Genomic DNA, 72,089 nt, shown 5'->3' on the forward strand with positions numbered 1-72,089 from the left:
AGCTTGAATCAAGCCCATGTGTTAGTAACGTTGAAGTGTCTATCAGACACCATACATTACTAACCCAGTCAGTAATAAAAAAAGATGACAAAAAATATTGTACTAATAAAATCACTATCCAAAACATTCATTCTTTCATTATTTTATTGAAAAAAAAAAAAACAAAGGGAAAAAAAAAGAAACAACAATCCTCCTCTCCCCAAAAAAATTCCAGGTCAGCCGTAATCCATATTAGAGGACCCATGATGACTCAGTCGTCCAGTATATGGGGGCATTCTTAAGGGATGCATCCCCCATATGCTGGAAAGGCAGGCACTCTGTGAGGAGTGTGCCTGCATTGACCTCAGTGAGATTACTGCAGGTCACACTCAATGGGTCACAGAGAGGGCAAGAGGGCATTTTTTTGTAGAAGAGGAGAAGGAGGGGCTGCGAGGGACTCTGTCTATATGGAGGTACCAATGGTGACCTAGGGAGACCTGTGGGGACTATTTCTCTCCCATCTGACATGTTGTTAGTCGCTTCTTCAGGTAAAGGTATCATACCTCTCTATGAAGAAGCGACTAACAACCAACATGAAACACGCCTCGGAGAGTTTCTTGGTAGTATAGGAGTGGGAGTTACCTATCTCCTGGGTGAGTTTGTTTGACTCTATTGTTGGGTCCACTCTGATTTAATAACTTCCTTACACTTTATAGATCCCTACCAGATATTGAATAAGGAGTGGGGATATACAATGGGAATGATAATATATTGATCACTCATATCAGTGACTCACTGCTATATATGGTTCCATGAGTTCCTCAGAAATATAAATATATACTCTATTACTGCCAAAAAATACTTTGTATGGTCTACCCTATTCTGTACCCCTTGTACTTCTTTGTATTGTACTATTTGTATGGACTACTTTATACACTTTTCTGTGATATTTTAATGTAATTTTGTGTCTAATAAAAATTAATAATTGTTTTTAGAATAATACTCCGTCTGTATTGGTAGTAGCTTGACACCACTTTGGTAAGCCTATCCAAATGTTAACACGCAAGTTATAATGTGTCCAATTTAATTCTATTTATGCTTAATCTTTCTCATGTCATGGGAGAGAAGTCATTTTTTTACCGGTACTGTAATTTACTGTAACATGTCTGCCGTTATTTTGGTGCATAATGGCGATCACATGACCGTACACGGTCTGGATCTAGATCTCCAGGGTATCAGCTATTGGAGATATTCCGATGCTGGGTGGGTGCTATACCATTAATCCTGAGCACTGTTATAAAGTGGCACTGTGGAATAAAGCCCCTTAACTAGAGTTGAGCGCGGTTCGTGGTTCGTGGTTCTCCAGTTTGCGGCTCGAGTGATTTTGGGGGCTGTTCTAGATCGAACTAGAACTCGAGCATTTTTGCAAAAGCTCGATAGTTCTAGATACGTTCGAGAACGGTTCTAGCAGCAAAAAAATCAGCTAATTCCTAGCTGGCTTTCCGCTGTAATAGTGTAAGTCACTCTGTGACTCACACTATTATGACATTTCAGTGTATAGTGTGCGGGAACAGCGCATTCAGATCACTGCTGTATGTATAATGGCGATCGCCATTTTTTTTTTTCCTTGTCTTCCTTCCCTAAGCGCGCGCGTGTAGTGGGGAGGGCCAGCATGTCAGCCAATCCAAGACACACACACAGCTAAGTGGACTTTTAGCCAGAGAAGCAACGGCATGTGTGATAGGATGTCCATGTCACATGTCCCAGCATTATAAAAACGAGTATCTGCCCGTCCGGACGCCATTATCTCTTCTGCGTCCTTGGTGTCAGACATCACTGGCGCAGCTCCTATCGCCAATACAGCTGTATTACGCTCCATACACAGCGCTGGACAGCTTTGCACTTTCTATCAGTCCTTTTAAGGGCTCATACCGGCAGGGTCAGAGCCATAGGTGACAGGTCCTGAAAACAGAGTTTAACAGCTACACAAGATGACAGCGTCTGTGTAGCTAAGGTCAGGGATTTCCTCGCTGCATTTCCCCATTAGGAGGGATAGAAAGGCAGGCTTCCTTTCCTCTACCCAGAGACCCACAACCCTGCCACTGTACCCTCCTGCCCTTTGCACACTCCAACTCATTATAACTAAGCCATTATACTAGCAAACACTGAGTGAACTTAGTGGCATCCTAAACGTGGCTATTGGACTTCTGTATAGTCCCAGTAGTGCACAGATATTTGCAGCACCTCTAGCTGCATTGCACACTCAAACTCATTATAATTAAGCCATTATACTAGCAAACACTGAGTGAACTTAGTGGCATCCTAAAGGTGGCTATTGGACTTCTCTATAGTTCCAGTAGTGCAAAGATATTTGCAGCACGTCTGCCTGCATTGCACACTCAAACTCATTATAACTAAGCCATTATACTAGCAAACACTGAGTGAACTTAGTGGCATCCTAAACGTGGCTATTGGACTTCTGTATAGTCCCAGTAGTGCACAGATATTTGCAGCACGTCTGCCTGCATTGCACACTCAAACTCATTATAACTAAGCCATTATACTAGCAAACACTGAGTGAACTTAGTGGCATCCTAAACATGGCTATTGGACTTCTGTATAGTCCCACTAGTGCAAAGATATTTGCAGCACGTCTGCCTGCATTGCACACTCAAACTTATTATAACTAAGCCATTATACTAGCAAACACTGAGTGAACTTAGTGGCATCCTAAACGTGGCTATTGGACTTCTGTATAGTCCCAGTAGTGCACAGATATTTGCAGCACGTCTGGCTGCATTGCACACTCAAACTCATTATAACTAAGCCATTATACTAGCAAACACTGAGTGAACCTAGTGGCATCCTAAACGTGGCTATTGGACTTCTGTATAGTCCCAGTAGTGCACAGATATTTGCAGCACGTCTGGCTGCATTGCACACTCAAACTCATTATAACTAAGCCATTATACTAGCAAACACTGAGTGAACTTAGTGGCATCCTAAACGTGGCTATTGGACTTCTGTATAGCCCCAGTAGTGCACAGATATTTGCAGCACGTCTGCCTGCATTGCACACTCAAACTCATTCTAACTAAGCCATTATACTAGCAATTTATGCTGCCAGTTTAAGGGCCGTAGTTGCATTGTCAGGGATATTTATTCTTTATTATTCTGCTGTTAATAAAGTTAGACCACCGCTGCAATCTACACCACCTCTCAATTTTCAGTGCACAATCTTGTCGCAATCAACATGAGTGGCAAAATGACAGATGCTGGTGGAAAGGGGAAGAGGCGTGGTGGAAAAGGAAAAAAAGGGTTTGTCCGTGGGGAAGGTGGCAAAGCTCCATTATCATCTGCTCAAGATAGACCATCTACCAGCAAAAGTAAGATGTCTACTACTTACCGTGGACAATCCGATGTGCTCCCTTTTTTACAGACACGAACAACAGGAACAAAGGTAGATGATGGCCAAAAAAGGAAAATGCTTGAATGGATCTCAAGCGGTCCAACAAGTGCCCTCTCAGCCACTTCAAGTACCGCATCCAAAAAACACCAGTCCTCTGAGTTGTCATCCCAATCAAACTTGCTTTCTCCCAGCTCTGAAGTCTCCATCAGCCCTGCACAGTATGGTGGAACTGAGATGGCTGAGTCTGCAGAGCTGTTCAGTCACACTATAGCCTGGGAATCAGAGGTCTGCTCCCAAGCTACAGTGAGTACAGACCAGGAAATGGTCTGCAGTGATGCCCAGAACCTTTGTGACTCTGATTCAGGCTGTGAGGACCAAGTTTCTGAGCATATTGTTGACCCTTTGTCACAAACTGTAACACCTGTGGTTATAGACAATGAGGAACATACTGATGACGATGAGACGCAGATACCAGATTGGGATGACAACTTAAATATTCGGTCAGGGCAAGAAGAGGCTCGGTCTGAGATGGAAGGGGAGTGCAAACACAACAATTGATGATGAAGTTCTAGATCCCACCTACTGTCAACCCCCAGTCAGGCACTCGAGGAGGTCTACAGAGGCGGTGGAGGAGGATGCAACCGACGACGAAGTTACCTTGCGCCTTCCTGGACAGAGTCGGAGCACTGGTAGCACGTCTACAACTGCATCATCAGCCACCACTCTGCCTCTGAGCACTAGTCGGGGGGGCTCAGCAGGTCACATGCCCTCTAAGCCTTGCCTAGCCTGGTTCTTTTTTGACATAGAAAAAGATCGCCCAAATTATGTGATGTGTAAAATTTGTCATGATTCTGTTAGTAGAGGTCAAAACCTCAGCAGTTTGACAACTTCTTCCATTAATCGTCACATGAATAAATATCATAGGTCCCAGTGGGAAGTTCACCGTGCTGCAATGCGGCCTAGCGGAGCGAACCATCCACCGCCTGCCCCTTCCAGTGCATCCGCGCGCTCTTCATCTTCTAGGACTGTGGGGACAGCTGTCACACCTGGTTTTCCACGCACAACTTCCACCACTGTAACCGCAACAGGGAGTTTGCTTGGTAGGTCGTCAGTTGGTTTGGAAGGGGAAACAAGTGAGTGTGTACAGCTCTCTCAGACATTGATAGCACCAACGTTGGATGAAGGCAACATCATGTCTCCGCCTGCACTTTCCTCACAAACCTGCATTTTTCCAGGGACACCCTACTCAACACCGTCTACACACAGCAGCCAGATCTCTGTCCCTCAGATGTGGTCAAATAAAAGGCCATTTCCTGCGACCCATGACAAAGCTAAGAGGTTGACTCTATCCCTCTGTAAGCTCTTGGCTACCGAAATGCTGCCTTTCCGCCTAGTGGACACAGTATTTTAGAAACCTTATGTCTGTCGCTGTGCCCCAGTACCAGATGCCTAGTCGCCACTACTTCTCTAAGAAAGGTGTGCCTGCGCTACACCAGCATGTCGCACACAACATCACCGCTTCTTTTAGAAACTCTGTGTGTGAACGGGTGCATTTCACCACCAATACTTGACCAGTAAGCATGGACAGGGACGTTACATGTCGCTGACTGGGCACTGGGTAACTATGGTGATAGATGGTGAAGGGTCTGCTGCACAAGTCTTGCCGTCCCCACGACTTGTGTGTCAATCCTCTGTCTCTCCAAGTTCCGCCACTGCTTCTGCCTCCTCCACCTCATCTGGGTCCTCCACCTCCGCCCCAAGCCTGCCTGGTCAGGCCACCAGCGTTCTCACTGTGCAGAAGGAATCATGCACCCCTCATTACTATGCTGGCAGCAGAGCGCAACGGCATCAGGCGGTCTTTAGCTTGACATGTCTTGGTAATAGGAGTCACACAGCTGAGGAGTTGTGGTCAGCTCTGCGGTCCGAGTTTAATAAATGGTTGTCTCCACTCAACCTGCAGCCTGGTAAGGCCGTGTGTGACAATGCTGCAAACCTGGGTGCGGCCCTTTGTCTGGGTAAGGTGACACACGTGCCTTGTATGGCTCACGTGTTGAATTTTGTTGTCCAGCAATTTTTAACACACTATCCCGGCCTAGATGGCCTTCTGACCAGGGCACAAAAACTGTCTGTTCACTTCCGCCGTTCAACCGCCGCAGCTGAGCGACTTGCATCGCTCCAGAAGTCTTTCGGCCTGCCGGTTCATCGCCTGAAATGCGATGTGGCGACACGCTGGAATTCGACTCTCCACATGTTACAGCGACTGTGGCAGCACCGCCGAGCCCTGGTGCAATACGTCATGACGTATACCCTGGGCCAACAAGATGCAGAGGTGGGGAAGATCACCCTGATGGAGTGGTCTCAGATCAAGGACCTATGCACCCTTCTGCACAGTTTCGACATGGCAACGAATATGTTTAGCGCTGACAATGCCATTATCAGCATGACAATTCCAGTCATTTACATGCTGGAGCACACGCTAAACACTATTCGGAGTCAGGGGGTGGGACAACAGGAAGGGGAGGAACTACAGGAGGATTCATATGCGCAAGGGACAACAACATCACCAAGGTCCAGACGTTCATCATCACCAACGCAGCAGGCATGGGACCATGGGGGACAGGGATCAACAAGGGCGCATAGTAGCAGTCGAGATGTTGAGGAAGGTGCAGGAGAACATGAAGAAATGGAGGACGAACTGTCCATGGACATGGAAGACTCAGCGGATGAGGGAGACCTTGGTCAAATTTCAGTTGAAAGAGGTTGGGGGGAGATGTCAGAGGAAGAAAGAACGGGTAGCACCTCTATGCCACAAACACAGCGTGGACTTGGTCCGCATGGCTGCGCATGACACATAAGTGCCTTCTTGTTGCACTACCTCCAACATGACCCTCGTATTGTCAAAATTAGAAGTGATGATGACTACTGGATTGCCACACTATTAGATCCCTGGTACAAGTCCAAATTTTGTGACATAATTCCAGCCATAGAAAGGGACGCACGTATGCAGGAGTATCAGCAGAAGCTGTTACTCGATCTTAGCTCCGCTTTTCCACCAAACAACCGTGCAGGTGCAGGGAGTGAATCTCCCAGTTGTAACTTGACAAACATGGGACGGTCTCGTCATCTTCAACAGTCTACCCGTACCAGTAGGACTGTATCTGGTGCTGGTAACAGCAATTTTATGGAATCTTTTCATAATTTTTTTAGACTCTCCTTTGCAAGGCCACCAGAGACAACAAGTCTGACACAAAGTCAACGGCTAGAGAGGATGATACAGGAGTATCTCCAAATGAACATCGATGCCATGACTTTTCAAAGGGAGCCTTGCTCATTTTGGGCTTCAAATCTAGAAAAATGGCCAGAGCTCTCCAGTTACGCCTTGGAGATTTTGTCGTGTCCAGCTGCCAGCGTTGTCTCTGAACATGTCTTCAGTGCTGCTGGGTGTGTGCTGACAGATAAGCGCACGCGTCTGTCCAGTGACAATGTGGACAGACTAACGTTCATCAAAATGAACAAGTCATGGATCCACCAGGAATTTACTACCCCTGTGTCATCCTGGGGAGAGTAAATGCTTGTGAATTTGGAATGTGCTTGATGCAAATCTAGCTGTGAAGTGTACAACTAGGGCACAAGTGCTGCCACTGAAGGGGTGGGTGTGTGTGGGGCCCAATTTTTGGAAAAAAGGGAGACTCCGCTTGGAATAACCCTTGCTTACATTGTTTTTAAAAGAAGCCAAGATGAACAAGTCATGGTTCAGCAAAGACTTTGCTACCTACCCCGGTGTCATCCTGGGGACGGTTAAGTATGGCGTATTTTTGAATGTGCTTGATGCAAATCTAGCTGTGAAGTGTACAACTGGGGCACAAGTGCTGCCACTGAAGGGGTGTCTGTGATGTCCAATTTTTGGAAAAAGGGAGACTCCGCTTGGAGTCACCTTGCGGTGTTTTACATGATTTTAGAAGCGCATGCCATGCCTTTATCTGTGTCTCGTCCTCTTTTTCTTCGTAACGCTGTTTTGTTTTCACATGAGAATTTGTCCTTGTCACTTTCCCATGTGTGTGTTGTGTTGTGAGTTGTTTGTCACCTTTTGGACACCTTTGAGGGTGTTTTCTAGGTGTTTTTATGTGTTTGTGATTGCCTGCCATTGTTTCCTATGCAGTTCGAGTTCGGTTCGTCGAACGTTCGACGAACCGAACTCGAACGGGAGCTCCGTTCGGCGAACCGACCTCGAGCCGAACCGCGACCGGTTCGCTCATCTCTACCCTTAACTGCCGCCATTAAAAAGTATATCGGCAGTCGTTAAAGGATTGATAAGCATTGTTACTAGTGATGAGCAAACCCATGGATATTCAGGTTCACTGACCAGCACGGACATAAAAGAAATTGAGTTTGGCAGCTGAACTTGACCCCAAACTTGACCTCGAACAACAAACTCCATACAAATCAATGGAGACAAGAAGTTCAGGGTTGTGAAATAGCTGTAGTAAGCTACAAATGGAAGTTAAATGGTAGTAACAGTAGCGTAGTTATACATACTCTTTTTCCTGGAGGACCACACTGCAGTCAGACTCTTTTCCAATCATGCTTATTAAGGTTCAACAATTTTTGCTGCTTCCCCCTCCCACCCTCTGTGCCAGTGTCTGAGATTTGTTGCAGCTGCTATACACATCACCGACCCTGTATCCATGGCTTTAAATGGTTGCACTTAGTTTGTTGTATGGTAGTGTAAAAATAAATAAATAATTTAAAAAAAAAAATGACATGGGCTCCCAGCATATCTTGAAAGCCAGCAAAGAACAGCTACAGGCTGCAGCCCCCACCTGTTAGCTTTACCGTGGCTGCATATCAAAATTGAGGGGATACTACAGCATTTAAAAAAAAATTAAATAAATTATTTTTAAAAAAGGCATATTGCTCCCCATTTGTGATAATCAGGATGCGAGGAGCTATGGATATTGACCCCTCCAACCTTAAAATACCAGCCTGCAGCTACCGAGAATTGGCACATCACATTTGATGTGCCAATATTCGTACTTTAGCTGGCTAATCACGCTTGCGCTAGTGCGGTGGCAATCAGGGTAATAATAGGAGTTAATGACAGCTGTGATTTGTCAAAAAATGACATCTGCCATCAATTTTTGGATTAGTCATGGATGGCATCTATGAGACACCCCCATTACTAATACTGTAAGTGAAAAGAAATAACACAAACATCCAAAAGAATTCTTTATTTGAAATAAAATACACACACCTTCTTTCCTTCCTTAATTAACCCCGAAAAACCCTTGTAGATCTGATGTAATCCATACAAAATCCCAAGATAATCCTCAGCTCTGCTACATCCAGTGGCTACAGAGAGGGAAAAAATGTTCACTCTCTGCAGGCTCTGTGAGTCACTGACAGCCAAAGCGGACCTGACTGTGATCAGCTGACATCACTCAGATTACTGGAGGTCACACACGGCTTCCCACAGTGTAACCTCAGATGACCTGACTGCTGGACTGTCAGACCACGGGTAAGTACCGTAGTCTGGTATTCAGGTCATCTGAGGTCACACTGGGGGCTCTCTTGCAGGTGTTACTATAGTGGAGGGCTGAAACAACAAGCTAAACTTAATCCCTTAACAACCACCTGCATACATTAAATGGCAGTTATTAAAGGGCCTTAATCCTAACACCGTTTTAAAATAGCGCTGAGAATTAAGTGTATATCGCTCTTCAGTGGACGTATATCCCAGGAGTGACAACTGACACAGCTGACATCTTGCGGCATCGGTCCTGACTGTTTTTTCAACTGAATAGAGCCAATTTGCCATAAGAAGTGTCTCCTCTCCTTACAACTAGTTCTCCCTCCCATCTAACTTTTCCTGGTCTGCCATCTTTATTGTGAATGTCTTCGACAAGAAAGAGGTGGAGATCCTATTGACCATCGTATTGTAGTGTACATGTGCGAACAGTCTTTGACCTTTCCTCACGTTTGTGCAATAAAATACATTACTCTCACACAGGACTGGGAAGGAGGACTGTGATTTTATAAGATGGAGGGGGCACTGCACCGAGAGCAGCGACACCAATTGGACCGCACCGCCCCCCCAGTTAAGTATCATAAAGCTATTTTTTTACCTTGTACAGAGCATTCTGGAGAGCTGTATATAAGTGCTCACAGTTGGTAGCTGCAGTTCATAAGGGAAAAACCTGGTGACAGGCCCCCTTTAAAAGTGTCTGTGTTGTAAAGTCTGCAAACACTAATCATGGCTGGAAGAAAATTATGTGGAGGTCTGTGTTAAATGGAAAAGAAGAAAAAAGTGAACCACTGAAAAGCAGCATTGTATCTCAGTGGTTAGCACTTTGCAGCACTCGGGTCCTGGGTGAAAATCCCACCAAATACAAAATCCAAAAGGTGTTTATGTGTTTGTGCTGGTTTTCTCCTAAGATATGTTGATAGGGAATGTATATTGTGAACCACAATGATGATAATGACTGTATAGTGCTGTGTAATATGGTGGTGCTATATAAGCAATCTAATATATAAAGCTGAGTACATGTATGTGTGTATGTAATATTGGTACCCTAAAGCAATTCGCACCGTTGCATATATAATTACAAAACTTTGTACAGCTGTCGCATTTCACTCAGGGAACGTCATTGACTAAGTTTTGAGGGGAAAATGTAAGCTCGCACTTTACAATTATTTGCCAAAAAACCTGCTTACATTAAAATCAATGGAACTGGAAGCTAAAAATCATTTATATGAGCTCTGGTTGGTTGCTATTAGAGATGAGTGAATACCGTAATATTCTTAATCGCTATACTCATAACGAATAGTTTGTATAATCACCAGCAGCGTATAGCCTGGTGATTGCATGGTGGCATGGGCCCCCTGAAATTATGTTTATAGGTGTTTCAAGTTTAAGTTGTGGCATTCAGCGGTGCCAAATTCAGTATGGGGAATGAAGGGTTAATTCCCTTCATGTGGTAACACGAGCAGGCTGCTATGATTGGTCAGCCTGCTGCGTGGTGGTAATGGAAGTTGTTATGATGGGAATTTATGGGGTTAATCTGCCCCCTGTGAGTAACGCGAGCAGGCTGTGTGATTGGTCAGCCTGCTGCGCGCCAATTTTAAAGTCTGTCATTGGTGGACAGAGGTAAATATGCAGGAGACTTGCCTTTATAAGGAGCCAGCTGTGTCAGTTTCCAGCTGTGAAGAAAGAAGAATCCAGATGGAGTCCCTCCTGGAGAAGATGATGGCTCGGGTCGGCGCAGCGGACGGCGAGGAGTGGCTGAAGAGGTGTCTGGCGCCGGTGAACGAAGCCGCCGAAGTGGTCCTGGATCCAGCTCCGGATCCCGCCGGCGTTCCTGCGCGGAGGGAAGAGCTTCTGCGGCCCGGAGATGGAGAAGATGTCCGGAGATCCCTGCGGAAGAAGAGGAAGAAGAGCGACGTCTACTCACCGCCTGCATCCTGTTCCCAGCGGTCCGGCGGAGGGAGGAAGAGGTCGGCATCTGCTCGCGGTCGGCGCGGCGCTGAGAGGAAGGCGTCGGAGACATCGCGAGAGGCGGGAGTTCCAGCGAGAGGAGGGACCGGAGCATCGCGAGACCGCCCAAGAAGCCGACGAGATTTGGCCACGTCATCAGGACGCGACTCCCAGAATGCCCGGTGGGCGATTATTCCGGAAGTCGCCGCCGGGGGTTCCGCTCCGGCTGCTGTGGCCGGTCACAGCAGAGATCCTGGGTCGCTTACAGGCCTGTACGCGCCGCCGGCCCCATTGCAAAAGAGCTCAGCTGGGGCTTTGGCAGCGGCGACGCAGGCCTGGAGCTCGACTGAAGAATCTGGAGAGGACGTCGCGGCAACATCCGTTCAACGCGATGGAAGGACCCTGGAGCGAGGACATGGTGAGAGCCCCTTTGCTGGAGCACCCAATGTTAGGGATAATGGTAAAGGACATTGTCATTAGGACTCTGTCTGAGCTACTTGGGGGCTATGTAGTGCTACCCCAGGCACCTGTTACTGAAGTTTCTATTCGGCACAGGTTCCCTGGGGTGACAGAGTCTCATTTAAAGGAAGCACTGACATGTGCTGTTTCCCCTTTGGGTTTTCATCTCAGTGCTTCCAATAAAGAAAAGATTTGGAGACAAGAGTATGTAGATATCTTTTCTCTGTTGCCGGTTGCTAGGGAATTGCAGCATAAAGTGGAGAAACCTGATGGAAAACAAGAGGTTGAGTCAGAGCGAAGGAAAAATTTTAAATCATTTTATTCATGGTTACAGGCTTTCTCCATTTATGCTGCAGTTCTTGGGGAGAAGTTTCCTAAATTGTGTAGTGGTTCGTTTCAACACCAAGATTGTATTTTGGAGGCTTATCGTAATTTCGGTGGCTTAGCATGGCTGAATTACGATGAGTCTTTCAGACAGAAATTGGCGGTTCACCCTGCTGTCAAGTGGGGTGTTAAAGATGTCGGGTTATGGCTGAATTTAATGCTGCCTCAGCGACAGAACCCTCACAGACAGCAGGTGACTGTCAATTCAAAAAGGCGGGTGTGCTTTGCATTCAATGAGTCTTCATGCAAGTGGCAGGGTACCTGTCGCTTTCGCCATGGGTGCTCGTTTTGTGGCGGGGCTCACCCCTTGTTTAAATGTTTTAAAAAGCATGGTCAGTCCACGGTACAGCCATCTGGTGTTAGGGAGCAGTTTTTTAAAGGCTCAGACTCTAGTGAGCCTGGAAGGAATGCTCCCGTGGCTGGACCGTTTTTCCAGACAGGCCGAAGGCAGCTCTGGTTCTTGGTGGGTTTCAGGCTGGTTTTCCTGTACCTTCTTTTGAAGGTATAGGTTGTAATGTAACTAAGAATTTACAATCGGTCGATAGTCATAAGGAGGTAGTCAGGTTACATATTGAAAAAGAACTGTTGTTGGGCAGGGTGTCTGGTCCTTTTGACTTTTCCTCCGTTTACAAATTTTAGGATATCACCTTTGGGGGTTGTCCCCAAGAAGGAGGTTAATTCTTTTAGGATCATACATCACCTGTCTTATCCAACAGGTAGCTCACTGAATGATGCTATTGATCCTAATGCATCTTCGGTGAGTTACACGTCTTTTGATGAGGCAGTGGATTTGTTACGGAAGTTTGGCCTGGATTGTTTCCTGGCCAAATCAGATATTAAGTCTGCCTTCCGGCTTCTGCCAATTAACCCCTTGGGTTTTAATTCTTTGGGTTTTTGTTTTGAGGGTTCTTTTTATTTTGACAGGTGCTTCCCTATGGGTTTTTCTTTATCATGTTATTATTTTGAGTCATTTTCCACGTTTTTGCATTGGGCAGTTCAAGAGGGGTTTTCAGAGGGGGGGTATGTTACATTATTTGGACGATTTCTTATTTGTTGGTAGGTCAGGATGTTGTTTGCAATTACTAAATACATTTTTGGGTTTGATGAAGTTTTTTGGGGTTCCGTTAGCTAATGATAAAACAGTTTTCCCTTGTACAGAGCTCGAGTTTTTAGGGATTGTTTTGGATTCACAAGAAATGGAATTGAGACTCCCTGGCCAGAAGATTATGAAGTTAAAAGGCTGTATTGCGAGTTTTTTAGTGAAGAAAAAGTGTACCCTGCGAGAGTTCCATCTCTGCTGGGTAGTTTGAACTTTGCATTAAGAATTTTGCCAATGGGGAGAGTGTTTTCAAGACGTTTGTATGATGCAACTAAGGGTGTTAGGTGTTCAGGTTCACACATTAGAATTTCGTGGGAGATGAGGAAGGATTTAACAATTTGGTATGAATTTTTAGAAAGTTTTAACGGGATTAGCTGCGTTCAGCAGGTTTTTATGTTGTCTCAGGATCTACTTTGGTTTACAGGGGTGTCTAAGGAAGTGGGGTTCGGTACGATTTTTCGTACACACTGGTGCTTTTCTTCATGGCCTTCATCTTGGTTGTCGGAAGATATTTGGGGTAAGGAACTAGCGAATAAGAGGATTATACTCTTATCACATTGTCAAGGTTTGGTTTTTTGCTTTGAACACCTTGGTGGTGAAGTGTAGGTTTCTAGGTGGTGTATTGCGAAAATTGGTTCTTTTGTGTTTGAGGTGGAATATTTGGTTGAAGGCTCGTTTTGCTCCTGAGTGCAATAATGCTTCCGTTTTTTACCTCTCTTCTCAGCGGTTAGAGGAATTCAGGAAGAGTTCAGGGAAGATGGACCCCCTTTTGAATGCATGCCCGTCCCAGTTATGGGAGGCAATTTTGGATTAGTAGCAGCTTCCATTAAAAATTCTATTGCACCAGGGACTTGGAAGGCATACTCGGCTGCTTGGTTGGCTTGGAATCAATTTTGTGACTCCAGGAATCTGGTTCCCCACAAGTGTGATGTGTCTACAGCACTTGGTTTTTTGAATTTTTATGTTGGTTTAGGTTATCGTTATAATTTTTTGTATAAAACATTTTGTGGAATCTCTTTTTTCTTAAAATTATATGGTGAGGAGTCTCTATTAAGCTTATTTGCGGTTCGGCAGGCGCTAAAGGGTTGTAAAAAAGGTTGTGTTGTGCCTGATCGCCGCAGGCCTATATCCGTGAATCTCTTAGAAAGGTTATGGTTTATGTTGAGTGAAGTTTGTTTTAACAATTTTGAGTTATATTTATTTCGTGCAGCTTTTGTTCTTTGTTTCTTCGCAGCACTCAGAATTAGTGAGTTGTTGTCCCATAGTCGGTGCAACACCTCGGGTTTATATAGAAAGGATGTTCACGTATCTGACTCTTGTGCGGTGTTATTTATTAGTAGGTCCAAAATGGACCAACTTGGTAAAGGGTGTTCTGTGAAGTTGCGTCCTTTACGGGGTTCATGTATATGCCCCGTCACTAATTTATGTCAATGGCTTACGGTACGGGGGGATACCCCGGGTTTGTTGTTTTTACATGTAGACGGTTCGCCTGCCACTAAGTTTCAATTTAATGCAATATTAAAAAAATGTATGGTTAAGTTGCAGCTAGATAGCTCCAACTTCTCATCACATTCTTTTCGGATCGGGGCGGCAACCGAGGCAGCAAGAGCTGGCCTCAAAGGGAAAATAATTGGTAAAATTGGTAGATGGGCGTCAAAACGCTATCAGTTGTATATACGCCCTAATTTATTATAATTAATTTATTCTGTCTCTCTCCAATTCTAGGCCCAATGGTGATTTGGCTTGTAGGCCATTCGTTTATACACTGGGCGCAGAGGAGAGCGGCTTGTAGACGTTACACAGAGAACTTATCTTTTCAGTATGATCTGATAAATGTTTTTTGGTACGGTATAAGAGGGTTAAAATTTTCTAATTTAGTTGGCACCTTAAAAGGTATGCTGTTGACTCACCCGTATCCTGATCTCATAATTTTACACATCGGAGGGAATGACTTGGGTAAAATAAAGACATTGGACTTGTTATCTAATTTCCGCAGAGATTTTGCGCTCATAAAGAATCTTTTTCCTTATTCAGCATTGATTTTTTCTGAAATTGTGCCGAGACTGGTCTGGAATGGCCAGCTTGCCTTTTTAGAAAAAATAAGGAAACGTGTCAATCGTGACATGGCAAAATTTTTTGTTAGTTTGGGCGACTTCTCATATCGCCATAGTGATCTGGAAGGTTTTACGGTTGGCCTATACAGGTCAGATGGGGTACATCTCTCTGACGTTGGTCTGGACATTGTTAATGTGGGTATCCAGAATATGATAGAAAAATGGCTGCGGTGTTTGGGGGGGGCCTCGTATTGTTAATACTCGGCCGTTTGGGGAAAAATCGCCCAACTATGTTGGGTGGATTGTGGTTTTATAAGTGGTTAATGGTACTTTATGGTGGTATTTATGGAATTTTATGGTTATTCATTTTTAATAATATGGTGATTTTAATTTATCAAGTTACCAATAATAAAACACCACGGCCATTTTTATCCAAATGTCATGTGTCTGAGTATTTATTCTTTATTAATGGTAAGTTAATTAGTTATAGTGGGCTTTATGCTACCATGTATAATCACCAGCAGCGTATAGCCTGGTGATTGCATGGTGGCATGGGCCCCCTGACATTATGTTTATAGGTGTTTCAAGTTTAAGTTGTGGCATTCAGCGGTGCCAAATTCAGTATGGGGAATGAAGGGTTAATTCCCTTCATGTGGTAACACGAGCAGGCTGCTATGATTGGTCAGCCTGCTGCGTGGTGGTAATGGAAGTTGTTATGATGGGAATTTATGGGGTTAATCTGCCCCCTGTGAGTAACGCGAGCAGGCTGTGTGATTGGTCAGCCTGCTGCGCGCCAATTTTAAAGTCTGTCATTGGTGGACAGAGGTAAATATGCAGGAGACTTGCCTTTATAAGGAGCCAGCTGTGTCAGTTTCCAGCTGTGAAGAAAGAAGAATCCCCCGCCCACCCTCCCAGTGTAAAGTCATGGTTTTTAACTGTTTATTATTTTTTGTCGTGATGTTTTATTAGTTGGGGAAAAATCGCCCAACTATGTTGGGTGGATTGTGGTTTTATAAGTGGTTAATGGTACTTTATGGTGGTATTTATGGAATTTTATGGTTATTCATTTTTAATAATATGGTGATTTTAATTTATCAAGTTACCAATAATAAAACACCACGGCCATTTTTATCCAAATGTCATGTGTCTGAGTATTTATTCTTTATTAATGGTAAGTTAATTAGTTATAGTGGGCTTTATGCTACCATGTAATATGCATGTATTCATTACGAATAGCAAATACAATGCAAGCCAATGAAAAATGCAAGTAATTTTTTGCTGGACCCAACAGAAAGGTCAGGGGGGCCTGTGGAAAAGGCTAAAGTGGATAGGAAAGTGATTAAACTGAATGTAGAGAGCCTGGAGATTATGCCTGCATGCATTTCTTACTCACATACACTACAGTTCAAATGTTTAGGGTCACTTAGATATTTCCTTATTTTTGAAAGGAAAGCACATTTTTTTTTTCAATGAAGCTAACATTAAATTAAACAGAAATGCACTCTATACATTGTTAATGTGGTAAATGACTATTCTAGCTTCAAAAGTCTGTTTTTTAATGCAATATATACATAGTTGTATAGAGGCCCATTTCCAACAACCACCACTCCAGTGTCCTAATGGTACATTGTGTTTGTTAACTGTGTTAGAAGGCTAATGGATGTTTAGAAAACCCTTGTGCAAGTTTGTTAGCACAGCTGAAAACAGTTTTGCTGATTAGAGAAGCTATAAAACCGACCTTTCTTTGAGCTAGTTGAGAATCTGGAGCATTATATTTGTTAGTTCCATTAAACTCTCAAAATGGCCAGAAAAAAAAAGAACTTTCATGTGAAACTCGACAGTCTATTCTTGTTCTTAGAAATGAAGGCTATTCCATGTGAGAAATTGCCAAGAAACTGAAGATTTCCTACAATGGTGTGCACTACTCCCTTCAGAGAAGAGCACAAACAGGCTCTAACCAAAGTAGAAAGAGAAGTTGGAGTCCCCGCTGCACAACTGAGCAGCAAGACAGAGTGGCAAAGAGAAAGCCATATCTGAGACTGGCTAATAAAAGGAAAATATTAATATGGGCAAAAGAACACAGACATTGGACAGAGGAAGATTGCAAAAACTGTTATGGACAGATGAATCGAAGTTTGAGGTGTTTGGATCACACAGAAGAACATTTGTGTGATGCAGAACACCTGAAAAGATGCTGGAAGAGTGCCTGACGTCAACTGTCAAGCATGGTGGAGGTAATAAGATGGTCTGGGGTTGCTTTTGTGCTGGTAAAGTGGGAGATTTGTACAAGGTAAAAGGGATTTTGAATAAGGAAGGATATCACTCCATTTTTCAATGCCATGCCATACCCTGTGGACAGTGCTTGACTGGAGCGAATTTCATCCTACAACAGGACAATTACCCAACTCGCCTCAAAATTATACATGAACTATTTAGGGAAGAAGCAGGCAGCTGGTATTCTATCTGTAATGAAGTGGCCAGCCCAGTCACCAGATCTCAACCCTATTGAGCTGTTGTGGGAGCAGCTTAACCGTATGGTACGCAAAAAGTGCCCATCAAGCCAATCCAACTTGTGGGAGGGGCATCTGGAAGCATGGAGTGAAATATCTCCAGATTACCTGATCAAATTAACAGCTAGAATGCCGAAGGTCTGCAAAGCTGTAATTGCTGCAAAGGAGCATTCTTTGAAAAAAGCAAAGTTTGAAGGAGAAAATTATTGTTTCTAGTATAAATCATTATTTGTAACCTAGTCAATGTCTGGACTATATTTTAAATTCATTATGCAATACATTTGATAAATAAAAGTATGACCGAGGTCAGTACATGCTGCGGCCGGTGGTGATCACAGCCTGCCATCTGCTGTCAGCCTGGTGACTCTAAGCAGCTCCTCCTATCAGACCTGGGCCCTGCAGTATGGTGTGTGTCACTGCAGTGACGTCATGGGTTCACCTGTGTTCATTCTGGGTGACGTGCGATCAGAATACACTTGGCTGAACCCGTGACATCACTGCTGCAAGTCCCACAGGACAGCGTGTGTTGAAGCAGTGACGTTACAGGTTCCCCAACGTTCATTCTGAGTGACATGCCAGCAGATTGCGCCGCTCACTTCACTTGCAGCCTGAATCTCACAAAGGGCAGCCTTGTTCTATGGCGCTTGCTGTGAGATGTAGCATTACTGGAAGCATCTTGGGACCTCGTGTGGGTTGCGTCGGACCTGCAGGGGTGTATGATGGTTAATAAAGTGGTGAAATATTGTGCTTTTTTGTCTTTTATTTCAAATAAAGGATTTTTTGGTTGTTTGTGTTTGTTTACTTTTACTTACAGATCAGTGATGAGTAGAGATGAGCGAACCGGTCGCGGTTCGGCTTGAGGTTGGTTCGCCGAACGGACCTCCCGTTCGAGTTCGGTTCGTCGAACGTTCGACGAACCGAACTCGAACTGCATAGGAAACAATGGCAGGCAATCACAAACACAGAAAAACACCTAGAAAACACCCTCAAAGGTGTCCTAAAGGTGACAAACAACTCAAACACATTGGAAAGTGACAAGGACATATACTCATGCGAAAACAAAACAGCTGGACAAGGAAAAAGAGGAGGACACACAGATATAGGCATGGCACGCCCTTCTAAAATCATGTAAAACACCGCAAGGTGACTCCAAGCGGAGTCTCCATTTTTTCCAAAAATTGGGCCACACACACACCCACCCCTTCAGTGGCAGCAGTTGTGCCCCAGTTGTACACTTCACAGCTACATTTGCATCAAGCACATTCAAAAATACGCCATTCTTATCCATCCCCAGGATGACACCGGGGTAGGTAGCAAAGTCTTTGCTGACCCATGACTTGTTCATCTTGGCTTCTTTTAAAAACAATGTAAGCAAGGGTTACTCCAAGCGGAGTCTCCCTTTTTTCCAAAAATTGGGCCACACAGACACCCACCCCATCAGTGGCAGCACTTGGGCCCTAGTTGCAAACAGGATGTTTTGATTTGCATCAAGCACATTCAAAAATACGCCATTCTTATCCGTCCCCAGGATGACACCGGGGTAGGTAGCAAAGTCTTTGCTGATCCCAGCTCTGTTCATCTTGGCTTCTTTTAAAAACACATCAAGCAAGGGTTACTCCAAGCGGAGTCTCCCTTTTTTTCCAAAAATTGGGCCACACAGACACCCACCCCATCAGTGGCAGCACTTGGGCCCTAGTTGCAAACAGGATGTTTTGATTTGCATCAAGCACATTCAAAAATACGCCATTCTTATCCGTCCCCAGGATGACACCAGGGTAGGTAGCAAAGTCTTTGCTGATCCCAGCTCTGTTCATCTTGGCTTCTTTTAAAAACACACCAAGCAAGGGTTACTCCAAGCGGAGTCTCCCTTTTTTTCCAAAAATTGGGCCACACAGACACCCACCCCATCAGTGGCAGCACTTGGGCCCTAGTTGTACACTTCACAGCTACATTTGCATCAATCACATTCAAAAATACCCCATAATTAACCGTCCCCAGGATGACACCGGGGTAGGTAGCAAAGTCTTTGCTGACCCATGACTTGTTCATCTTGGCTTCTTTTAAAAACAATGTAAGCAAGGGTTACTCCAAGCGGAGTCTCCCTTTTTTCCAAAAATTGGGCCACACAGACACCCACCCCATCAGTGGCAGCACTTGGGCCCTAGTTGCAAACAGGATGTTTTGATTTGCATCAAGCACATTCCAAATCCACAAGCATTTACTCTCCCCAGGATGACACAGGGGTAGTAAATTCCTTCTGGATCCATGACTTGTTCATTTTGATGAACGTCAGTCTGTCCACATTGTCACTGGACAGACGCGTGCGCTTATCTGTCAGCACACACCCAGCAGCACTGAATACACGTTCAGAGACAACGCTGGCAGCTGGACACGACAAAATCTCCAAGGCGTAACTGGAGAGCTCTGGCCATTTTTCTATGTTTGAAGCCCAAAAGGAGCAAGGCTCCAGTTGCACAGTCATGGCATCGATGTTCATTTGGAGATACTCCTGTATCATCCTCTCCAGCCGTTGAGTATGTGTCAGACTTGTTGTCTCTGGTGGCCTTGCAAAAGAGGGTCTAAAAAAATTATGAAAAGATTCCATAAAATTGCTGTTACCGGCACCAGATACGGTCCTACTGGTACGGGTAGACTGGTGAAGATGACGAGACCGTCCCATGTTTGTCAAGTTACAACTGGGAGATTCCCTCCCTGCACCTGCACGGTTGTTTGGTGGAAAAGCCGAGCTAAGATCGAGTAACAGCTTCTGCTGATACTCCTGCATACGTGCGTCCCTTTCTATGGCTGGAATTATGTCACAAAATTTGGACTTGTACCGGGGATCTAATAGTGTGGCAATCCAGTAGTCATCATCACTTCTAATTTTGACAATACGACTGTCATGTTGGAGGTAGTGCAACAAAAAGGCACTCATGTGTCTTGCGCAGCCATGCGGACCAAGTCCACGCTGTGTTTGTGGCATAGAGGTGCTACCCGTTCTTTCTTCCTCTGACATCTCCCCCCCAACCTCTTTCAACTGAAATTTGACCAAGGTCTCCCTCATCCGCTGAGTCTTCCATGTCCATGGACAGTTCGTCCTCCATTTCTTCATGTTCTCCTGCACCTTGCTCAACATTTCGCCTGCTATTATGCGCCCTTGTCGATCCCTGTTCCCCATGGTCCCATGCCTGCTGCGTTGGTGATGATGAACGTCTGGACCTTGGTGATGTTGTTGTCCCTTGCACATATGAATCCTCCTGTAGTTCCTCCCCTTCATGTTGTCCCACCCCCTGACTCCGAATAGTGTTTAGCGTGTGCTCCAGCATGTAAATGACTGGAATCGTCATGCTGATAATGGCATTGTCAGAGCTAAACATATTCGTCGCCATGTCGAAACTGTGCAGAAGGGTGCATAGGTCCTTGATCTGAGACCACTCCATCAGGGTGATCTGCCCCACCTCTGCATCTCGTTGGCCCAGGCTATACGTCATGACGTATTGCACCAGGGCTCTGCGGTGCTGCCACAGTCGCTGTAACATGTGGAGAGTTGAATTCCAGCGTGTCGCCACATCGCATTTCAGGCGATGAACCGGCAGGCCAAAAGACTTCTGTAGCGATGCAAGTCGCTCAGCTGCGGCGCTTGAACGCCGGAAGTGAGCAGACAGTTTTCGTGCCCTGTTCAGAAGGCCATCTAGGCCGGGATAGTGTGTTAAAAATTGCTGCACGACAAGGTTCAACACGTGAGCCATACAAGGTACGTGTGTCACCTTGCCCAGGCGAAGGGCCGCACCCAGGTTTGCAGCATTGTCGCACACGGCCTTACCAGGCTGCAGGTTGAGTGGAGACAACCATTTATTAAACTCGGACCGCAGAGCTGACCACAACTCCTCAGCTGTGTGACTCTTATTACCAAGACATGTCAAGCTAAAGACCGCCTGATGCCGTTGCGCTCGGCTGCCAGCATAGTAATGAGGCGTGCGTGATTCCTTCTGCGCAGTGAGAACGCTGGTGGCCTGACCAGGCAGGCTTGGGGCGGAGGTGGAGGACCCAGATGAGGTGGAGGATGCAGAAGCTGTGGCGGAACTTGGACAGACAGAGGATTGACACACAAGTCGTGGGGACGGCAAGACTTGTGCAGCAGACCCTTCACCATCTATCACCATAGTTACCCAGTGCCCAGTCAGCGACATGTAACGTCCCTGTCCATGCTTACTGGTCCAAGTATCGGTGGTGAAATGCACCCGTTCACACACAGAGTTTCTCAAGGAAGCGGTGATGTTGTGTGCGACATGCTGGTGTAGCGCGGGCACACCTTTCTTAGAGAAGTAGTGGCGACTAGGCATCTGGTACTGGGGCACAGCGACAGACATAAGGTCTCTAAAATCCTGTGTGTCCACTAGGCGGAAAGGCAGCATTTCGGTAGCCAACAGCTTACAGAGGGATAGAGTCAACCTCTTAGCTTTGTCATGGGTCGGAGGAAGTGGCCTTTTATTTGACCACATCTGAGGGACAGAGATCTGGCTGCTGTGTGTAGACGGTGTTGAGTAGGGTGTCCCTGGAAAAATGCAGGTTTGTGAGGAAAGTGCAGGCGGAGACATGATGTTGCCTTCATCCAACGTTGGTGCTATCGATGTCTGAGAGAGCTGTACACACTCACTTGTTTCCCCTTCCAAACCAACTGACGACCTTACAAGCAAACTGCCTGTTGCGGTTACAGTGGTGGAAGTTTTGCGTGGAAAAACAGGTGTGACAGCTGTCCCCACAGTCCTAGAAGATGAAGAGCGCGCGGATGCACTGGAAGGGGCGGGCGGTGGATGGTTCGCTCCGCTAGCCGGCATTGCAGCACGGTGAGCTTCCCACCGGGACTTATGATATTTATTCATGTGACGATTCATGGAAGAAGTTGTCAAACTGCTGAGGTTTTGACCTCTACTAACAGAATCATGACAAATGTTACATATCACATGAGTTGGGCGATCTTTTTCGATGTGAAAAAAGGCCCAGGCTAGGCAAGGCTTAGAGGCCATGCGACCTGTTGATCCACCCCGAATAATGCTCATAGGCAGAGTGGTGGCTGAGGATGCAGTTGTAGACGTGCTACCAGTGCTCCGACTCTGTCCAGGAAGGCGCAAGGTAACTTCGTCGTCGGTTGCATCCTCCTCCACCGCCTCTGTTGACCTCCTCGAGTGCCTGACTGGGGGTTGACAGTAGGTGGGATCTAGAACGTCATCATCAATTGTTGTGTTCGCACTCCCCTCCCCCTCAGACCGAGCCTCTTCTTGCCCTGACCGAATATTTAAGTTGTCATCCCAATCGGGTATCTGCGTCTCATCTTCATCAGTATGTTCTTCATTGTCTATAACCACAGGTGTTACAGTTTGTGACAAAGGGTCAACATTATGCTCAGAAACTTGGTCCTCACGGCCTGAATCTGAGTCACAAAGGTTCTGGGCATCACTGCAGACCATTTCCTGTTCTGTACTCACTGTAGCTTGGGAGCAGACCTCTGATTCCCAGGCTATAGTGTGACTGAACAGCTCTGCAGACTCAGCCATCTCAGTTCCACCATACTGTGCAGGGCTGATGGAGACTTCAGAGCTGGGAGAAATCAAGTGTGATTGGGATGACAACTCAGAGGAATGGTGTTTTTTGGATGCGGTACTTGAAGTGGCTGAGAGGGCACTTGTTGGACCACTTGAGATCCATTCAAGCATTTTCCTTTTTTGCCCATCATCTACCTTTGTTCCTCTTGTTCGTGTCCGTAAAAAAGGGAGCACATCGGATTGTCCACAATAAGTAGTAGACATCTTACTTTTGCTAGTAGATGGTCTATCTTCAGCAGATGATAATGGAGCTTTGGCACCTTCCCCACTGACAAAACCTTTTTTGCCTTTTCCACCACGCCTCTTCCCCTTTCCACCAGCATCTGTCATTTTGCCACTCATGTTGATTGCGACAAGATTGTGGACTGAAAATGTGGTAGTAAAAATTGAGAGGTGGTGAAGATTGCAGTGGTGGTCTAGCTTTATTAACAGCAGAATAATAAAGAATAAATATCCCTGACAATGTAACTTAGTTATAATTAGTTGGAGTGTGCAACGCAGGCAGACGTGCTGCAAATGTCTTGGCACTAGTGGGACTATAGCAAAGTCCAATAGCCACGTATAGGATGCCACTAGGTACACTGAGTGTGTGCTAGTATAATGGCTTAGTTATAATTAGTTGGAGTGTGCAACGCAGGCAGACGTGCTGCAAATGTCTTGGCACTAGTGGGACTATAGCAAACTCCAATAGCCACGTATAGGATGCCACTAGGTACACTGAGTGTGTGCTAGTATAATGGCTTAGTTATAATTAGTTGGAGTGTGCAACGCAGGCAGACGTGCTGCAAATGTCTTGGCACTAGTGGGACTATAGCAAAGTCCAATAGCCACGTATAGGATGCCACTAGGTTCACTGAGTGTGTGCTAGTATAATGGCTTAGTTATAATTAGTTGGAGTGTGCAACGCAGGCAGATGCGCTCTGCAAATGTCTTGGCACTAGTAGGACTATAGCAAAGTCCAATAGCCACGTATAGGATGCCACTAAAAAACACTTAGTGTGTGCAAGTATAATGGCTTAGTTATAATTAGTTGGAGTGTGCAACGCAGGCAGATGCGCTCTGCAAATGTCTTGGCACAAGTGGGACTATAGCAAAGTCCAATAGCCACGTATAGGATGCCACTAGGTACACTGAGTGTTTGTTAGTAAAATTGCTTAGTTTAAAAAAGTTGTAGTGTGCAATGCAGGCAGACGTGCTCTGCAAATGTCTTTGCACTAGTGGGACTATAGCAAAGTACAATAGCCACGTATAGGATGCCACTAGGTACACTGAGTGTGTGCTAGTATAATGGCTTAGTTATAATTAGTTGGAGTGTGCAACGCAGGCAGACGTGCTGCAAATGTCTTGGCACTAGTGGGACTATAGCAAAGTCCAATAGCCACGTATAGGATGCCACTAGGTACACTGAGTGTGTGCTAGTATAATGGCTTAGTTATAATTAGTTGGAGTGTGCAACGCAGGCAGACGTGCTGCAAATGTCTTGGCACTAGTGGGACTATAGCAAAGTCCAATAGCCACGTATAGGATGCCACTAGGTACACTGAGTGTGTGCTAGTATAATGGCTTAGTTATAATTAGTTGGAGTGTGCAACGCAGGCAGATGCGCTCTGCAAATATCTTGGCACTAGTAGGACTATAGCAAAGTCCAATAGCCACGTATAGGATGCCACTAAAAAACACTTAGTGTGTGCAAGTATAATGGCTTAGTTATAATTAGTTGGAGTGTGCAACGCAGGCAGATGCGCTCTGCAAATGTCTTGGCACAAGTGGGACTATAGCAAAGTCCAATAGCCACGTATAGGATGCCACTAGGTACACTGAGTGTTTGCTAGTAAAATTGCTTAGTTTAAAAAAGTTGTAGTGTGCAATGCAGGCAGACGTGCTCTGCAAATGTCTTAGCACTAGTGGGACTATAGCAAAGTCCAATAGCCACGTATAGGATGCCACTAGGTACACTGAGTGTGTGCTAGTATAATGGCTTAGTTATAATTAGTTGGAGTGTGCAACGCAGGCAGACGTGCTGCAAATGTCTTGACACTAGTGGGACTATAGCAAAGTCCAATAGCCACGTATAGGATGCCACTAGGTACACTGAGTGTGTGCTAGTATAATGGCTTAGTTATAATTAGTTGGAGTGTGCAACGCAGGCAGACGTGCTGCAAATGTCTTGGCACTAGTGGGACTATAGCAAAGTCCAATAGCCACGTATAGGATGCCACTAGGTACGCTGAGTGTGTGCTAGTATAATGGCTTAGTTATAATTAGTTGGAGTGTGCAACGCAGGCAGACGTGCTGCAAATGTCTTGGCACTAGTGGGACTATAGCAAAGTCCAATAGCCACGTATAGGATGCCACTAGGTACACTGAGTGTGTGCTAGTATAATGGCTTAGTTATAATTAGTTGGAGTGTGCAACGCAGGCAGACGTGCTGCAAATGTCTTGGCACTAGTGGGACTATAGCAAAGTCCAATAGCCACGTATAGGATGCCACTAGGTACACTGAGTGTGTGCTAGTATAATGGCTTAGTTATAATTAGTTGGAGTGTGCAACGCAGGCAGACGTGCTGCAAATGTCTTGGCACTAGTGGGACTATAGCAAAGTCCAATAGCCACGTATAGGATGCCACTAGGTACACTGAGTGTGTGCTAGTATAACGGCTTAGTTATAATTAGTTGGAGTGTGCAACGCAGGCAGACGTGCTGCAAATGTCTTGGCACTAGTGGGACTATAGCAAAGTCCAATAGCCACGTATAGGATGCCACTAGGTACACTGAGTGTGTGCTAGTATAATGGCTTAGTTATAATTAGTTGGAGTGTGCAACGCAGGCAGACGTGCTGCAAATGTCTTGGCACTAGTGGGACTATAGCAAAGTCCAATAGCCACGTATAGGATGCCACTAGGTACACTGAGTGTGTGCTAGTATAATGGCTTAGTTATAATTAGTTGGAGTGTGCAACGCAGGCAGACGTGCTGCAAATGTCTTGGCACTAGTGGGACTATAGCAAAGTCCAATAGCCACGTATAGGATGCCACTAGGTACACTGAGTGTGTGCTAGTATAATGGCTTAGTTATAATTAGTTGGAGTGTGCAACGCAGGCAGACGTGCTGCAAATGTCTTGGCACTAGTGGGACTATAGCAAAGTCCAATAGCCACGTATAGGATGCCACTAGGTACACTGAGTGTGTGCTAGTATAATGGCTTAGTTATAATTAGTTGGAGTGTGCAACGCAGGCAGACGTGCTGCAAATGTCTTGGCACTAGTGGGACTATAGCAAAGTCCAATAGCCACGTATAGGATGCCACTAGGTACACTGAGTGTGTGCTAGTATAATGGCTTAGTTATAATTAGTTGGAGTGTGCAACGCAGGCAGACGTGCTGCAAATGTCTTGGCACTAGTGGGACTATAGCAAAGTCCAATAGCCACGTATAGGATGCCACTAGGTACACTGAGTGTGTGCTAGTATAATGGCTTAGTTATAATTAGTTGGAGTGTGCAACGCAGGCAGACGTGCTGCAAATGTCTTGGCACTAGTGGGACTATAGCAAAGTCCAATAGCCACGTATAGGATGCCACTAGGTACACTGAGTGTGTGCTAGTATAATGGCTTAGTTATAATTAGTTGGAGTGTGCAACGCAGGCAGACGTGCTGCAAATGTCTTGGCACTAGTGGGACTATAGCAAAGTCCAATAGCCACGTATAGGATGCCACTAGGTTCACTGAGTGTGTGCTAGTATAATGGCTTAGTTATAATTAGTTGGAGTGTGCAACGCAGGCAGATGCGCTCTGCAAATGTCTTGGCACTAGTAGGACTATAGCAAAGTCCAATAGCCACGTATAGGATGCCACTAAAAAACACTTAGTGTGTGCAAGTATAATGGCTTAGTTATAATTAGTTGGAGTGTGCAACGCAGGCAGATGCGCTCTGCAAATGTCTTGGCACAAGTGGGACTATAGCAAAGTCCAATAGCCACGTATAGGATGCCACTAGGTACACTGAGTGTTTGCTAGTAAAATTGCTTAGTTTAAAAAAGTTGTAGTGTGCAATGCAGGCAGACGTGCTCTGCAAATGTCTTTGCACTAGTGGGACTATAGCAAAGTCCAATAGCCACGTATAGGATGCCACTAGGTACACTGAGTGTGTGCTAGTATAATGGCTTAGTTATAATTAGTTGGAGTGTGCAACGCAGGCAGACGTGCTGCAAATGTCTTGGCACTAGTGGGACTATAGCAAAGTCCAATAGCCACGTATAGGATGCCACTAGGTACACTGAGTGTGTGCTAGTATAATGGCTTAGTTATAATTAGTTGGAGTGTGCAACGCAGGCAGACGTGCTGCAAATGTCTTGGCACTAGTGGGACTATAGCAAAGTCCAATAGCCACGTATAGGATGCCACTAGGTACACTGAGTGTGTGCTAGTATAATGGCTTAGTTATAATTAGTTGGAGTGTGCAACGCAGGCAGACGTGCTGCAAATGTCTTGGCACTAGTGGGACTATAGCAAAGTCCAATAGCCACGTATAGGATGCCACTAGGTACACTGAGTGTGTGCTAGTATAATGGCTTAGTTATAATTAGTTGGAGTGTGCAACGCAGGCAGACGTGCTGCAAATGTCTTGGCACTAGTGGGACTATAGCAAAGTCCAATAGCCACGTATAGGATGCCACTAGGTACACTGAGTGTGTGCTAGTATAATGGCTTAGTTATAATTAGTTGGAGTGTGCAACGCAGGCAGACGTGCTGCAAATGTCTTGGCACTAGTGGGACTATAGCAAAGTCCAATAGCCACGTATAGGATGCCACTAGGTACACTGAGTGTGTGCTAGTATAATGGCTTAGTTATAATTAGTTGGAGTGTGCAACGCAGGCAGACGTGCTGCAAATGTCTTGGCACTAGTGGGACTATAGCAAAGTCCAATAGCCACGTATAGGATGCCACTAGGTACACTTAATGTGTGCTAGTATAATGGCTTAGTTATAATTAGTTGGAGTGTGCAACGCAGGCAGACGTGCTGCAAATGTCTTGGCACTAGTGGGACTATAGCAAAGTCCAATAGCCACGTATAGGATGCCACTAGGTACACTGAGTGTGTGCTAGTATAATGGCTTAGTTATAATTAGTTGGAGTGTGCAACGCAGGCAGACGTGCTGCAAATGTCTTGGCACTAGTGGGACTATAGCAAAGTCCAATAGCCACGTATAGGATGCCACTAGGTTCACTGAGTGTGTGCTAGTATAATGGCTTAGTTATAATTAGTTGGAGTGTGCAACGCAGGCAGATGCGCTCTGCAAATGTCTTGGCACTAGTGGGACTATAGCAAAGTCCAATAGCCACGTATAGGATGCCACTAGGTACACTGAGTGTGTGCTAGTATAATGGCTTAGTTATAATTAGTTGGAGTGTGCAACGCAGGCAGACGTGCTGCAAATGTCTTGGCACTAGTGGGACTATAGCAAAGTCCAATAGCCACGTATAGGATGCCACTAGGTACACTGAGTGTGTGCTAGTATAATGGCTTAGTTATAATTAGTTGGAGTGTTCAACGCAGGCAGACGTGCTGCAAATGTCTTGGCACTAGTGGGACTATAGCAAAGTCCAATAGCCACGTATAGGATGCCACTAGGTACACTGAGTGTGTGCTAGTATAATGGCTTAGTTATAATTAGTTGGAGTGTGCAACGCAGGCAGACGTGCTGCAAATGTCTTGGCACTAGTGGGACTATAGCAAAGTCCAATAGCCACGTATAGGATGCCACTAGGTACACTGAGTGTGTGCTAGTATAATGGCTTAGTTATAATTAGTTGGAGTGTGCAACGCAGGCAGACGTGCTGCAAATGTCTTGGCACTAGTGGGACTATAGCAAAGTCCAATAGCCACGTATAGGATGCCACTAGGTACACTGAGTGTGTGCTAGTATAATGGCTTAGTTATAATTAGTTGGAGTTTGCAACGCAGGCAGACGTGCTGCAAATGTCTTGGCACTAGTGGGACTATAGCAAAGTCCAATAGCCACGTATAGGATGCCACTAGGTACACTGAGTGTGTGCTAGTATAATGGCTTAGTTATAATTAGTTGGAGTGTGCAACGCAGGCAGACGTGCTGCAAATGTCTTGGCACTAGTGGGACTATAGCAAAGTCCAATAGCCACGTATAGGATGCCACTAGGTACACTGAGTGTGTGCTAGTATAATGGCTTAGTTATAATTAGTTGGAGTGTGCAACGCAGGCAGACGTGCTGCAAATGTCTTGGCACTAGTGGGACTATAGCAAAGTCCAATAGCCACGTATAGGATGCCACTAGGTTCACTGAGTGTGTGCTAGTATAATGGCTTAGTTATAATTAGTTGGAGTGTGCAACGCAGGCAGATGCGCTCTGCAAATGTCTTGGCACTAGTAGGACTATAGCAAAGTCCAATAGCCACGTATAGGATGCCACTAGGTACACTGAGTGTGTGCTAGTATAATGGCTTAGTTATAATTAGTTGGAGTGTGCAACGCAGGCAGATGCGCTCTGCAAATGTCTTGGCACTAGTGGGACTATAGCAAAGTCCAATAGCCACGTATAGGATGCCACTAGGTACACTGAGTGTTTGCTAGTAAAATTGCTTAGTTTAAAAAAGTTGTAGTGTGCAATGCAGGCAGACGTGCTCTGCAAATGTCTTTGCACTAGTGGGACTATAGCAAAGTCCAATAGCCACGTATAGGATGCCACTAGGTACACTGAGTGTTTGCTAGTAAAATTGCTTAGTTTAAAAAACTTGGAGTGTGCAATGCAGGCAGATGTGCTCTGCTAATGTCTTTGCACTAGTGGGACTATAGCAAAGTCCAATAGCCACGTATAGGATGCCACTAGGTACACTGAGTGTGTGCTAGTATAATGGCTTAGTTATAATTCGTTGGAGTGTGCAACGCAGGCAGATGCGCTCTGCAAATGTCTTGGCACTAGTGGGACTATAGCAAAGTCCAATAGCCACGTATAGGATGCCACTAGGTACACTGAGTGTTTGCTAGTAAAATTGCTTAGTTTAAAAAAGTTGTAGTGTGCAATGCAGGCAGACGTGCTCTGCAAATGTCTTTGCACTAGTGGGACTATAGCAAAGTCCAATAGCCACGTATAGGATGCCACTAGGTACACTGAATGTTTGCTAGTATAATGGCTTACTTAGAATGAGTTGGAGTGTGCAGAGGACAAGAGGGTACAGTGGCAGGATTGTGGTGCTCTTTGTAGAGGAATGGAAGCCTGCCTTTCTATTCCCTCCTAATGGTGAAATGCAGGGAGGAAATCCCTGACCTGGGCTACACAGACGCTGTTGCTGTTTGCAGGACCTGTCACTTATGGCTCTCTGACCCTGCCGCTTTGAGCCCTTAAAAGGACTGCTAGAATGTGCTCTACCTAAGCTGTCTAAGGCCTCTGCCACACTCACGTGTAAAAAACGTACGTTTGGTGTAGTCCGTTTTTTGTGTCCGTGTTCCGTATTTGCAGTCCGTTTTTCCCCTCCGTGTGGTGTCCGTATGCATATCGTGTGTCATACGTGTGTACGTGTGTGCGTTTTCCTGTGCGTGAAATACGTCAGTGTGTGTTCCGTGTGCAGTCCGTTTTTTGTGCGTGTTTCACATGTTTCACACATTGAGATAATGGTGATTACTTGGAATTAAATGACACATAGGTGTATGTGATTAGGACATAAATATAAGTTAACTATAAACTGTTTCCTGCTTGTATTATGCCTTGGAGCACCTATGTGTTGAGACAAAATTGTCGCAATGCCATTATCCACGGAGGCCTTAGTGTTTTTATGTTGGATTATATCTCGTCGTTTTGGCGTTCGACGCCACATGTTGCAATATGATAATGTAAGAAGAACCAGATTGTGGGTGCATCCACTAATGATGATGCGGCCTATGCATGGTCATTTCCATACTTTATTTTTTGAGTTACGGAATTTCCCAGATAAGTTTTTTTCATACTGCCGGTTGTCAGTTGAGAGTTTTGATTACTTACTAAATATTTTACGACCTCATTTGCAACATCAGGACACTTGGATGCGGCTTTCCATTTCCCCAGAGGAGAGATTTATGGTGACTCTGAGGTATTATATTTGTTATTTTTGTAATTTGTGTAAATGTGTTATTTTTCACATTGAAATGTGTAATTGATCTTTATTGATCTAATCTCATTTTTGATTCAATGTTTGTGTTTTCTTATGATTGTTTTAATTTAAAAAAAACATAGTGTTAATTGTAAATCATTGTTTGTCTTGTTTTCATAGATTCTTGGCGACTGGTCAATCTTTTAGTGCTTTACATTTTGATTTTTTGTTGGGTCGATCAACCATTGCCGTTATAGTACGTCACACATGCGACATGATATGGCAACATTTAAAAGAAGAAATGATGCCTCAGCCAAACAGTGAAGATTGGTTGAAAATCTCTAAGGGCTTCAAGGACTCTGTTGACTTTCCTAACTGCATAGGAGCTTTGGATGGCAAGCATTTCAGAGTTAAAAAGCCACCAAACTCTGGGTCACGTTATTTCAATTTTCATAAGTTTTTTTCCGTTGTTATTTTGGCATTGGTTGACACAGAATACCGATTTATTTATGCAGACATTGGGGCCTATGGTAGTGCCTCAGATGCCCGTATTTTTCGTTCATCAAGATTAGCCCAACGCCTGCAAGAAAATTCATTATTGATCCCCCCTCCAGTTGCCCTACCTGGTACATCTGGACCGTTGGCACCATATGTGATGGTAGCAGATGCAGGATTTGCATTATCCAAACATGTTATGCGACCATATCCAAGGAGATCCATTGATGACAGGAAACAGTACTTTAATAATCGGCTAACTAAAGCAAGACGTTATGTGGAGTGTGCATTTGGTATTTTAGCTAACAAATGGCGCATTTATCAGACAACGATTCAGTTGCAGCCAACCTTTGTCACATCTGTACTCAAGGCTACCATAGTGCTTCACAATTACTGTCGGATACATGAAGGAGGAACTTATGTGGATGATGAATTTCAGATAAACCATGTTGTTAATCCCACAGGTGAACCTATGTCTCATAATTCCGTGACATCTGGTTTACAAATTAGAAATTTATTTACTGATTACTTTAATTGTTTTGATGATACTAATAATAGTGTTGATTGTTAAGATTGTGATGGTTTTTTGTTGATAAAAATAAAAAATTTTTTTATTATAGGAACTTGGTTAATTTTTCTCAACATCTAAGAGCTTAAATCGAACTAGTATTAAAGGGCAAATGCGTTAATCATAAACTGACATTTCTGTTAGCAACATGGTTTTCTGAATGTTGTATGTATGTGTATGTACATTTCTGTGTTACTATCATGTTTTAGGAAACTTATTTCAAACTTACAACATTAATAATGTTAATCGTCTATTGAAAAAATGCAATATTATTAATAAATATCAATAATAAACATGTTTCTTTTCTTCAAAAACAGAATCTTTTATTAAGAATAAGCATATTAATCCATAAAGTAAGGATGTTATTTTTTCACATCCACATTAAAAATGTACATATTGTTCATTTTGTGTTAAATTTTTCTAAATGTAAATTTTGATGCTATTCTTCATAACATACAAAATATACTTTACATACAAGAGTAATTGTAAAGAAAATGTGTGCATTGCTTACAATGTAGAAAAATGTCGGCCAATTAAGTTGCTATCATGTTGGACATTGACATAGACCAAAAAATTGTAAACTGTGTTTTCAGAATATTAGAACTAATCTAACCATCAAATTGGTTGGGTAAAAATGTGTTCATAAAATTCCAAAAATAAAGGCCATAAAACATATATGTGATCCGTCACTAAGTATAATCACACATGTTTTTAAAATCTTTTCAACTCTGAGTTTGCACATTTTTGGAAATCCCTCTTTTTTAACATTTTGACACATTCATCAGATTTGTTGTTTGATTGTTAAGATTAACAAAAATGTGCATCACAAGTCAACAAGATCTTCTAGTGAAGTAACCTGAGTGTTGCTGAGTATGTTGTTTTGTGTGGCCTCAGAAATGGTATTTTCAGGAATGGAAACAGTTGTTTGCTGAACAACATTCCTATTACTAGCTACAGTAGTGTGTGGAACAGTCTGTTGCATGCTGGTTTGTCCCAACACATTGCCTGTGGTTGAGTACACCTGTGGATCTACATGGGTAATTGGGTATTGTGTGTGTGTATGTTGTTGACCTTGAGGATAGTTGACTGATGTTTGTAAGTGTGGTGTAGGTAACATAGTTGAGATTGGATAATGAGGCATCATGAATGATTGTGGGTATGTTGAACCTGGAAACAAATTAGGTAAACCACCAATATTTGTGGGTTGAGTAAAGTAACTAGTAGTTTGAGTTGGTTGTAAATTCATATAGTTCATGGGTTGCTGAGAGGTAGCACTTTGTACTGTGCTTAAGGCACCAGTATTGGTTGCAACATACCCTTGTCTAATTGGTGTTGGGAATAACGTACTTGAAGCAATTGAAGGTTGTCCAGATTGTTGTAATAGTGGATTATTGACTATTACAGTTGCCATTGTTGTTTGTGTTGAAATTGTATTTTGATTGTCTGTTGTGTTTGGGACTGTATGTTGTTGCATAATGGTACGCCAATTTTCTATGGCCTCATACACTCTCACTGGTTCCTGTTCTGCCTGACTAGCTGACAGTAGGGTAAGCATAGCAGCTCTTACACGTTCCTGCCTATCTGAAGGAATTTTGGTTAAGCTAGTAGATAAAGACCGACAAAAACGCTCGGCATCTGTTTCTGGAATTAAAGTGTTCATTATGTGAATAATGCGTGTGTCAATTATTTCCGGTAAGGATCTCATTTCCTCAGGTCTGCGGATTCTTCTTGCACGTAGAGGTTGTGGTGCAAAACGTGGAAGTACATTTGTTTGTGTTGATTGTGTAGCTGGTGTGGTTGTTTGTTGCGTTGATGAGCCTTGGGTGTTGGTTTGTGCACTCTCTGTCCCACCCTCATGTGAATCATTTGCTGCATCTTGTTGAGTCTCAGGAATTTCAATGTCTTCTCTGGCAGGTTCTTGTTCTGATGCTGAGGTGGCTGTAGCAGAGGGACCTGCTGTTGGTTCATCATCTGATTCGTCAAGATTATCCTCCGTTCTATAAGAAATGAAAAAACATATTACAATCTTAACATTTATCTTTGTCCAATTATCTTCAGGGGTTTTTTTTTTTTTTTTTAAAAAAAAAAAAAACTTACTGTGTAACTTCTAAGATGGGTGCTAGGAAGCTTATTTGTTCATAGTAGACATATCTGCGTTTGCGGCCTTGGCTGGATGAGGATGGTATAGGGTTGTACTCCCTTCGGTACTGATCACGGGCTGAACGCCAACGCCTTTTTACCAAGTCAACTGTGGAAAATAAAAAAATATGTCACTTGCAACATTCTCCATAAATCTGCACACATTAATTTAAATAATGTTTGCGAAATGTAATATACAATTTAACACAATTATGTTGGTCAAATACTTAGGATGAAATATAATTTATTTAGATATTCTTCATTCAAAAACATGTTTAGACATTCACACATAACCAAATAATATTTCTGAATAATTATATTTTAAGTAATTGTCATCTATATTTAAATTATAATTTGGTGTTTTTGCAATGACATTTGGCTATCAATTACTAGAAATATTATTTGATACATGTAGGTAATGATATTGACATGTCATTTTAAACAATTTTATTTTAAAAAAAAAAAAAAACAAGATTTTCAATTGTGATACTAAATTTAGACTAATACAACAGGGAATTTTAAAACACATGACAGTTTAATCAGTTAATTAAGTAAATTCATGAAGAATTCCAAGTCAGATTACAAATTTAAGTATACTTTGATTTTTGACACTTATGAAAGTTTGGTGATACTATGAAAAAAGTGTACAGGAACTCAATATATTGAGTAGTACATATACCAATTCTTCTCATAGGATTTTACACTAAAAGAAAACATAACTATGCCAAAACAATCACAGTTTGAAAGTATGAACAAATCCAAATATAGATATTAAATAAATAACTATAAAAAAATACAACAACTTACCATATTTAGCACGCTTTGCAGGAGAACATCTAGACCATGCATTATTGGGGTACACTTCCTCAGCTACTTGATTCCAATGGCGCTCAACTGTCAGTCGGTCATGGTAACCATCTACACGTGTATCCCATAATGGTGGGTGAGTCTCGACAGCTGTTATAAGTTTCTCCGTGTCCACCCGTGGTGCCATTATTATATTTCGAAGACGAAAGTTTGCTCAAAATAGATCTTGCAATACACAGAACTACAACTTCTTGCTTGCTCACTCCTTCTGCAAATGCACAGTTAGTTTTGTGCAAAAAAATATGTTAGCTACGCCACCTGAAAGTATTTCAGAGTGTAACAAACTTTCTAATTAAAACACGGACACGGACCACACGGATAGCATACGGAGGCCATCCGTATCACGTACGTGTAAACACGGACCCATAGGATTTAATGGATCCGTGAGGACGTGATGCCGGTGGAAAACGGACATGTCAGCGCTTTTTCGACACGCTCAAACGTACGCACGGAACGGACACACGCTCCGTGCGCAAACACTGACGTGAGGCTTTTTAGATTAAAAATAGTATGTCAACATCAGCACGTGTCTCCGGTACGTGCAAAAAATGCCAAAAACGTACCGGAGGCACGGATGTGTGGCGCAGGCCTAACGCTGTGTATGCAGCGCATACAGCTGTATCGGCTATAGGACTCAGGAGGACGGAGCTGCGACACTGATGTCTGACACCAAAGACGCAGAAGGCAGATAATGGCGTTCGTGAAGAAAATGTCCGGTTTTATAATGCAGGGACATGTGACATGCAGATCCTATCACACATGCCGTTGCTTCTCTGGCTCAAAGTCCACTTAGGTGTGTGTGTGTCTGTGATTGGCTGACATGCTGGCCCGCCCCACAAGACGCGCGCGCTTAGGGAAGGAAGACAAGAAAAAAAAAAAAAAAAATGGCGATCGCCATTATAGAAACAGCAGTGATCTGAAGGCGCTGTTCACGCACACTATACACTGAAATGTGATAATAGTTTGATTCACAGAGTGACTTACACTATTACAGCAGAAACCAAGCTAGGATTTAGCTGTTTTTTGGCTGCTAGAACCGTTCTCGAACGTTTCTAGAACTATCGAGCTTTTGCAAAAAGCTCGAGTTCTAGTTCGATCTAGAACATGCCCCAAAATCACTCGAGCCGCGAACTGGAGAACCACGAACCACGAACCGCGCTCAACTCTAGTGATGAGGGGTGTCTGATAGATGCTTGCTATAATTAATCTAGGACTTTGTGGCTGCTATGGGCTTCCATTAACTCACTCATTACCCCAATTGCCACCACATCAGGGCATTGATGGATGAGCCGGGTAAAGTGCTGGGACTGAAGCATCTAATGGATGCGGCAATTCTGGGCAGCTGCTGGCTGATATTTTTTGGCTGTGGGGCTGCCAATAATGTGGATCTCTCAAGTCTGAGAATACCAGCCCTCAGCTGCAGCTGTGGGGCTTTATCTTGGCTGAGTACGAAAATTTGGGGACCACACGCCTTTTTTGTAATTAATTATTTATTTATTGTACTGTATGACATAGACCCGCCCACCAACAACTGTGATTGGTTTCAGTCAGTGAGCTGTCACTCAGCATGGGGGCGGGTCTGACTGCAACCAATCACAGCCACTGGTGTGTGGGCAAAGCAGTGAAGATGCATGAGCCTAATGAGCGGGTGCAGTGAATATGTATGAGCCTATTCAGCAGGTGCAGTGAATATGTATGAGCCTACTGAGCAGGTAGGGAAGAAAAATGAGAGGCAGTGGGAGAAGTGTGACCGCTGCACCACGATTGGTGAGTATGAAGCGCTTGGAGAGGGACGCTGGCATTGTAATGTGCGCAAAATTTCGGCGGCCAGCCAAGATGGCTGCGGTATTACTGTGATTGGTTAAGAAGCCCAATATGTTTAGGGGCTGCAAATCAGGCGCCAAACATGCTGGGCGGGACATCCGAATATACACCATTACTCACTATATAATGAAAACCCCGATTACCGCACTAATCTGCGACTAGCAAATAGTAATTAATACATTCGCTCATCAAAAATTGCTATAGGCAACAAAGGACATTCATAGTATGAGACAGCATATGTGTCAGTTAATATGATTTCGGTGGAGAGTCGAATAGAGAGTGACAGACAGAGACAAACAGACGGAGACAGAGAGTGAAAAAGAGAAAGAGACAGGAAGAGAGACAGAGCGAAAGAAAGTGAAACATAGACAGAGAGAGACAGAGAGAGAGAGGAAGACAGGGAGAGCGAGAGAGACAAACAGAGAGAAAGAGAGAGACGGATAGAGAGAAACAGACAGACACAGACAGAGAGACAGACAGGAGACAGCTAGAGACATAGACAGACAGAGAGATAGACAGAGGGAGACAGAGAGAGACAGAGAGACAGAGAGAGATGATAGAGAGACACAGATGACAGACATTAAGCCACGGGAGAACAGACTGTGCCAGCACTGCCAGCAGGGGGCTCTGGAGGAAGAGGCGCAATTCCTGCTGCACTGTAACAAATACTTAGCAGTGAGGGCCTCCCACTTCCAGAAACTTACCACTCATACCCCAGACTTTCCATCCATGGATGAGGAGAGGAAACTCTGCATCTACTGGGGAAAGAAGAATCAATGGTGGAGATCGCTGCCCAATATGTCACCACATGTCATAAGCTGAGGGGAACTAAAGACCTCCAAATGGACCATCATTCCCCAAATTGTGCCCCCAATACCACATCCCCACAACTCTAACCGACTCCCCTGTCACACTTTTTTTTCTTGCTTTGGCAACAGTAATTGTATTTTGCACTTGCCAATAAAGCCTATTTGATTTTATTTGATTTGATTTGATTTGACAGACAGAGAGATAGAGAGAGACAGAGAGAGAAAGAAACAGAGCTAGAGAGAGACAGAGATAGAGGCAGAAAGGGAATGAGACAGACAGAGAGAGAGATAGAGAGAGACAGCGAGACAGACAGAGAGAGAGAGAGAGATGGATAGCAAGAGACAGACAAAGAGGCAGAAAGGGAGAGAGACAGACAGACAGACAGACAGAGACAGAGAGAGAGAGACAGAGAAACAGACAGAGACAGAGACGAATAGCAAAAGAGACAGTCAGAGAGAGAGAGACAGTCAGAGAGACAGAGACAGTAACAGACAGAGACAGAAATACAGATAGCGAGAGAGACAGACAGAGAGAGAGAGACAGAGAGACCAATAGAGAGAGACAGAGTTACAGGGAGAGACGGCTAGAGACAGAGACAGAGATAGAGACAGAGAGATGGAGAGAGACAGAGACAAACAAACAGACAGTCAAACAAAACAGAAAGAGATAAAGAGACAGGCGACAGGGAGAGAGACAGACAGACAGAAATAGACAGAGAGGGAGACAGACAGAGAGGGAGGGAAAAAGAGAGGGAGATTGAGAGAGTGGGAGAGAGGGAGACTGGGAGAGAGACAGAAAGACAGTTAGTATCCTGGGCAACGCGGGTACTACAGCTAGTTCATTGTAAACATATAAGAATGACAACTGCAAGTGACTGTATTTATTTGTATCTGTGGTCACTTATATGATCTATATAACTGATATATATCTATGACTATGTGGTCTTGTATAGAAGTGATATTGCTCCAAAGTTATTTCTAATTTAGTTAAATTTTGAGATGCAATTCTGTCACTATGAAGTGGTGAGATATTTTCTTTCAGAGCATGTTTGCCTGCCAGAACAGTTCATAGTAAAAAGAAGAAAGAATTTTACTTAGGCTTCCTGTGTCCAGCAGTGTGTCTCTGATGCTACTATTGTCTCCGATGTTTGGCTTTTGCAGTCAGGATCTGTTTTAGGCCCGCGACACACATCCGTGCCGCCGGTACGTGTTTGCCATTTTTTGCACGTACTGGCGGCACGGAGACACTTTCAGCAATGCTACCCTATTGTAGCAGGCACACACACGTAAAACCACACGGAACGTGTGTCCGTGTGCATTTGTACGTGTGTGCGTTTTTCTGCATGCTGACATGTCAATGTTTTCTCCGGCAGCACGGGTGTCACACGGCCCACACCCGTACCACATGGGTGTAGTGTGGATGCGGTCCCGTGTGACACGCGCCAGAGAAAACACACGTGTCAGAGAAAAAAAAACTTAACTCACCTTCTCCAGCCCTCCTGTCTCTACTGCTGCTGCCACTTGCTGCCGACCACCACTCATTATTCTCATTTAATATTCACTTCACTGCGGCCGGAAGCAGCAGCATCGGGGAGACGGGAGGGCTGGAGACCAAAGATCAGCACCACGGACAGCAGGAAGGACCACGTGAGTATGTAAATAACCTGTTCTCCGTATGTTATCATGGATAGCATGCAGAGAACACACGTGGCCCGCACGTACAAGAGACACGGACTTACCTACACGCAGGGGAAATACGTGTCTCTCGGCACTGCGAGATTTTCACGTGAGTGTGTCGGAGGCCTTAGACAGGTTGTGGCCCTAGAAAAAATTCACAATGGAGCCTCAGGTCCAAAAATACTCTACAAACAACATTATCACAGTCAATTCAATACATTAAAGCCAATATAATTACATGGAAAATAAGGGAAAAATAATTGTATGGACCAGAGCTACTGTATATAAAAGCTATTTAATTTAACACCTTATGAAACTTAAGTGGAAATAAGTGTGTGGTGTCATATAATAACAGTAAATACTATACTGAATAAGGCTGCATTCCCCCAAATGTACCAAGAAATGTACCAAGTACAAGTGTAAAGCGGGCTTTACACGCTGCGACATCACTAGCGATGTTGCGAGCGATAGCACCCGCCCATGTTGGTGGCACGTCACGGGGTGATCACTGCTGTAGTGAGCAATATCACTACGGCAGCGTCACACGCAATTACCTTTTTACTGACGTCGCTGTGGACGCTGAACAATCTCTCCTTTAAGGGGGAGGTTCGTTCGGCGTCACAGCGGCGTCACTAAGTGGCCGCCCAAAAGAAGCGGAGGGGCGGAGATGAGCGGGCGGAACATCGCGCCGACCTCCTTCTTTCCTCATTGCGGGCGGCCGCAGGTATGGTGATGTTCCTCGTTCCTGCGGTGTCACACGTAGCGATGTGTGCTGCTGCAGGAACGACAAGCAACCTGCGTCCTGCAACAGCAACGATACTTGGGATTAGAACGACGTTTCAACGATCATGTGAGTAATTTTGATCAATAACGGTCGTTCGTGCGTTTCACACACGATATCGCTAATGAGGCCGGATGTGCGGCACGAATTCCATGACCCCAACGACATCTCATTAGCGATGTCGTTGCGTGTAAAGCCCCTTTTAGTGTGCACCTCGTCATTGCACTTACTGTATTTTCTGGAATAAATGAAGCACATTTTTTACCCCAAATTTGGTAGTAAAGTGGGGGTACATCTTATAGTGGCCCCGGAAGTAGAAGAAGGGGCTGCAGGAGCAGGTACTGGTAAGTATAGCATGCTTGTTTTATTTTTTTTTCTTTATTTTTACTTTTTTTTTTATTACCTAAGTGCCGGATCCAGATCAATCCTGGCCTGGGCCTGGCATTCGGGTACTTTTGAACCTTTGGATTTAGTCTGGAATTTGTCTGGCCATTACTACCTGACAAAGTGCAAAAAACGCGGTAAAAGAAAGCTGCAAAAACACCATAAAAACTTCACCAAAAGCCTGGCAAAAAACTATACCAAAAACGCAGAAAACCATCTGCAGACTTCCTGCCACAAGATAAGGTTTTGCTGCGTAAAAAAATGCAGAAAAAAATGCAGAAAAAACTTCCTGTGTGACCATAACCTTATTATTGTCTGGGTGTAACATGGTTGTTACTAGTGTGCATATGCTTTATTACTCATATACATTTTCACAAATTAGAAAACTACGACTCAGAAAAATGTTATATACAAGATTACAAATGTATTTTAATTAAATGAAGTCAATTGGATGCAAATAAAATTTATGTTGAATTTCAATATATATTTAATCAATTTGTGATTCACGTCACACTAGATGCCAATAATAGCCTCACTCATTTTATATAGTGCCGAAGATTACATCAGCCAAAGAAGGCTCAAATTATCTTGGGTTCCACCATAATCCCATGCAGCTATCAAAACACATTATTTAGCACAACAAATCAGGATGGACTATCATGGCCTTTATAGAAGCAGATCTGAAATGTATATGACCTGACTTACTGTATATAAACTCAATGGAGTCGTGCAGATGAGCTAAAAAAAATTAGTCAATCAAGGAAAAATAATGACCCCGACACTTAGTAAAGAAATATAGAAAAACAAGCCACCATATGATCTAGAACTTTCTTTATTTGATTTCACTAATTTCTGGATGTTAGTGTCTTTCAAAAGAATTTTTTTAAGAAGATATATATTTTATGCAAAGAAAATTTGGCAAAATCCAAAAACTATTTTCTTTCAATTACAATGTTTCGACTATATTGCCTTCAGTATTGACTATAGAATACAAGCAAAAACATAAAATTAGAACAAATACATGTATCATAAACAAACATTTTTTTAAACATACAATTTTGTTTTTAACAAAAAAATGTTTTCATTCATGATAACACCCAATGTGAACTGCGACTACTATCACATACACAAAACAAATGAGCAAAGCACTCCCTCTAGTGACTAGGACAAAATATTACACAATTAAGTTATTTTTACCTAGAAAAAAGAATCGACTTAAATAAAATGTACAGAGGACTCATCACAGTAACTTCCTTCAATATATGAAAATTCCTAATAAGGAGAAAGATGAGGACAGTAAGCCAACCATCATGCTAAGAAAAAAATAATAAAAAATAAAGAATATATATAATGTATAATGTAACAAAGGGAAGCGGGGGGTGAGAAAGGAAAAAAGGAAAAATCCTTTATATGAAAAAATATATGTGAGGAAAAAATAACTTCTTATTGATATTCTAACATGTATCAGACTATGAAACTCAACAGGTTTTATCATTACCATTATAATAGATAGAAAAATATATATTAGAATGTGCTCTACCTTTTGCAAATTAAAGTTTTGTCAAACTCCCAAACTCTGTGATAGTAGTCGCAGTTCCCATTGGATGTTATCATGAATGAAAACATTTTTTGTTAAAAAAATTTTTGTTTAATAAATGTTTGTTTTTGATACATGTATTTGTTCTAATTTTATGTTTTTACTTGTATTCTATAGTCAATACTGAAGAAGGTGGTATAGCCAAAACATTATAATTGACAGAAAATATTTTTTTTATTTTGCCAAATTTTCCTTGCATAAAATATATATCTTCTTGAAAAAATTCTCTTGAAACACAATAACATCCAGAAATTAGTTATATCAAATAAAGAAAGTTCTCGATCATATGGTGGCTTGTTTTTCTATATTTCTTTACTAAATGCCGGGGGTCATTATTTTTCCTTTATAGAAGCAGGACACGCAGCTGACATTTTATGATGAATATGAATAAATAGAGGATTACACAGCTCTCAGCTTAGCTATATAGATATTAAAAGACAAGAAATCAACTGTAAGGTTGCTTTTACACATTGTGGCCAGGCCCTAAAGCAACTTTCTTATAGAGATTTTCAGAAGAATTGTGATTTTACCACAGTTATGGAAAAAATTATACATGACCACAAAGTACAAACACAGCTTACAAATTGGAGATGTGAAAACACAGCAGTGAAGAAGCTTAGTGTATTAGGAAGAATATATACATGTTCTAGATTTATAACAGTGGGGTCATATATGTATGTTTATATGCCTACTATACCTCCCTAATTCAAGCTCCCCTGAGGAAGGGATGACGAAATATGCGTCGGGGCCACAGGGAGAAAGGACCTACCAGCTAATACCTAGGTACGTTCATCATATACTGTGGTAGCGCCTTTTTGATTAACACTTTCTACTTCTGAACATATACAGTTTAGTTACCAAACCTTTTTACAAAACTTACTGTACACAGTTTCTTTAGGTTGTCCATCTATTGTAAGTATATAACCTGCAATACCCTACTTAGGAATAATCCTGTATCAAAACCATGTTTCTCCATGCATTATTTTTTTTTTATATTGTTGGTAATTTATTTAATAAACATTGGCGCTTTTATATTATATTTGTCCCTTTATCCTTTACTCTACTGTAAACAGTAAATAAGTTCCATATTTACTATCTGAATATAACACAGCACAGTCCTGATGCCCTTCTATCTGCTACAGCATTGTCTCCAATGCTTTTATTTACATTTGCTGTGGATGGTACAACCTGGATACCCCAAAATGTGATTGAGGATATTAATTTATAGGTGACATAGTGAATCTTTGAGATTTTTGATGATAGTCCTCTATAATTATCATGTTATAATCTTTTATGGTGCCAATTGTGGAGACACGGGGCTCAGTGGGTGCTCTCGTCCACTAAAACCCGCCGCCTTTAGAAAGACAGCGTGGCTCAGGGATCATCCTAACTGAACGCCGGCCTCCTTAACCGTGGGCGTAACACTACTCAGACAACACAGGGTGAGGGAATCACAATAATTAGACTTTATTGGATCCCCAAACAATTAACGGCACATAACACATAACCAGCAAAACACACAAATGTAACAGGCAACAGAGTCTCACCCTTCCGCTGGCTCACCAGGGATTTAGAATGTCCATGCCTCACAGTTTCCAAGCTGTCTGAGGTCTGCAAAGTCTGTAACAGGTGACTGAACTGTCCCAACCTGAGTGTCCTCCTTAGGTAGTCCTGGTTTGATGGTTAAATCCTGGCAGCTGGAGTCGAAATCCCTAGACTGTGGATATGGTCTCCAACCGGATCCGGAGTCCCTAGATTGAAGCCATAAGATATCCTGATCCTCTAGTCAGCTCCAAAGAGCTTAGACTGGATCCATCAACCTTCATCCACCCTGGTGGCTTAAAGAAGTCCCTTTTATAGCCATAACCTTCCCTTAGGATACACTGCATCCTCATCGATTGGTTGGACAAGATTGCTTCTCCCATTGGATGAATTTCAAGCTGCATGGATAATGTTCATTTAAATGATGTGCATAGAAAGACTCAGTATATCTACATGGAGTCGGCAAGTCACAGACTCAACAATGGCTACTAAGGTAATCACATTATCAATACACAACTACAATACAATGGTTACTGGAAAAGTCTGGAGAACAATACGTCTAGCTTTCAGTGGCCAACACAATTACATTGAGTCAACAAGAGTCTTGTAAAAACAATGAGGGACTTCTCCCCCATCTATAGACAATCTATCATGCTGTCTGGCTGGATTTTAAGAAACTTTAACCCATGAGAGTCCATGTCGTCACATTCTTCCCCTTCTTAATATTAGCCAGACATGATAGGCTTCCGATCATCCTTTTCTTCTTGACGGCATTGTCCTTTTTAATGGTGAGGTCAGCAACAGAGGCTTGCATCTATACACCTCCCCCTGATTACCTCCTCCAAGTTGAGCAGCCATATTGTGGACAAGCAATAAGGTGGGGTCCATGAGTTGGGCATGCACAAATCTCCCACTATCAATCCTCCCCCAGTCAATAGCCACAGTGTGGTTAGGCTTACTCACGGCTCTTGGCTCAGAAGTGGATGATGGAGACCGGGAATGCAAACCATCCCTGGAAAAGATGTTAGAAAGATCCACATCAGGGTCCTGCTTGGCTTGGAGGTGGGTGATGGCTGCTTCAAACTGACTGGATAGTCCTTGTCCTAGGTCATTCTCCAAAATGACTGGTGTGAGCAGGTAATTCACAAGCCCCACTTTCCCTTCCCTTTGAGTGGTATCGAAAACAACAGGCTTGGTGGGGCCATCTATGAACCCCACTTCAACTTCCTCCTGGCTAGTCCCCGAAACAACAGGTGTGGGGAGGCTGTCCATAAACTCCATATGGACCTCTTCCTGGTCAGACCCCAAAGTAACTGGTGTGGGGACGGTGTCCATAAGCTCCACATCAGCCTTGCTCTGATTAGTCTCCACAATGACAGGTGTGGGGAGGCTGTTCACAAGTCACACATCAACCTCTCCCTGGTCCTTTCCCGAAATAACTGGTGTGGGGACAGTGTCCATATGCTCCATATCAGCCTTACTCCGGTTAGTCTCCACAATGACAGGTGTGGGGACGGTGTCCATAAGCTCCACATCAGCTTTGCTCTGGTCAGTCTCCACAATGACAGGTATGGGGAGTCTGTTCACAATCCCCACATCGATCACTTCCTGGTTGGTCCCCAAAATACCAGGTGTGGGGAGGCTGTCCACAAGCTCCACCTCGACCTCTCCCTGGTCAGTCCTTAGGTCCAACTGCACACATGCCAGAGGAATGTCTGAGCACTGACCCTCAGCCAGGGAAATGGATAATTGGGAATCCGGTACAGGGTCTTCCGGGGAAACAATAACTGGGCTTACCAGAGTGATGGAAGATCCAATGTCTCGAAGTCCCTGAGCCTGTATATCACCGACCTTGACCGTCTGGATGTGGGGATGGAGGTTGGCTGGTGTACGTTGTCCGACCTGCCGTAGGGTGTGGACTGGATAAACCACTTCCTCAGCTATTGGTGTTTCTTGGAGGTAGCATTCCTCAGGTCTCGTTGGTTCATCTCGGCATATGTTGACTGGTTGGACTGGCAGATGGGCTCCAAGCATGCGGCCTCTTTGTTTTGGTGCAGCTTCTGCTGGGTAGCGGGACCATCCTTCTCGACCGGCTGGTGCTAGCAGTACGGCAGCTGGAATCCCATAAACATATTCCATAACCCAAGCCCTCTCTTCTCTTGAGGATCTAGGCCCCAATGCATCCAACAATGCTGTGGCTTGGGCCATTTTGGACAAAGTTGATTTCCTATTGTCACTAAATCCATAATGTGGCACATAGTTTAAATCCTCTGGGTCAATATCGACAGGATCCTCATCGTCCTCTGCATCATTCTGGGCATCCCAACGGACTAATTTCTGGATCAACACTGACCGAGTCTCAGCATTCCAGTAGATAATCTTTCGCCTCTGGCACAGATCCTGTAGCATCCATTTACTGCAGTGGTCGTAACTCCTCTCTTGTCCTTGTCCCATGGCTGAGCTGGTGGGGTTGGACATGGCAGCGTCCGAAACCTGAATGCCTCCCTTATGGCCTGCTGGGTATGCTTATGTGCCTCCCTGGTTGTTGAGCCCTGGACGGTGTCCGAAAACACCAGTCCACTGCAGCTCCCCTGGGTAAACCAGGCTGAGCAGTATCCCACCGCTGCCACCAATTGTGGAGACACGGGGCTCAGTGGGTGCTCTCGTCCACTAAAACCCGCCGCCTTTAGAAAGACAGCGTGGCTCAGGGATCATCCTAACTGAACGCCGGCCTCCTTAACCGTGGGCGTAACACTACTCAGACAACACAGGGTGAGGGAACCACAATAATTAGACTTTATTGGATCCCCAAACAATTAACGGCACATAACACATAACCAGCAAAACACACAAATGTAACAGGCAACAGAGTCTCACCCTTCCGCTGGCTCACCAGGGATTTAGAATGTCCATGCCTCACAGTTTCCAAGCTGTCTGAGGTCTGCAAAGTCTGTAACAGGTGACTGAACTGTCCCAACCTGAGTGTCCTCCTTAGGTAGTCCTGGTTTGATGTTAAAATCCTGGCAGCCGGAGTCGAAATCCCTAGGCTGTGGATATGGTCTCCAACCGGATCCGGAGTCCCTAGATTGAAGCCATAAGATATCCTGATCCTCTAGTCAGCTCCAAAGAGCTTAGACTGGATCCATCAACCTTCATCCACCCTGGTGGCTTAAAGAAGTCCCTTTTATAGCCATAACCTTCCCTTAGGATACACTGTGTCCTTATCGATTGGTTGGACAAGATTGCTTCTCCCATTGGATGAATTTCAAGCTGCATGGATAATATTCATTTAAATGATGTGCATAGAAAGACTCAGTATATCTACATGGAGTCGGCAAGTCACAGACTCAACAATGGCTACTAAGGTAATCACATTATCAATACACACCTACAATACAATGGTTACTGGAAAAGTCTGGAGAACAATACGTCTAGCTTTCAGTGGCCAACACAATTACATTGAGTCAACAAGAGTCTTGTAAAAACAATGAGGGACTTCTCCCCCATCTATAGACAATCTATCATGCTGTCTGGCTGGATTTTAAGAAACTTTAACCCATGAGAGTCCATGTCGTCACACCAATACCATCCTTTTTTTTCATTGATGTATTTATATAACAATTTAAAGGTTTATTTTTAAGTCTTTGGTGATTTTTGTTTCAGTAGCTAATTTTATTGCTTGATTTCTTTTTGACATTTCCTATTGAGAATTTTATACTCCTTAAATGCTATTTCTGTATTCTCAGCCTTCAAGATTTTGAATGCCTTTTGTTTTTGTTTTATTATACTTTGTACAGTCTTATTTATCCATAGTGGTTCCATTTTATTCCAGGTCGTTTGCCCCATTTATGTTCGGTATAACCAGTTACCGGGACATTGTCCCAATTTACAGGTTAAGGCTAGAGTCACACTTACGCGTATCTCGCGAGAGTTTCGCATTGCATCACCCGGCATGGCCTGATGCTCTCCGGACAGGAGCGTCTCAGCTGCATAGAAATACATGCAGCCGACCCGCTCCTGTCAGGAGAGTGTGCGGCCGTGCCGGGTGATGCAATGCGAGACTCTCGCGAGATACGCGCAAGTGTGACTCCGGCCTTAAGCTCTTCCCTTGATTTGTTGAAATCAGCTTTCCTAAAATTCCAGGTTTTAGCATTTCCTCTTTTAAATGTTCTATTGAATATTACATTGAAGCTTACCATATTATGATCGCTAGTTCCCAAGTGCTCCCGGACTTGTAGATCTGAAATTGTATCTAGTCTATTTGACAAGACCAAACCCAGCAAATTGTATCTCCCTGTCCCCCTAAACTTGCCTTGACTCATACTGTCTCACTCTGTAAACTCTATCTATTCTCTTTTTTGCACAACAACCCTCACTCCCCCAGATCCTAGTTTAAAAGTTCTTCTATATGTGCCGCCCCCACGTCAGCAGCCGGGCTGCTCGGATCCAGATCTGCGGTGGCTCGTGGGACGTCCGGACCTGGGGGTCATGCGGCCACTCAAATAGAAGGGGGTACTTACAGGGGATTGTATATCTAAAGTTCGTGATGCCACCCATTGTGTGTGGTAAGGTGGAGTACCACCGCTGAAGCTGTGAGTACCCGGGGGCGATGGAGTGGGCAGCTAGGTGTTTTAACCCCTCCAAGGGTAGGGGGATGCCCCGGGAGTCGATGATGGTGTTGGGGAGTGCCGTTGGGGGTGTAAAGGGTCACTCGTGTACTCACACAGTCCATAAAGCTGACACCAAAAACTTGGTAAACCAAAGTTCTGGACACCACTGCCGCTGAGGGGAGCTAGTTTGGGTCCCGTCCCCGATGGTGTTGCCTGATGATCTGTGACCTTTTCCCTGGCACTTAGTTCCCTTCTTGGTTGGCCCCGGTAGCATGAAACTAGTCGGGTCCCACTCCCCAGTGTGGCTAACTGTGGGAGTTTGCTCTCAGGGTTCACGCTTGGGATTTTCTGGACGGCTTTAGTGGAAAGTCCTATCCCCCTTGTTGCGCTAGTACCCCGATTTTGGAGCTGGTGGAGAGCGGATCTTAAAGGTTCGGTTCTCGTCGGGTAAATTGTCAGGTTGCCTGAAGCTACTCCCTGACCTAGGGTCCACGTACCCAGTCATGCCCTGGCCCCTGCCCGGTGATGGTACAAGGCCACTGGCTGTCCTCTACAACAGTTCCGTGCCCCTTGTTACGATCCCTTGCGACCGGGGGTCCAGCTCCCACTAGGCCCAGACCACTGTCTGCCACCTAGTTACTTCCAAGGAGCCCAGCTCCTGACCTCCTCTCTCCTTCACTTCCTACACTTCACTGACCTACTCCTAACACACCTTACCTTCCCTTAACCAACCCCCCATGTGGGCGACCCTATTCCACTCAGCCTGTCCACTGGTATGTCTGATGGGTGTAGTGCAGAGTGTTCCTAGGATTTTGATTAGCTGATGATGGCAACACCATAGTTGGGGACCCCTAACCAAGGAGGAGGTGGATATTGCACAGAATGGTAGATTGCACAATACCCTGTCACGACCTGATATGCCAGGGTGTCACATATACGTCTGCCCATTTTCCCCCAAGACAGCTGCACCATGCCCATTGAGGTGCAACCTGTCTACCCAGAGGCGGACACAGACTGCAGAGGGCCCCTGTGCAAGAAATGTTTTTGCCTCACTTTATACTGTGACGCCCTGGCAAAACCAGGTAGTCACACAGAGAGGCCCCCGCACAACACCTTCCCACACAGGGTTACATACAGCTGACTTGAAACCCTAGTCACCCCCCCTTAGGGTAGGACAGACACACCAGTGGGCCGGACCAGGCGGATGAGAAATGCCCACCTAGGGGTCTGGAGAACCCGGGCGGGAAAAGAGTCAGTTCAGTTAAGAGTTGAGAGTCGGAAGTTGTAGTTCAAGTGGAGTAGTAGTGAGGAGGTGAAGCTCAAGTTCAGAAAGGAAAGGCATCGGGGTTAGAGCACCGGTGTACTGGCTAGGTGGCAGACGGTGGTCCGTATCTAGCAGGAGACAGGAAGACGGCTGCCGGAGATCCGAGGTGGACCGGGACAGGGTTGGAGCCCGCCGGTACCGACACCGGAGAACTGACCCGTAAACTGTGCACAGAGGGGGTACTTGGACCCTGTAGCCAGGACCAGAACCAACGGCCTAGCTAATTAACCAATTGAGGGCAGGATTATAGGTCCTGTCCCAACCAAAGTCCCAAAAGCAGACAACCACCCACCGAGAGGGATAGGGCATCCTTCAGGGCCCGGTAGATCCCAAGGGTCAGCATCAGCGGGCAAGGCTCCCAACAAAAAGGACCGGAAGCGGACTCCCGTGTTTCACACCGGGAAGTCCAACACACCACACAGTGAGTGCAGAGGAAAGTGATATGGATCATCAGCCCGGGTGTGGGACCAGATACACCCGACCGCGGCGGCCGGCCACCAGCACCTTGGTTTACCACTGGACTTGTGTGATTTATTCAACCGTGAGTAACCTAACATCCCCCGGTCCGACCGGGCGCGCCGGCCCCTGCAGTCACCATCCCCGGCATAGAGACACTGGGCCCCGGGGCATCCATCCCTACCCACGGAGGCGTTAATGTCCAGCTGCCATCCCATCATCCCCGGGAGTCCCACAACAGCAGCGGTGGTGCCACACTTCACCACACACCATGGGTGGCGTCACAAACAGTTTACGGCAAATCCTGTACAAATACGTCCCCTTTTATTTGAAGTGTCCGCGCGACCCCTGGGTCCGGTAGAGGCCCTCGAGCCACACTGTGGATCCGGATCCGAGCAGCCCGGCTGCTGGCATGGGGGCGGCACACATCCACAACAAAATGATGTAAACATATAGGTTGCACTGTTTATTACTAGTTTAGGACACAAATACCAAATCTAAACAATTAATAAGTTCCATATTTGCCATCTGAATATAACACAGCACAGTCCTGCCTCCCTTCTATCTTGCTGCATCTTCAGCGCTGTCTCCAATGCTTCTATTTACATTGGCTGGAGATGGCAAAACCTGGACACCCTGTGTGTTTTGCAGCTTGTCAGTGGTATATGGCCCAAGTCTAAAGTCAGTGACTGTTTGCAGCGGTCCCATAAGGCACCTGGGCTGTGATGTTTGCAGTCATTGTAAACAGAAGCATCAGGGAATGGAACACTAGAGCTGCCAGGTGAGGAATGATGAGGATTATAGTTTATTAAAGGGATTGTCCAGACAAAAGGTCATTACCTGGAGGCCAGATTCTGGAAAAATAACAAAATAAATTATTCACACCTGCTGTCGCCCCCCTGGATCCAGCGTAAGCTGTTCTGTGGTCTGTGGCCACATTAATTATGTCACCGTTCTATGGGATACAGGACTGCTGCAGCTTGTGATGCCTGCAATTCAAGTCACCTGATCACTGCAGCCGATCACAAGCAGCAGTGATCATGTGATGTGTCTGGTGGAACGGTGACATAATTAATGCTGCACAGACCACAGGACGGCCTGCGCTGGATCCAGGAGGGTAACAGCAGGTGTGAATAATTTATTTTGTTAGTTTTACAAAATATAACCCCCATTAGATTATTTTGCCAGACAGTTTTTTTACAGTACATGTATTATTTCAGACAAATCCTTTAAAGGGAACTTGAAAGCTGACAACCTTGAGCCGTGGGCAGCCTGTACCAGTTAGTGGCTGTATGATCACAGTCAGGTATGTGTAACCCTAAAACGCTGAATAGATTTAGAAAACACACTTTAATAGATGTCGGGAAGTGAGCCGCATCAAACACTAGTCGGACAGATGTAATGTCTGATACAGGCTGCTTGATCCATAGACCACATGTATCTCCTGGCAGGATACTTTTAAGCAGCACTCTATACCACAGGAGGGGACAGAAGAGAAACCGAGGAAATACATCAAAAATAGCCGCTCCATGGACATCATTAAAGAAGCCTCCTGCTAACTTGTTTAATAATGGATATGTGTATGGAGTGTACTGGGATGTAATAATAATAATAATGTTCTGCTCTTCTTCTCGTGATGTCACTGCCGCTCTCTCCGGTATCCAGCACTGTTCTGCTCCTCTTCTCAGTGATGTCACCGCCCCTCTCTCCGGTGTCCAGCTCTGTTTTTCTCCTCTTCTCAGTGATGGCACCGCTCTCCAGTATCTCTGGGTCACACTGAACTCTGCAGGACACCAAAGGGACTTTTACAATGTAAATCTATAGAGCGTCAGAAAGAGGCCAGAAAGAGGCCCTATAGACTTTCATTGTAAAAGAGACTTCATGCTCAGAGTGTAGTGTGACCCAAGATACCAGAGAGTGGTGATGTCACTCAGAAGAGGTGAAGACCGGCAGTAGGGGAATATATAAATGTATTCATATCACATTACATGCACAGACACACACTCCATCAATAAAAAGACAGTAGAAGGCTTCTTTATATGAATGTATTCACCTATATGTTCACATGCGACTTCACGACACACATCCGGCCTTGTTCACACTTGTAATGGAGCTGAAATAACATGAACATATAGGTGAATTCAAGGATGTACACACAGAAATGCACATGCATCACATACACATATGTGCAGAAATATATAGACATGATATGATGCGCCCATGGGGTCTTGGGGGTTACCCATTACCGTGCCGGTGTAGGGATTGGGGTTTTCACAACGGCCAGGCCCGGTTCCGTGACCCCGTCGATGTCAATAAATGGGGGGATAGTTATTTGTGATGCTACCTGTGGTGTGCAGATAAAATTGGAGCCGCCGCTGCAATAGGGTTTCCTCTGAGGGCAGATGGTAGTGCAGCTATTTTGGTACAGCATACCACAGGCAGAGCTCAGGCCCACAATGAGGTTGGGACTTGTAGTCCCCTGCTGCTAGTCAGCTATGGTGCAGGAAGGATTGGACGACACAGGGGTTGCAGTTAAAGTTCTTGACTCACTGAGATGTAACCGCCTTTGGATTGCTGTACTCCGCTGTTATGGGCTTCAGCCAATCCCGGATAGTTCGGTGGTCTGAACCGGTGTTTTGTTCTGTGAGTCCTTCCTACTTGCGCTATGTTGTGTGAGTCCCTGTGGCTTGAAGCTACGCTGGGACTCGAGTCCTTGGATACGCTCCGTTCCTGTCCTGTATGGAAGGCAGTGTGAGTCTGTTACTGGTGCCGCTCTTTTGTCACATCTCCTGGCTCTATATGCTTCTGTTCACCGGGCGCTTTGTGTGGGCCAGAAGATTTTGAAATCCCCTGTCCGGCGGATTCTGCTGGCGGGACATGAAGTGCCCACCAGCCTCAGGCTCTGCACCCTGTTCTGTGCGCTCTGTCCTGAGGTAGCTATTGCGCAGCTCACCCCTTAGTGACCGTGTTCTCCCCATGTCTCACTTGTTCCTTGGTTTGTGCGAAACTAACTGTCCGTGTATGTGTATCGCCTTGCTCCCCTATGTCAAGCTCTCACCCCCGGTTCCTGAACTAATGAGCAGACAGTCCACCACATTATTGATGGCCACCCCCCTAAGTTTCTACCCTAGCCAGTCCCAGTGAGAGGGCATCTAACTGTGTGTTGTGGTGGATGTGGTAGTTTACTGGCAATAACCTCCTCTGTACCCAGGATGAATACTGCATCTCTGGTGAGGTTCAGTTCCTTGTGGCGACTAAAGCTTTAGGAGCGACACAGACACATATACAAACATATGGATGTATGTATGGATAGAGAGATAGACAGATAGATAGATATAGAGATAGATAGCTAAAAGGATAGATAACTAGATAAAAAGATAATAAGTTAGATAGATAATAATAATAGAATCATAGATAGATGATAGATAGATAGAGAGATAATACATACATAGATAAAATGATAGACAGACAGATATACACACACACAGACAGACAAATAGTTTGAAACTGATGTTTCCATGCTCCTAGCTTCAATACTCAGATTTCCTTTCTATTCATTTGGATAACTTAGTAAGGGCTGCGTCACACGCTACGATATATCAGGCGATATATCGTCGGGGTCACGGATTCCGTGACGCACATCCGGCATCGTTAGAGATATCGTAGCGTGTGACAGCTACGAACGACTGTGAAAGAGCAAAAATACTCACCGTATCGTTGCTCGTTGACACGTCATTCATTTTCATAAAGTCGCTCCTCCTTCTGCGCGCTGGCTGTTCGTCGTACCCGAGGCAGCAGACATCGCTCCGTCTGACACCCCGAGAATGACGAACACAGCTTACCTGCATCCCGCCGGCAATGCGGAAGCAAGGAGGTGGGCGGGATGTTACGTCGAACTCAATTCTGCCCCTCCGCTTCTATTGAGCCGCCGCTGTGTGACATCACTGTGACGCCGAACGTCCCTCCCCCTTCAGGAAGAGGATGTTCGGCGCCCACAACGAGGTCGTTCAGGAGGTAAGTACGTGTGATGGGGTAAACGACTTTGTGCGCCACGGGCAAAAAATTTCCCGTGATGTACAAACGATGGGGGCGGGTGTGATTGCTCATGCGATCGCACGATATATCATACCGTGTAATGCCGCCCTAACTCTCTTATGATATATATTGCCCCTTAAGGATCTGTGATCCCCTACAAATCTTCATTAGCTATAATGATAACAGATGGTTACTGCATATTATAGGCACAGACACAGGAGCAATACATTAATTCTTAGAGAAGCTCTGAATAATGACCTGTTTTTGAGCCGCATATAGAAAATGATAGATAGATAGATAGACAGATAAATAGATAGATAGATATAGATAGATATAACCATAGATAGATAATAGATAGAGGTATATATAGACAGATAGATACACAGACAGATGTGCACACATTACCCGTGGACTGACCCTCTCTGCAGATAATTGTAACTGGTGCCCAGCACAGCATGTTCTTTTCTGGAGCTGGCACTTAAATTTTCTTTGTAGCGCAGCCTCCTCTACTCCCTGGGGTCCGAATGCTTTGTCCTCCTACAGTAATTTCAGTGCAGGAGGGGAAGCGCTGATCCATAGGGCATGCAGGAGCCATGTTTGTATCTGGCAGAGGCCTCTCTGCTGAAGCCGGGAGCTGCTGGGCAGAGCCTCCTCCTTTCTGCCTCTGACATCCAGTCTTCCTCTGCGTGGCCGGCAGCTTCTGCAGAGATGAATCCTCATGACTGCAGGCCCCTAACAGGTGAGGAAGGAGCCCTTGTCAGCTCAGCATAACCATATGCTGTCAGCTGATCGGACCCCTGCTTCTCCTGTTAGGACTGAAGCTGCAGCCGGCAAAGTAAAGCAGCACATGCTTTCAGGCTCTCGTGGGCCTCCTCCCGCTCGGGGCCCCTGTGCCACTGCACTTGTTGCACAATTGGTACGTCCGCCAGTGTGTCTACCATAGAGCATGTTGCCGACAGAGAAGTCATCCCAGTTCTCCATGAACCCGAATCCCTCCTTCCTGCACTAATCTTTAAGCCACATATTCACAGTTGCATCTCAATAAATTAGAATATCATCAAAAAGTTAATTTATTTCAGTAATTCAATACAAAAAGGGAAACACATATATTATATAGAGTCATTACACACAGAGTGATCTATTTCAAGTGTTTATTTCTGTTAATGTTGATGATTATGGCTTACAAGCAATGAAAAGCCAAAAGTCATTATCTCAGAAAATTAGAATGCTATTCAAGACTAACTGAAAAAAGGATTTTAAACTCAGAAATGTTGGTCAACTGAAATGTTTGTACAGTAAATGCACTCAAAACTTGGTTGGGGCTCTTTTTGCATGAATTACTGCATCAATACTGCGTGGCATGGAGGCGATCAGCCAGTGGCGCTGCTGAGGTGTTATGGAAGCCCAAGTTGCTTTGATAGCAGCCTTCAGCTCATTTGCATTGTTAGGTCTGGAGTCTCTTAACTTTCTATTGACAATATCACATAGATTCTTTATGGGGATTCGGTCAGGTGAGTTTGCTGGCCAATCAAGCACAGTGATACTGTGGATATTAAACCAGGTATTGGTACTTTTGGCAGTGTGGAGAGGTGCCAATTACTGCTGGAAAATGAAATTTCTGTTTTCAAAAAGCTTGTTGGCAGAGGGAAGCATGAAGTGCTCTAAAATTTCCTGGTAGACGGCTGCAATGACTTTTGTCTTGATAAAGCACAGTGGACCTACACCAGCAGATGGCATGGCTTCCCAAACAATCACTGATGGTGGAAACTTCACACTAGACCTCAAGCAGCTTGGATTGTGGCCTCCCCACTCTTCCTCCAGACTCCGGGACCTTGATTTCCAAATGAAATGAAAAATTTACTTTCATCTGAAAACAACACCTTGGACCACTGAGCAACAGTCCAGTTCCTTTTCTCCTTGGCCCGGGTAAGACGCTTCTGGAGTTGTCTATTGGTCATGAGTGGCTTGACACAAGGGATGCGATAGTTGTAGCCCATGTCCTGGATATGTCTCTGTGTGATTGCTCTTGAAGCACTAACTCCAGCAGCAGTCCTCTCCTTGTGACTCGCCGACAAATTTATGTATGGTCTTTTCTTAACAATCCTATCAAGGTTGTGGTTATCCCAGTTGCTTGTGCACCTTTTTTCTACCACACTTTTCACTTCCACTCAGATTTCCATTTATAGAAGCTATCTGTTTACAGAGTGCTGCTTTATTACAGCACTCTGTAAAAAGCTAGCTTCTGTTGTGGCTTACCCTCCAAGTTGAGTATGTCAATGACTGCCTTCTGGACACCTGTCAAGTCAACAGTCTTCCCCATGATTGTGTAGCCTACTGAACCAGACTAAGGGACAATTTTAACCGCTAAGGAAGCCTTTACAAGTGTTTTGTGGTAATTATTTTAATTTTCTGAGATAAAGACTTTGCTGTTTTCATTGGCTGTAATCCAATAATCATCAAACTTCACAGAAAGAAAAAATTGAAATAGATTACTCTGTTGGTATTGACTCCATATAATAAATATATATATAAATATATATATATATATGTATATATATATATATATATATATACTGTATGTATGTATATATATATATATATATATATATATATATATATATATATACTGTATGTATATATATATATATATATATATGTGTTTCCTTTTTGTATTGAATTAATGAAACAAATTAACTTTTGATGATATTTTAATCTATAGAGATGCACCTGTATCTCTTTTAGCCCCCTCTGTCTTTCTAGTGATGCTTGTGGCACTTGTAGTATTTCTGAAAACAACACCTTGGAGGTCCTGGATAGAGATGAGCCACCACGTTTGACGAACGTTCATCGAACACTTTCGAACACCTTCGAACACCATTGAAAACAATGGCAGGCAAACACAAACATATACAAACATGCACAAACACGAACGTACACACATATTATGCTTACCTTCCGTTCCATTGCCGGTCTCTTGGGACTTGCAGTTCGCCGGTACAAGATGTGTATCGGGTAACCATGCGACCAATGCCCTGGAGCTTCCGCTGCCAGCCTGCTGACGTCAAAGGCAGGAGCCGCTTGCCTCTGATTCACCAGCGTGCTGCCTTTGAGTAGCGTCTGATAGAGGAAGTTCCTCCCTTGTCGCGATGGTTACCCGATGCACATCCTGTAGCAGCGAACTACGTGTATCGGGTAACCGTCGCGACAAGGGAGGAACTTCCTCTGTCAAATGCTATCACAGACAGACAGGGAAAGTGATAGAGAGACAGAAAGGGAAAGATATAGAGAGACAGTTAGGGAAAGAAACAGACAGACAGGGAGAGAGATAGAGAGACAGACAGGGAAAGAGACAGAGAGACAGACAAAGACAGATGGGGAAAGACACAGACAGACAGGGAAAAAGAGAGACAGAGAGAGAGAGACAGAGAGAGACAAACAGAGAGGAAGACAGGCAGAGACTGGGAGAGAAACAGAGATACAGTTACTACCCCGAGCAACGCCGGGTACTACAGCTAGTATTTTTATAGAACTGACATTTGTGAAAGCGGCAACAGCAAATGTGTTAATATCTTTTTTTTCCATTGTTTTATTCTCAATGGAGAAAAAAGGGGGTGATTTGAACTTGTGAGTTTATTATTTCCATATATTTTTAAACTTTTTTTTTCACCTTCATTGTTTTTTCTAGTCACCTTGTGGGTGCTGAAGCTACAATCATCCAATCGCTTGTCCTGTACAGAGCATTTCATTAGCACTGCTCTGTACAGCAGAAATGATGATGGTGTATGAATGCTAGCTCGCAGCCGGCATTCACAGGAAGTTCATCATGGCAGAGAAAGCTAACCCCTGGCTGTCATAAAAACCCATCGATGATCCACAATCACGTCACGGGGCCGTCAATAAGAACAGTGGATGAGGAGTCCCCACCGGCATGTGCTAAACCCCCCTGTTGGAGATTGACAGCGGGATTTAACTAGTTAAGAGTGGAATGTGGATTTCCGATGTACCCGTCGCTGTTAAAGACATATGTTAGCTGATCAGCTCTGCCAACATGTGTAATTCCAAGGTTGTAAAGAGGTTAAAAATACAAATATGTGAATTTCCAAAGTGAAAACAGGTGATAGCAAGCTTATATTCTCAGTTTATTACTCATGACTAAAGGGTGTTCAAGGCAGAAAACCAAAAACTCCATATCTGAGTTTGGGTGATGTCTACATGCTAATCATTCAATCAAACATCAGGGTTCTCGGGTACGTTCAATGCTCGGCCCAGTTAGAGTCGCTTGCAGTCTTTGAATAGCTCTCACTGGGGGTAAAACAATGTTTTTGAATGCTGTGTATTCAAAGTAGAAAAAAAATCACTATCACCTGGAAATACACTGTTTATGCTGGCTATATCTGGACGAAGAGCCAAGCTGCCCTATCATTGATTTCCCATATACTTGTTACTCGAGTCGTGCCCATTAGTTCGGGTCCCCATTGACTTATATGGGTGTGGGAACAAGTTCATATCAAGTCTAAGGGGTACTTTGCATGCTGCGACATTGCTAGCCGATGCTAGCAATGCCGAGCATGATATTACCTGCCCCCGTCGCACATGCGATATCTTGTGATATCTGCTGTAGTGAACATTATCGCTACGGCAGCTTCACACGCACTTACCTACCCTCCCCCGTCGGTTGTGCGACATGGGCAAATTGCTGCCGGTGCCGCACAACCTCGCTTAACCCCATCACACGCACTTACCTGCCCTGCGACGTCGCTCTGGCTGGTGACCCGCCTCCTTCCTAAGGGGGCGTGTCATGTGGCATCACAGTGACGTCACACGGCAGCCATCCAAAAGAAGCGGAGGGGCGGAGATGAGCGGGACGTAAACATCCCGCCCACCTCCTTCCTTCCGCATACCCGGTGGAGGCAGGTAAGGAGATGTTCCTCACTCCTGCGGCTTCACACACAGCGATGTGTGCTGCTTAGGAACGAGGAACAACATCGTATCTCCTATTGGTGCGACATTATGAAAATGTTCGACACTACACAGATCACCGATTTATGACGCTTTTGCGTTCGTTTATTGGCGCAACTAGGCTTTACACGTTGCGACGTCGTTACCGACGCCGAATGTGCGTCTCTTTCGATTTGACCCCCGCGATATCGCAGTAGCGATGTTGCAACATGCAAAGTACCCCTAAGTGCTGAAACTAATTTTTAACTAAAGTCCGGCTTAACACGGGGAACCCGAACATTCCTAGGTCCACTCATCTCTAGTCATGAATATAAATTGTGTGATTGAAAAATAAATGACATTGAGATAAAGAATTGGTAAAGACCATCTAGGAATATAAACTTTTCCTATCATATGTTCTAGCATTTTGATTGTGTCTACTCCTATCCTGACCACACAACTATCTTGTTTTTCAAATATTTTTATTCTTTCATGCTGCATTACTGATGCCATGTATTGGACATTGACGAGTGCATTCTTATTTGAAAGCTATACTTTATTCCATAAACGCATTTTTGTCTTGTTTATGAGTTGAGAACTATTTATTAGCCCATTTGCTTCTCTTGGAGATTTGTGCAGGGAGGCTGATGTTGAATCAAAGTGACATTTATTTAAACGGGTGTAACATTAGTTTTCCTTCAAGAGATGGAAATTTCAAAATGAGCAGATATAGTTCTTGCTCATTACAATTTGACCCAAGTTCTCTACTAATAACATCTTCTGACAAGTCTCAATGACATATCAGAAGATTGTCAGAAGAATAACGGTTTCAAATCAATTTTTAGAATAAGCTGTCATGTGTATACATGAGTTATAACACCATTTCTGACCACAATATGGCATGAATTATGCATTTAACACCAAGTTTCTGTCTCAGCATGTGTTATTTATAATTTTCGGTTGTCTCTGAACTTAGTTTCTGAATGAGAGGTTACTACCTGCTGTGACAGCTGTCATATACAGTACATAGTGAGAAATGATAAGAAAAAAAACAATTAGAAGCCAAGGCAATGCTCCTAAAATGTATAAAATACTTTCATGTAATATTAGTAAAACATCTATTACAACTAGAGATGATCAAACTCGAGCTATAAAGCGGGTGTCCAGGTCTTCGACTCAAACAAAACAATGTCAAGTTCGAGTTCGGAGTTCAGGTGAAGTTCATATGCTAATACAGATCATTGAAAGGCTGTAGGCCAGCCAATCAACAAGCTTTATTGCATGCGGAAGATGCCTGTACATTTTAGTAAACAATAAAGATTAAAAAAAAAAAAAAAAATGACGTGAGCTCCCACCTATTTTTGATAAGACCCACAGGTAAAACAGACATCTAGCTACAGGCTGCAACCCCCAGCTGTCTGCTTTACCTTAGCTGGTTATCAAAAATAGAGAGGATCATATGCCATTTTTTAAAAGTAATTTAAATAATTAAAAGAAAAAACACCTTCTGACATTAGCTTATGTCTGGATTCTGAGCTCCTCTAACATCCCTATACAAGTCCTTCTCCTCATCACTGTCACATGCCTTGTCCAAAACTGTCCCTCCACTCACCCTGTCTAGTGTTAAGGCCTGTAAGTACACTAGATGTCACCTCTACTTTAATACAGCATAGCAGAAGAAGGACAGACAGGTGAATATAGACAAAAAGAAATGAAACAAACGGGGCTGCTGCCACCAAACACGAGGACTGCAGATGACATGGTTATCACAACAGAGCTCCAGCATCAGATCTCCAGCAGCCACTAGAGACTTTGTCCCTCCAAGATAGTTAGAATAAAATTAATCTATTACCGGCATGAGGTGATGAATCATGTGACTATCTAAAGTAAAGAGGAGTGGTTACAGAACTGCTGAAGCTGAGATGAACTTACCAGGAGCTGCCGACAAGGAAATGTTATTAACCCTTGCTGCACTAAAAGAAAGAAATCACATTTTTAAAATCCGGAGTCTCACAAGATCATGGGAAGCACAGATCCCTGAGCTGCCACAAGTCTCCTAATGACGAGAGACAGTCGTGACACAAACACATCAAATCCGAAATTTCCACAGTTTTTCTCATCTCTAATTATAACACTTATTAGCCAAGATCAAATTCATTTTGCCACAATGCAACTTCATCTCTTTGTTATAGAATATGCACAGTGGAGATTTTCAGCAGGCAACCCAAATTCAAATAATTTATAAATGACTCATTTACATGTAAAATGTAGGAACGTAGGAATACATTTTACTTTATTCATATACAGAGCTGGCCAAAAGTATTGGCACCCCTGCAATTCTGTCAGATAATACTCAGTTTCTTCTTAAAAATGATTGCAATCACAAATTCTTTGGTATTATCTTCACTTAATTTGTCTTCAATGAAAAAAAAATTTTTTGTCATAAAGCCAAATTGAATATAATTCCCCACCAAACATAAAAAGGGGGTGGACAAAGGTATTGGCACTGTTTGAAAAATCATGTGATGCTTCTCTAATTTGTGTAATTAACAGCACCTGTAACTTACCTGTGGCACCTAACAGGTGTTGGCAATAACTAAATCACACTTGCAGCCAGTTGACATGAATTAAAGTTGACTTAACCTCTGTCCTGTGTCCTTGTGTGTACCACATTGAGCATGGAGAAAAGAAAGAAGACCAAAGAACTGTCTGAGGACTTGAGAATCCAACTTGTGAGGAAGCATGAGCAATCTCAAGGTTACAAGTAGAGATGAGCGAACCGGTTGCGGTTCGGCTCGAGGTCGGTTCGCCGAATGGAGCTCCCGTTCGAGTTCGGTTCGTCGAACGTTCGACGAACCGAACTCGAACCAATAGGCTATAATGGGAGGCAATCACAAACACATAAAAATGCATGATAAATGTACACAAACAGTTAATAAACATTGCCATAACACTTACCGGTCCCCGCGATCCCTCCTGCACTCTGTCTCCTGCCGCTATTCCATCCGATGATCGCTGAATCCTCCTGGTGACCGGCACTGCCAGCAGTGATGCAGGACCTATCGTGACGTCAAAATAGCCATGTGACCAGTCACGTGGCTATTATCTCATTGGCTACAGACTGGTCACATGACTATGACGCGTCATGTAGGACCTGTCATTGCACTCTCCGGTACACGGTGCACATTTGTGTATCGCCGTGTACCGGCGACATGCTCTAGCACACGTTCGACTCCCCGTTTCGTTAAGGACCGGCTTACGCAGCCGGTTATTAACGGAGATCACCGTTGCCATAACAACGCAGTTAGCGGTGACAGCACCGCTAACCGCGGCTCCGAGAGCACCGTTGCTATGGTAACGCGTCTGTCAGCGTTACCGCTGTTACTGCTGACAGCCAGCAGCACTGATCTCTCACAGAGTGAAGGCTGCATGCTGCTTCCCGATTGTAGTGAGGATTGTAGTGAGGATGAGGTGCCCCAGCTCATCAAGTGATGAGCTGGGGCACCTCATCCTCACTACAATCGTCACTACTACTACACTAGTGAGGATTGTAGTGAGGATGAGGTGCCCCAGCTCATCAAGTGATGAGCTGGGGCACCTCATCCTCACTACAATCCTCACTACAATCCTGAAGTGCAGTTTCTTCAAATTCATTTAAAGGCACTTGGAACGCTGAAATTGCTGCTTATAATTTAAGCCTCTATTAAAAACCTTTTTGCTTATGGATTGAAAAAAAACTCTCCAGGTATCTGAAAAATCATATTGCAGTGATAGTTTCAATTGGCATTAAATATCATATGCCTTGAAGCATCACTTAATATACTACACTAGATTCATTAATTGCTCTATTACCGGCTGGGGTACTGCAACCAGACACCTGGTATCTGTTTGCTGCACTATCAATTACTTATTCTTTATTTTTACTTTTATTTTTATTCTACCATATGTGGTTTATTCTTCTTTCTTATTCCTTGTTCTATTGTGTGAATTGTTTTGAATAAATTTGTCTCTAAAACAAGGATAGCAATAAAAAGTATAAAATATTAATAAAAAAACCTCTTATCAGCGCTGGTTTATTGGGGATTTATTGGGCTGACAGGGGGTAATAAAGATGGAGTCTCTAATGTGTCTGTGTATTTATTTCTATTAAAGTATTTTTTCTCTGTGTGGTGTCTTTTTTTTAACCCTTTATTGGAGATTCTTAATGGTCGGGTCAAACGTGCCTGACAATAAGAATCTCTGGCTTAATACTGGCTAGTAAAACAAAGCCAGTATTAACTCATGATTACCCAACAAGCCACCCGGCTCCAGGGCTGTTGGAAGAGTTGGATACAGCGCCAGATGATGGCGCTTCTATGAGAGCGCCATTTTCTGGGGCGGCTGCGGACTGAAATTCGCAGCAGAGGCGCCCAGAAACCTTGGGCTAACCTGTGCCATGGATTCCAATCCCCAGCTGCCTAGTTGTACCTGGCTGGACACAAAAATGGGGCGAAGCCCACGTCATTTGTTTTTTAATTATTTCATGAAATAAGTGAAATAATTAAAAAAAACGGGCTTCCCTATATTTTTGGTTCCCAGCCGGGTACAAATAGGCAACTGGGGGTTGGAGGCAGCCCGTGGCTGCATGCTGTACCTGACTAGCATACAAAAATATGGCGAACCCCACGTCATTTTTTTGGTGGGCAAAAAACTTCTGCATACAGACCTGGATGGAGTATGCTGAGCCTTGTAGTTCTGCAGCTGCTGTATGCTCTTCTCCATACAGACAGACAGCAGCTACAGAACTACAAGGCTCAGCATACTCCATCCAGGACTGTATGCAGAAGTTTTTTGCCCCCTGAAAAAATTATGTGGGCTTCGCCATATTTTTGTATGCTAGCCAGGTACAGCAGGCAGGTACGGCTGCCCCCAACCCCCAGTTGCCTATTTGTACCCGGCTGGGAACCAAAAATAAAGGGAAGCCCTTTTTTTATTATTTCATGAATTTCATGAAATAATTAGAAAACAAATGACGTAGGCTTCGCCCCATTTTTGTGTCCAGCCAGGTACAACTAGGCAGCTGGGGATTGGAATCCGCAGCACAGGTTGGCCTGAGCTTTCTGGGCCCCACTGCTGCGAATTGCAGTCTGCAGCCGCCTCAGAAAATGGCACTTTCATAGAAGCACCATCTTCTGGCGCTGTATCCAACTCTTCCAGCACCTGCCTGCTATACCTGGCTAGTATACAAAAATATGGCGAAGCTCACGTCCTTTTTTTGTAGTTTTTTGGCAAAAAAAATAAAAAATGCTTCCCTGGATTTTCCATTGCCAGTGAAGGTAACACCAAGCAGTGGGGGTTAGCAGCCAGTAGCTGCTTGGATTACCCTTAGCTAGCAATACAAAAAATGCAGCGGGAGCCCATATATATTTTTTTTAATTATTTATTTAAATAACTAAAAACAAAATGGGCTTCCCAGTATTTTGATTGATGGACATCACAGTGCTGTAAAAATAAATCTTTAAAAAAATGACGTAGAGCTCCGCGGTATTTTTGATTCTCAGCGCAGATAAAGCAGACAGCTATGGGTTGCCACCCCCATCTGCCTGCCGTTACCTTGGTTGGCAATCAAAATACAGGGAAGCCCATTAATTTTTTCTATTTAAAAAATAGTTAAAAAAAAATGACGTTGGGTCCCCCCATTTTTGATAGCCAGCTAGGGTAAAGCAGACGGCTGTAGCCTGAAAACCACAGCTGGCAGCTTTACCGTGGTTGGGGATCCAATGTGGAGGTCCCCTCAGGCTCTTTTTTATAATTATTTTATAAATATTAATAATTACACAATAAAAGCAGGGCCCCCCCCAAATTGGATCACCAGCCAAGGTAAAGCGGACAGCTGTGGTCTGGTATTCTCAGGGTGGGAAGGTCCATAGTTATTGGGCCTTCACAGCCTAAAAATAGCAGACCGCAGGCACCCCAGACGTGGCGCATCCACTAGATGCGCCAATCCTCGCGCTTCACCCCAGCTCATCCCGTGCCCTGGTGCAGTGGCAAACGGGGTAATAAATCGGGTTGATACTAGCTGTAAAGTCACCTGAGATCAAGCCCAGCAGTTTGTGATGTCATGGCGTCTATTAGATACCCAACATCATAAACTGTCAGTACTAACAAAAAAAAAAAAATCGACAAAAGAAATTTATTTGAAAAAACAGTCCCCAAAACATTTCCTCTTTCACCAATTTATTGTAAGAAAAAAAAAAAAGGGGTCCCACGACGACTCTGAACCATCTAGAATATGGGGGGGAGACACTCAGGGAACGTATCCCCCATTTTCTAGGAGTGCGGACCCTTCATGTGAGGAGTGTGGGTGCAATGAATCTGCACTCACTCTCCCCGGGTCCACAGCAGCAGAGTCCATGTCGTAATGGTTGCTACCAAAGCTGCAATGCCCTGCTCATGAGGTAAGGGCATGCGTAATCAGGAGAAGTACTGTAGAGGAAGCTCTGCTCACTGGTATATAGGTGCTCAGAGGTAATAATAGATAAAATTAGTGAGTAACCTCGGCACTCTAAATCTCCCAGACTAAGTCAGTAAGTCACAACGGATAGTAATGCAAAATCACTCTTTATTGGTCCGTATTAAGAAAAAAAAAATTTTCATAAGCATATATGTTTTTGTCCAAAACAAGTTACAAATGACGTTTTGGCCTGAGCCTTCGTCAGATTGGACTTATCTGCATGTAATCATGAAAAATGACAATAATCGGTATCACATAAGAGTAAGAGAACAATAACATAAACTCGAACAATGTAGAGGTACAATTGGGATGCAGCAAAAAAATTGCAACACAGCAAGAAATGAAACACATGATACAAATATCATAATACAGTACAAGGACAATATAGTAATGACAAATATGGGGTCAGAGTAGGCTTAGACAGCTCTGGTACGAAAGAGATGTCAATCATAAAGTAACATGTGCAGTAGGTGTAGAGCTACACTATGCATGGCAGAGCTAATGGGTAGACCGACCATAGAAAAAGAACAGAGAAAAAGTGGAGAAAAAGTGGAGAAAAAGTGGAGAAAAAATGTAGAAAAAGTGGAGAAAAAATGGAGAAAAAGTGGAGAAAAGGTGGAGAAAAAGTGGAGAAAAAGTGGAGAAAAAGTGGAGAAAAAATGGAGAAAAAGTGGAGAAAAAGTGGAGAAAAAAATGGAGAAAAAGTGGAGAAGAAGTGGAGAAGAAGTGGAGAAGAAGTGGAGAAGAAGTGTTTGTTCCTGCCAGATGGGAGATAAATAATTTTTTACCGGCGCTGTCATTTACTGTAACGTGATCATCGGTGTACGGTGTATACCTGTGATCACGTGAGCGGGGACCGGAAAAACCGTCCTGAATCATGATCTCCAGGGTCTCAGCTAGCCCTGAAACCCCGGAGATTTTCTGACGGCGGGGGGCGTTATTCACTTATTTCTGCCTGCTGTTTATAAACGGCAGATCAGAATAAGGCTACATTAACACGACCGATCCATTTTTGCGGTCTGCAAAAAACAGTCCATTTTTTTTCACGGGTGCATCCGTGTGGCATCCGTTTCCGTTCCGTAGACGGTCCGTATGTCATCTGTTTGTCATCCGTGTGCCTTCCGTTTTTTTTGTGTACTGCAAAAAAACTGAAGGAGGGAAAATACATAAATTTACCCAGGATCCATAGCTTCATCCTACATGAGGCGGTCACATGTTCACTCCAGTGCCATTTTCTACTGCTTTTCACAGCGTAGAGAGCTCTGGTGATTTTCTTGTGCTTGTGCACTTCATATCAGTCTTTTCTGTCATTATAATGGCAGAAAGACACATAATGTCCCACTCTCCTGCATTTTGTAATTTTGCACCCTTTGGTGCCTTTCATGTGGCACTAAGGGGTGCTTAGCTTTGTATTTAGCCAAAAAAATGAAAAAAAAAAATGACGTAGGGTTCCCCCTAGTTTTGTAGCCAGCTAGGGTAAAGCAGACGGCTGCAGCCTGCAGACCACAGATGGCAACCTCACCTTGGCTGGTAATCCAAAACTGAGGGCACCCCACGCTGTTATTTAAAATTAAATAAATAATTAAAAAAAAAACACATAGGGGTCCCCCCAAAATTGGATCACCAGCCATGGTAAAACAGACAGCTGGGGTCTGATATTCTCAGACTAGGGAAGTCCATGGTTATTGGACTCTCCCCAGCCTAAAATTAGCAGGCCGCAGCCGCCCCAGAAGTGGCGCATCCATTAGATGCGCCAATCCTGGTGCTTCGCCCCAGCTCATCCCGCGCCCTGGTGCGGTGGCAAATGGGGTAATATATGGGGTTAATACCAGATGTGTAATGTCACCTGGCATCAAGCCCTGGGGTTGGTGAGGTCAGGCGTCTATCAGATACCCGACATCACCAACCCAGTCAGTAATAAAAAAAAATAGACGACAAACACATTTTTATTTGAAAAAACACTCCCCAAAACATTCCCTCTTTAACCAATTTATTAGAAAGAAAAACAAATCCAGGTCTGGTGTAATCCAAGGGGTTGCCATGACGATCCACACTGTCCCAGTCAATGAAGAGCAGAATGTTCCCCATTGGCTGGGAGAGCTATGCAGTGACCTGAGCTAACATCAATGGGTCAGCCCAGGTCACTGCAGGGCATGACAAGTGCTGCTGTCAGCGAGGTACATTACCTGCGCTGATCTCCAGCACACTGACAGCACCTGTCACTGAGTTCAATGACCGCCGCCTTCACAGCCAAGTATCGCGAGAGGCCCGTGACGTCACCGCTAGACAGTCTCGGGTCGGAAGCGAGAGAAGGTGATGTGACAAGCGGCGGCCATGGAGGACAGTGACAGCGCTGAGGTCGGGATGGCGGGACTTCATCACCGCAGGTAAGCTGAGCGGGACCATGTGTGCAGAGTGTGTGTGTGTGTGTGTGTGTGTGTGTGTACGTGTGTACATGCCGCGGGCAGGAGGGGGCGAAGCGAGCTGAGCGGGGAAGTGTGGGCTTCCTGCACGTAACTAGGATAAACATCGGGTTACTAACCAAAGCGCTTTGCTTGGATACCCGATGTTTATCTTGGTTACCAGCTTGTGGCAGGCTGCCAGCGATGGCTCCTGCACACTGTAGCTGTAAAAAGCCCTGCTTTTTGCTGCTAGAACCGTTCTCAAATGTATCTAGAACTATCGAATTTTAGCAAAAAAGCTCAAGTTCTAGTTCGATCTAGAACAGCCCCCAAAATTACTCGAACCGCGAACTGGAGACCCGCGAACCGCGCTCAACTCTAGTTACAAGTCCATCTCCAAAGACCTGAAAGTTCCTGTGTCTATGGTGCGCAATGTCATCAGAAGTTTAAACCCCATTGCACTGTGGCTAACCTTCCTAGATGTGGAAGGAAAAGAAAAATTGACGAGAGATTTCAAAGCAAGATTGTGCGGATGGTGGATAAAGAACCTCGACTAACATCCAAACAAGTTCAAGCTGCCCTGCAGTCCAAGGTTACAATAGGGTCAACCCGTGCTATCTGTCGGCGTCTGAATGAAAAGGGACTGTATGGTAGGATACCCAGGAAGACCCCACTTCTTACCCCGAGACATGAAAAAGCCAGGCTGGAGTTTTCCAAAACGTACCTGAGAAAGCCTAAAACGTTTTGGAAGAATGTTCTCTAGTCAGATGAGACCAAAGTAGAGCTTTTTGGGAAAAGCCATCAACATAGAGTTTACAGAAAAAAAAGGGGCATTCAAAGAAAAGAACACGGTCCCTACTGTCAAACATGGCGGAGGTTCCCTGATGTTTTGAGGTTGCTTTGCTGCCTCTGGCACTGGACTGCTTGACCGTGTGCATGGCATTATGAAGTCTGAAGACTACCAACAAATTTTGCAGCATAATCTAGGACCCAGTGTGAGAAAACTGGGTCTTCCTCAGAGGTCATGGGTTTTCCAGGACAATGACCCAAAACACACTTCAAAAAGCACTGGAAAATGGCTTGAGAGAAAGCACTGGAGACGACTAAAGTGGCCAGCAATGAGTCCAGACCTGAATCCCATAGAACACCTGTGGAGAGATCTCAAAATGGCAGTTTGGAGAAGGCACCCTTCAAATCTCAGGGACCTGGAGCAGTTTGCTAAAGAAGAATGGTCTAAAATTCCTTCAGAGCATTGTAAGAAACACATTGATTGTTACCAGAAGCGGTTGTTCGCAGTGATTTTGGCTAAAGGTTGTGCAACTAAGTATTATGCTAAGAGTGCCAATACTTTTGTCTGGCCCATTTTTGGAGTTTTGTGTGAAATGATCAATGATTTGATTTTTGTTTCATTCTCTTTTGTGTTTTTTCATTGCAAGCAAAACAAATGAAGATAATAATACCAAAGAATTTGTGATTGCAATCATTTTCAAGAAGAAACTGCGTATTATCTGACAGAATTGCAGGGGTGCCAATACTTTTGGCCAGCACTGTACATGTAAAATGTATGAATACATCATTGAACAAATGTGTTTTTTTTAGGAAATATGTTTAAGAATTTTGGTCCAGCTTTATATAAAGTTCTGTTCAGGACCTGGACTTGACCTGAGCCCCATTGGAGCTAACTGATTGGGCAGTTCGGCTCTCTGCCCACATATAGCCAAGAATAAACAGAGTACTTCCAGGGGAGGGAGGGCAGTTTTTTTTTCTTTGTATACACTACAAATAGCCAATAGCATTGATTTTACCCCCAGTGTGAGCCTTTTAAACACTGCATGTGGCTTGCACTGGGCAGAGAAATGAGTGTATCTGAGCACACCGATGCTCGCTCGAGTGATTAGCAGACGTAAAGCACCTTAACTCGAACACTGAGTTTTTGTAAAGTGTCATGATTTAGGACTGGTATTTCCTTCTCCAGAGTTTCCCAGTTCCGGCCTGGTCATGTCAGGGGTTAACTCCCATCAGCCTCATTCCGATTTCAGGAGACACTATATCTGAGTGCTGCACCAGCATTCCAGTGCTGGTTATAGTTTTGCTCTGAAGCCTGTGACTGTTTGATCTGACTCCTTGTTACCATGTCCTGACCTGTACCCTCCCCCATTCATCCGTCTGTCCCAGTCCCTGACGTCCCTCTCCTGTCATTTGTTTACCCATCTTGGTTCATCCTCCTTCCATGTTTGTGTCTCCTCACTCTCCGGTATTGTCTTCTGTTCCCTGTGCGCTTTGTGTTTCTCTGCATACCTGATCTCCCGGCATCCAACCTTGGTTCTATTTTCTGACCTAATCTTGATCCTCCCTCTGCAGTGAGTTGACTTCCCGGCTAGACCCCGACTGCTGGACTACTTTATTGCCCCCTGGTGGCTCACCTGTAAGCTGACTGCTGACGTTACTGTGCTGTACTACAGCCTCCTCCAGTGTTACTTTGACTCTTCATTACTCTGCTCCCACCATGTGGGGAATACTCTATACTACTTCTTACCAGCCCTTTGTACAGCGTGACATAAAGTCTTTGTTTAATATAAACACCAAACGTTGAGTTCAGTTCAGGTATACTTACCGCTAGTTACAACTTATTCCAGTGTAGGGGTAAAGAGATATGAAAGGGAACTTGACATTAGATTCATGTTGTTCGAGCAACAACATTATGAATCAGAACCTGGCTGTACAATTGCCACTAGATATGTGTTAATCTGAAACTGTATTTCAGAGAAGATATTGTTTGAAAAGTTGGCTGGGGACTCTATGGTGAGAGTGGACTAGTGCATTGCAATCCGGGCTGGCTCCACCCTGTCCCACTACAGGTGATTGACAGGTCTCTTTCATGTGTGTACATAGAGCACAAATAGCTTTCCAAACAAAATTTTCTCTGGAAAACCTCATTGCAAACCATACCCGCAGTTCAGTTGAATAGTTATGCTCTGATTCATGCTGCCTATGGTTTGGTTCCTCTTAAATCCACTTACTTCATCCCTTGATCATCAACATCAAGAAATATCAGCAAGGCCTTCAACACAAATACTGTATATATTTAGTGCTTAAGCTCTTAATTGACACTTCATTATGATTAGATATTCTCAAGATCTAAGTTTTACATATGAAGCTTGCGTTTAGCTGAACATTGTTGACAGAACTATTAAATGGTTTTTGAACTGCCGGTTCTCAGCAGATAGTCTTCATTGCTGATACATTATTAAAAAATGTGGTTATTATTTGAACCATAGCAGTTATTTAGGATGGTCTCTTTGATGTAATTTTTTAAATTTGGGCCTTCTCCCTTATCTTTTTATTGCACACAAAGCAACATTAATTATAGAAATATTATTAATTTTTATTTATAGAGCACCTTTGAGTCCATGTTGCTGTACATGAGAAGGGGTTAAAAACAAAATACATATACAGTGTCTTGCTAAATTCTACTAAAAAGGGGGCTGAAAGCCCGTACTTACGAAGCGCTCACTGATATCCTAATCAGGCACGAATACTAATATTCTTTATAGCAAGATACTATTTATTTTAATAGCACATGAATAGTTAATGGTACATAAAAAATTGTTTAAAAGAACAGAAAGTCCTCAGTGGTTGATACCTTTTAATGGCTAACTGAAAAGATGGTAATAATTGCAAGTTTTCGAGACTACTCAGGTCTCTTCATCAGGCATGGTATAACACAAAATCTGAAGAGTCACATATTTATACACAACAGGACTTAGAATAGTGCAGTAAAAAAAAAAAAAAAAAAAAACACAAGTTATTTTTTTTTTTTTTTTTACTGCACTATTCTAAGTCCTGTTGTGTATAAATATGTGACTCTTCAGATTTTGTGTTATACCATGCCTGATGAAGAGACCTGAGTAGTCTCGAAAGCTTGCAATTATTACCATCTTTTCAGTTAGCCATTAAAAGGTATCAACCACTGAGGACTTTCTGTTCTTTTAAACAATTTTTTAATCTCTACTGGCTAACACGGTACAAAGATATATTTTACTTGTATCATAATGGTACATAGGCATTTAGAATAGTCAT

The 72,089-nt window shown here is 44.1% G+C and overlaps 1 protein-coding gene across 1 annotated transcript; it reads right to left on the bottom strand.

Annotated features, from left to right (window-relative positions):
- Positions 1-7,652: 7,652 nt before the first annotated feature.
- On the bottom strand, positions 7,653-35,270 carry LOC142243858 (uncharacterized). The gene is made up of 4 exons (XM_075316063.1): positions 35,078-35,270; positions 34,229-34,379; positions 33,137-34,128; positions 7,653-7,876 (listed from the first exon to the last, which is right to left on the bottom strand). The coding sequence occupies exons 1-4, from the start codon at positions 35,262-35,264 to the stop codon at positions 7,653-7,655; spliced, it is 1,554 nt and encodes a 517-aa protein (XP_075172178.1). The 5' UTR covers positions 35,265-35,270.
- Positions 35,271-72,089: the final 36,819 nt, after the last annotated feature.

The sequence above is a fragment of the Anomaloglossus baeobatrachus genome, chromosome 6, assembly GCF_048569485.1.
Source record: "Anomaloglossus baeobatrachus isolate aAnoBae1 chromosome 6, aAnoBae1.hap1, whole genome shotgun sequence".
NCBI lineage: Eukaryota > Metazoa > Chordata > Amphibia > Anura > Aromobatidae > Anomaloglossus > Anomaloglossus baeobatrachus.

What these genes read in the sequence shown, in the direction of transcription:
- LOC142243858 (XM_075316063.1), bottom strand. Translation starts at nt 35,264, where the DNA reads ATGGCACCACGGGTGGACACGGAGAAACTTATAACAGCTGTCGAGACT. An exon ending in CCCATCTTAGAAGTTACACA is followed by an intron (nt 34,129 to 34,228) that starts GTAAGTTTTTTT and finishes CATTTCTTATAG; the next exon opens with AACGGAGGATAATCTTGACG. An exon ending in ACAGGTGTACTCAACCACAG is followed by an intron (nt 7,877 to 33,136) that starts GCAATGTGTTGG and finishes TTCCATTTGTAG; the next exon opens with CTTACTACAGCTATTTCACA.